We start from the raw sequence: 72089 nt of genomic DNA, 5'->3' as shown, positions 1-72089 counted from the left end.
AAACTATAACAGATGCAAGCTTGTCCTGTTTGGTGGAGATGATATTTAATAAAATAAGTAGAAATCCACTACAAGTTTTGTTTGGTTATCTTGCAATCCCGAGATAATCGTCTCCATGCTCCAAATCCATTTTAAAGCCATTTTTAAGGCATTTCGCGCATACATGAAATGAACACATTTTTCTCCAAAACTATAACAGATGCAAGCTTGTCCTGTTTGGTGGAGATGATATTTAATAAAATAAGTAGAAATCCACTAAAAGTTTTGTTTGGTTATCTTGCAATCCCGAGATAATCGTCTCCATGCTCCAAATCCATTTTAAAGCCATTTTTAAGGCATTTCGCGCATACATGAAATGAACACATTTTTCTCCAAAACTATAACAGATGCAAGCTTGTCGTGTTTGGTGGAGATAATATTTAATAAAATAAGTAGAAATCTACTAAAAGTTTCGTTTGTTTATATTGCCATCCTGAGATAATCGTCTCCATGCTCCAAATCCATTTTAAAGCCATTTCAAAGGCATTTTGCGCATACATGAAATGAACACATTTTTCTCCAAAACTATAACACATGCAAGCTTGTCCTGTTTGGTGGAGATGATATTTAATAAAATAAGTAGAAATCCACTAAAAGTTTTGTTTGGTTATCTTGCAATCCCGAGATAATCGTCTCCATGCTCCAAATCCATTTTAAAGCCATTTTTAAGGCATTTCGCGCATACATGAAATGAACACATTTTTCTCCAAAACTATAACAGATGCAAGCTTGTCCTGTTTGGTGGAGATGATATTTAATAAAATAAGTAGAAATCCACTAAAAGTTTTGTTTGGTTATCTTGCAATCTCGAGATAATCGTCTCCATGCTTCAAATGCTATTAAAACCCATTTCTAAGGCATTTCGCGCATAAATGAAATGAACACATTTTTCTCCAAAACTATAACAGATGCAAGCTTGTCCTGTTTGGTGGAGATAATATTTAATAAAATAAGTAGAAATCTACTAAAAGTTTCGTTTGTTTATATTGCCATCCTGAGATAATCGTCTCCATGCTCCAAATCCATTTTAAAGCCATTTTAAAGGCATTTTGCGCATACATGAAATGAACACATTTTTCTCCAAAACTATAACAGATGCAAGCTTGTCCTGTTTGGTGGAGATGATATTTAATAAAATAAGTAGAAATCCACTAAAAGTTTTGTTTGGTTATCTTGCAATCCCGAGATAATCGTCTCCATGCTCCAAATCCATTTTAAAGCCATTTTTAAGGCATTTCGCGCATACATGAAATTAACACATTTTTCTCCAAAACTATAACAGATGCAAGCTTGTCCTGTTTGGTGGAGATAATATTTAATAAAATAAGTAAAAATCTACTAAAAGTTTCGTTTGTTTATATTGCCATCCTGAGATAATCGTCTCCATGCTCCAAATCCATTTTAAAGCCATTTCAAAGGCATTTTGCGCATACATGAAATGAACACATTTTTCTCCAAAACTATAACACATGCAAGCTTGTCCTGTTTGGTGGAGATGATATTTAATAAAATAAGTAGAAATCCACTAAAAGTTTTGTTTGGTTATCTTGCAATCCCGAGATAATCGTCTCCATGCTCCAAATCCATTTTAAAGCCATTTTTAAGGCATTTCGCGCATACATGAAATGAACACATTTTTCTCCAAAACTATAACAGATGCAAGCTTGTCCTGTTTGGTGGAGATGATATTTAATAAAATAAGTAGAAATCCACTAAAAGTTTTGTTTGGTTATCTTGCAATCTCGAGATAATCGTCTCCATGCTTCAAATGCTCTTAAAACCCATTTCTAAGGCATTTCGCGCATAAATGAAATGAACACATTTTTCTTTAAAACTATAACAGATGCAAGCTTGTCCTGTTTCGTGGAGATGATGTTTAATAAAATAAGTAGAAATCCACTAAAAGTTTTGTTTGGTTATCTTGCAATCCCAAGATAATCGTCTCCATGCTCCAAATCCATTTTAAAGCCATTTTTAAGGCATTTCGCGCATACATGAAATGAACACATTTTTCTCCAAAACTATAACAGATGCAAGCTTGTCCTGTTTGGTGGAGATAATATTTATTAAAATAAGTAGAAATCTACTAAAAGTTTCGTTTGTTTATATTGCTATCCTGAGATAATCGTCTCCATGCTCCAAATCCATTTTAAAGCCGTTTCAAAGGCATTTTGCGCATACATGAAATGAACACATTTTTCTCCAAAACTATAACAGATGCAAGCTTGTCCTGTTTGGTGGAGATGATATTTAATAAAATAAGTAGAAATCCACTAAAAGTTTTGTTTGGTTATCTTGCAATCCCGAGATAATCGTCTCCATGCTCCAAATCCATTTTAAAGCCATTTTTAAGGCATTTCGCGCATACATGAAATGAACACATTTTTCTCCAAAACTATAACAGATGCAAGCTTGTCCTGTTTGGTGGAGATGATATTTAATAAAATAAGTAGAAATCCACTAAAAGTTTTGTTTGGTTATCTTGCAATCCCGAGATAATCGTCTCCATGCTCCAAATCCATTTTAAAGCCATTTTTAAGGCATTTCGCGCATACATGAAATGAACACATTTTTCTCCAAAACTATAACAGATGCAAGCTTGTCCTGTTTGGTGGAGATAATATTTAATAAAATAAGTAGAAATCTACTAAAAGTTTCGTTTGTTTATATTGCCATCCTGAGATAATCGTCTCCATGCTCCAAATCCATTTTAAAGCCATTTCAAAGGCATTTTGCGCATACATGAAATGAACACATTTTTCTCCAAAACTATAACACATGCAAGCTTGTCCTGTTTGGTGGAGATGATATTTAATAAAATAAGTAGAAATCCACTAAAAGTTTTGTTTGGTTATCTTGCAATCTCGAGATAATCGTCTCCATGCTTCAAATGCTATTAAAACCCATTTCTAAGGCATTTCGCGCATAAATGAAATGAACACATTTTTCTCCAAAACTATAACAGATGCAAGCTTGTCCTGTTTGGTGGAGATGATATTTAATAAAATAAGTAGAAATCCACTAAAAGTTTTGTTTGGTTATCTTGCAATCCCGAGATAATCGTCTCCATGCTCCAAATCCATTTTAAAGCCATTTTTAAGGCATTTCGCGCATACATGAAATGAACACATTTTTCTCCAAAACTATAACAGATGCAAGCTTGTCCTGTTTGGTGGAGATGATATTTAATAAAATAAGTAGAAATCCACTAAAAGTTTTGTTTGGTTATCTTGCAATCTCGAGATAATCGTCTCCATGCTTCAAATGCTCTTAAAACCCATTTCTAAGGCATTTCGCGCATAAATGAAATGAACACATTTTTCTTTAAAACTATAACAGATGCAAGCTTGTCCTGTTTGGTGGAGATGATATTTAATAAAATAAGTAGAAATCCACTAAAAGTTTTGTTTGGTTATCTTGCAATACCGAGATAATCGTCTCCATGCTCCAAATCCATTTTAAAGCCATTTTTAAGGCATTTCGCGCATACATGAAATGAACACATTTTTCTCCAAAACTATAACAGATGCAAGCTTGTCCTGTTTGGTGGAGATAATATTTAATAAAATAAGTAGAAATCTACTAAAAGTTTCGTTTGTTTATATTGCCATCCTGAGATAATCGTCTCCATGCTCCAAATCCATTTTAAAGCCATTTCAAAGGCATTTTGCGCATACATGAAATGAACACATTTTTCTCCAAAACTATAACAGATGCAAGCTTGTCCTGTTTGGTGGAGATGATATTTAATAAAATAAGTAGAAATCCACTAAAAGTTTTGTTTGGTTATCTTGCAATCCCGAGATAATCGTCTCCATGCTCCAAATCCATTTTAAAGCCATTTTTAAGGCATTTCGCGCATACATGAAATGAACACATTTTTCTCCAAAACTATAACAGATGCAAGCTTGTCCTGTTTGGTGGAGATGATATTTAATAAAATAAGTAGAAATCCACTAAAAGTTTTGTTTGGTTATCTTGCAATCCCGAGATAATCGTCTCCATGCTCCAAATCCATTTTAAAGCCATTTTTAAGGCATTTCGCGCATACATGAAATGAACACATTTTTCTCCAAAACTATAACAGATGCAAGCTTGTCCTGTTTGGTGGAGATAATATTTAATAAAATAAGTAGAAATCTACTAAAAGTTTCGTTTGTTTATATTGCCATCCTGAGATAATCGTCTCCATGCTCCAAATCCATTTTAAAGCCATTTCAAAGGCATTTTGCGCATACATGAAATGAACACATTTTTCTCCAAAACTATAACACATGCAAGCTTGTCCTGTTTGGTGGAGATGATATTTAATAAAATAAGTAGAAATCCACTAAAAGTTTTGTTTGGTTATCTTCCAATCCCGAGATAATCGTCTCCATGCTCCAAATCCATTTTAAAGCCATTTTTAAGGCATTTCGCGCATACATGAAATGAACACATTTTTCTCCAAAACTATAACAGATGCAAGCTTGTCCTGTTTGGTGGAGATGATATTTAATAAAATAAGTAGAAATCCACTAAAAGTTTTGTTTGGTTATCTTGCAATCCCGAGATAATCGTCTCCATGCTCCAAATCCATTTTAAAGCCATTTTTAAGGCATTTCGCGCATACATGAAATGAACACATTTTTCTCCAAAACTATAACAGATGCAAGCTTGTCCTGTTTGGTGGAGATGATATTTAATAAAATAAGTAGAAATCCACTAAAAGTTTTGTTTGGTTATCTTGCAATCTCGAGATAATCGTCTCCATGCTTCAAATGCTGTTAAAACCCATTTCTAAGGCATTTCGCGCATAAATGAAATGAACACATTTTTCTTTAAAACTATAACAGATGCAAGCTTGTCCTGTTTGGTGGAGATGATATTTAATAAAATAAGTAGAAATCCACTAAAAGTTTTGTTTGGTTATCTTGCAATACCGAGATAATCGTCTCCATGCTCCAAATCCATTTTAAAGCCATTTTTAAGGCATTTCGCGCATACATGAAATGAACACATTTTTCTCCAAAACTATAACAGATGCAAGCTTGTCCTGTTTGGTGGAGATAATATTTAATAAAATAAGTAGAAATCTACTAAAAGTTTCGTTTGTTTATATTGCCATCCTGAGATAATCGTCTCCATGCTCCAAATCCATTTTAAAGCCATTTCAAAGGCATTTTGCGCATACATGAAATGAACACATTTTTCTCCAAAACTATAACAGATGCAAGCTTGTCCTGTTTGGTGGAGATGATATTTAATAAAATAAGTAGAAATCCACTAAAAGTTTTGTTTGGTTATCTTGCAATCCCGAGATAATCGTCTCCATGCTCCAAATCCATTTTAAAGCCATTTTTAAGGCATTTCGCGCATACATGAAATGAACACATTTTTCTCCAAAACTATAACAGATGCAAGCTTGTCCTGTTTGGTGGAGATGATATTTAATAAAATAAGTAGAAATCCACTAAAAGTTTTGTTTGGTTATCTTGCAATCCCGAGATAATCGTCTCCATGCTCCAAATCCATTTTAAAGCCATTTTTAAGGCATTTCGCGCATACATGAAATGAACACATTTTTCTCCAAAACTATAACAGATGCAAGCTTGTCCTGTTTGGTGGAGATAATATTTAATAAAATAAGTAGAAATCTACTAAAAGTTTCGTTTGTTTATATTGCCATCCTGAGATAATCGTCTCCATGCTCCAAATCCATTTTAAAGCCATTTCAAAGGCATTTTGCGCATACATGAAATGAACACATTTTTCTCCAAAACTATAACACATGCAAGCTTGTCCTGTTTGGTGGAGATGATATTTAATAAAATAAGTAGAAATCCACTAAAAGTTTTGTTTGGTTATCTTGCAATCCCGAGATAATCGTCTCCATGCTCCAAATCCATTTTAAAGCCATTTTTAAGGCATTTCGCGCATACATGAAATGAACACATTTTTCTCCAAAACTATAACAGATGCAAGCTTGTCCTGTTTGGTGGAGATGATATTTAATAAAATAAGTAGAAATCCACTAAAAGTTTTGTTTGGTTATCTTGCAATCCCGAGATAATCGTCTCCATGCTCCAAATCCATTTTAAAGCCATTTTTAAGGCATTTTGCGCATACATGAAATGAACACATTTTTCTCCAAAACTATAACAGATGCAAGCTTGTCCTGTTTGGTGGAGATGATATTTAATAAAATAAGTAGAAATCCACTAAAAGTTTTGTTTGGTTATCTTGCAATCCCGAGATAATCGTCTCCATGCTCCAAATCCATTTTAAAGCCATTTTTAAGGCATTTCGCGCATACATGAACACATTTTTCTCCAAAACTATAACAGATGCAAGCTTGTCCTGTTTGGTGGAGATGATATTTAATAAAATAAGTAGAAATCCACTAAAAGTTTTGTTTGGTTATCTTGCAATCCCGAGATAATCGTCTCCATGCTCCAAATCCATTTTAAAGCCATTTTTAAGGCATTTCGCGCATACATGAAATGAACACATTTTTCTCCAAAACTATAACAGATGCAAGCTTGTCCTGTTTGGTGGAGATGATATTTAATAAAATAAGTAGAAATCCACTAAAAGTTTTGTTTGGTTATCTTGCAATCCCGAGATAATCGTCTCCATGCTCCAAATCCATTTTAAAGCCATTTTTAAGGCATTTCGCGCATACATGAAATGAACACATTTTTCTCCAAAACTATAACAGATGCAAGCTTGTCCTGTTTGGTGGAGATAATATTTAATAAAATAAGTAGAAATCTACTAAAAGTTTCGTTTGTTTATATTGCCATCCTGAGATAATCGTCTCCATGCTCCAAATCCATTTTAAAGCCATTTCAAAGGCATTTTGCGCATACATGAAATGAACACATTTTTCTCCAAAACTATAACAGATGCAAGCTTGTCCTGTTTGGTGGAGATGATATTTAATAAAATAAGTAGAAATCCACTAAAAGTTTTGTTTGGTTATCTTGCAATCCCGAGATAATCGTCTCCATGCTCCAAATCAATTTTAAAGCCATTTTTAAGGCATTTCGCGCATACATGAAATGAACACATTTTTCTCCAAAACTATAACAGATGCAAGCTTGTCCTGTTTGGTGGAGATGATATTTAATAAAATAAGTAGAAATCCACTAAAAGTTTTGTTTGGTTATCTTGCAATCTCGAGATAATCGTCTCCATGCTTCAAATGCTCTTAAAACCCATTTCTAAGGCATTTCACGCATAAATGAAATGAACACATTTTTCTTTAAAACTATAACAGATGCAAGCTTGTCCTGTTTGGTGGAGATGATATTTAATAAAATAAGTAGAAATCCACTAAACGTTTTGTTTGGTTATCTTGCAATCCCGAGATAATCGTCTCCATGCTCCAAATCCATTTTAAAGCCATTTTTAAGGCATTTCGCGCATACATGAAATGAACACATTTTTCTCCAAAACTATAACAGATGCAAGCTTGTCCTGTTTGGTGGAGATAATATTTAATAAGATAAGTAGAAATCTACTAAAAGTTTCGTTTGTTTATATTGCCATCCTGAGATAATCGTCTCCATGCTCCAAATCCATTTTAAAGCCATTTCAAAGGCATTTTGCGCATACATGAAATGAACACATTTTTCTCCAAAACTATAACAGATGCAAGCTTGTCCTGTTTGGTGGAGATGATATTTAATAAAATAAGTAGAAATCCACTAAAAGTTTTGTTTGGTTATCTTGCAATCCCGAGATAATCGTCTCCATGCTCCAAATCTATTTTAAAGCCATTTTTAAGGCATTTCGCGCATACATGAAATGAACACATTTTTCTCCAAAACTATAACAGATGCAAGCTTGTCCTGTTTGGTGGAGATGATATTTAATAAAATAAGTAGAAATCCACTAAAAGTTTTGTTTGGTTATCTTGCAATCCCGAGATAATCGTCTCCATGCTCCAAATCCATTTTAAAGCCATTTTTAAGGCATTTCGCGCATACATGAAATGAACACATTTTTCTCCAAAACTATAACAGATGCAAGCTTGTCCTGTTTGGTGGAGATAATATTTAATAAAATAAGTAGAAATCTACTAAAAGTTTCGTTTGTTTATATTGCCATCCTGAGATAATCGTCTCCATGCTCCAAATCCATTTTAAAGCCATTTCAAAGGCATTTTGCGCATACATGAAATGAACACATTTTTCTCCAAAACTATAACACATGCAAGCTTGTCCTGTTTGGTGGAGATGATATTTAATAAAATAAGTAGAAATCCACTAAAAGTTTTGTTTGGTTATCTTGCAATCCCGAGATAATCGTCTCCATGCTCCAAATCCATTTTAAAGCCATTTTTAAGGCATTTCGCGCATACATGAAATGAACACATTTTTCTCCAAAACTATAACAGATGCAAGCTTGTCCTGTTTGGTGGAGATAATATTTAATAAAATAAGTAGAAATCTACTAAAAGTTTCGTTTGTTTATATTGCCATCCTGAGATAATCGTCTCCATGCTCCAAATCCATTTTAAAGCCATTTCAAAGGCATTTTGCGCATACATGAAATGAACACATTTTTCTCCAAAACTATAACACATGCAAGCTTGTCCTGTTTGGTGGAGATGATATTTAATAAAATAAGTAGAAATTAACTAAAAGTTTTGTTTGGTTATCTTGCAATCCCGAGATAATCGTCTCCATGCTCCAAATCCATTTTAAAGCCATTTTTAAGGCATTTCGCGCATACATGAAATGAACACATTTTTCTCCAAAACTATAACAGATGCAAGCTTGTCCTGTTTGGTGGAGATGATATTTAATAAAATAAGTAGAAATCCACTAAAAGTTTTGTTTGGTTATCTTGCAATCCCGAGATAATCGTCTCCATGCTCCAAATCCATTTTAAAGCCATTTTTAAGGCATTTCGCGCATACATGAAATGAACACATTTTTCTCCAAAACTATAACACATGCAAGCTTGTCCTGTTTGGTGGAGATGATATTTAATAAAGTAAGTAGAAATCCACTAAAAGTTTTGTTTGGTTATCTTGCAATCCCGAGATAATCGTCTCCATGCTCCAAATCCATTTTAAAGCCATTTTTAAGGAATTTCGCGCATACATGAAATGAACACATTTTTCTCCAAAACTATAACAGATGCAAGCTTGTCCTGTTTGGTGGAGATGATATTTAATAAAATAAGTAGAAATCCACTAAAACTTTTGTTTGGTTATCTTGCAATCCCGAGATAATCGTCTCCATGCTCCAAATCCATTTTAAAGCCATTTTTAAGGCATTTCGCGCATACATGAAATGAACACATTTTTCTCCAAAACTATAACAGATGCAAGCTTGTCCTGTTTGGTGGAGATGATATTTAATAAAATAAGTAGAAATCCACTAAAAGTTTTGTTTGGTTATCTTGCAATCCCGAGATAATCGTCTCAATGCTCCAAATCCATTTTAAAGCCATTTTTAAGGCATTTCGCGCATACATGAAATGAACACATTTTTCTCCAAAAGTATAACAGATGCAAGCTTGTCCTGTTTGGTGGAGATGATATTTAATAAAATAAGTAGAAATCCACTAAAAGTTTTGTTTGGTTATCTTGCAATCCCGAGATAATCGTCTCCATGCTCCAAATCCATTTTAAAGCCATTTTTAAGGCATTTCGCTCATACATGAAATGAACACATTTTTCTCCAAAACTATAACAGATGCAAGCTTGTCCTGTTTGGTGGAGATGATATTTAATAAAATAAGTAGAAATCCACTAAAAGTTTTGTTTGGTTATCTTGCAATCCCGAGATAATCGTCTCCATGCTCCAAATCCATTTTAAAGCCATTTCAAAGGCATTTTGCGCATACATGAAATGAACACATTTTTCTCCAAAACTATAACACATGCAAGCTTGTCATGTTTGGTGGAGATGATATTTAATAAAATAAGTAGAAATCTATTAAAAGTTTCGTTTGTTTATATTGCCATCCTGAGATAATCGTCTCCATGCTCCAAATCCATTTTAAAGCCATTTCAAAGGCATTTTGCGCATACATGAAATGAACACATTTTTCTCCAAAACTATAACACATGCAAGCTTGTCCTGTTTGGTGGAGATGATATTTAATAAAATAAGTAGAAATCCACTAAAAGTTTTGTTTGGTTATCTTGCAATCCCGAGATAATCGTCTCCATGCTCCAAATCCATTTTAAAGCCATTTTTAAGGCATTTCGCGCATACATGAAATGAACACATTTTTCTCCAAAACTATAACAGATGCAAGCTTGTCCTGTTTGGTGGAGATGATATTTAATAAAATAAGTAGAAATCCACTAAAAGTTTTGTTTGGTTATCTTGCAATCTCGAGATAATCGTCTCCATGCTTCAAATGCTATTAAAACCCATTTCTAAGGCATTTCGCGCATAAATGAAATGAACACATTTTTCTCCAAAACTATAACAGATGCAAGCTTGTCCTGTTTGGTGGAGATGATATTTAATAAAATAAGTAGAAATCCACTAAAAGTTTTGTTTGGTTATCTTGCAATCTCGAGATAATCGTCTCCATGCTCCAAATCCATTTTAAAGCCATTTTTAAGGCATTTCGCCCATACATGAAATGAACACATTTTTCTCCAAAACTATAACAGATGCAAGCTTGTCCTGTTTGGTGGAGATGATATTTAATAAAATAAGTAGAAATCCACTAAAAGTTTTGTTTGGTTATCTTGCAATCCCGAGATAATCGTCTCCATGCTCCAAATTAATTTTAAAGCCATTTTTAAGGCATTTCGCGCATACATGAAATGAACACATTTTTCTCCAAAACTATAACAGATGCAAGCTTGGTCTGTTTGGTGGAGATGATATTTAATAAAATAAGTAGAAATCCACTAAAAGTTTTGTTTGGTTATCTTGCAATCCCGAGATAATCGTCTCCATGCTCCAAATCCATTTTAAAGCCATTTCAAAGGCATTTTGCGCATACATGAAATGAACACATTTTTCTCCAAAACTATAACACATGCAAGCTTGTCCTGTTTGGTGGAGATGATATTTAATAAAATAAGTAGAAATCCACTAAAAGTTTTGTTTGGTTATCTTGCAATCCCGAGATAATCGTCTCCATGCTCCAAATCCATTTTAAAGCCATTTTTAAGGCATTTCGCGCATACATGAAATGAACACATTTTTCTCCAAAACTATAACAGATGCAAGCTTGTCCTGTTTGGTGGAGATGATATTTAATAAAATAAGTAGAAATCCACTAAAAGTTTTGTTTGGTTATCTTGCAATCCCGAGATAATCGTCTCCATGCTCCAAATCCATTTTAAAGCCATTTTTAAGGCATTTCGCGCATACATGAAATGAACACATTTTTCTCCAAAACTATAACAGATGCAAGCTTGTCCTGTTTGGTGGAGATAATATTTAATAAAATAAGTAGAAATCTACTAAAAGTTTCGTTTATTTATATTGCCATCCTGAGATAATCGTCTCCATGCTCCAAATCCATTTTAAAGCCATTTCAAAGGCATTTTGCGCATACATGAAATGAACACATTTTTCTCCAAAACTATAACACATGCAAGCTTGTCCTGTTTGGTGGAGATGATATTTAATAAAATAAGTAGAAATTAACTAAAAGTTTTGTTTGGTTATCTTGCAATCCCGAGATAATCGTCTCCATGCTCCAAATCCATTTTAAAGCCATTTTTAAGGCATTTCGCGCATACATGAAATGAACACATTTTTCTCCAAAACTATAACAGATGCAAGCTTGTCCTGTTTGGTGGAGATGATATTTAATAAAATAAGTAGAAATCCACTAAAAGTTTTGTTTGGTTATCTTGCAATCCCGAGATAATCGTCTCCATGCTCCAAATCCATTTTAAAGCCATTTTTAAGGCATTTCGCGCATACATGAAATGAACACATTTTTCTCCAAAACTATAACAGATGCAAGCTTGTCCTGTTTGGTGGAGATGATATTTAATAAAATAAGTAGAAATCCACTAAAAGTTTTGTTTGGTTATATTGCAATCCCGAGATAATCGTCTCCATGCTCCAAATCCATTTTAAAGCCATTTTTAAGGCATTTCGCGCATACATGAAATGAACACATTTTTCTCCAAAACTATAACAGATGCAAGCTTGTCCTGTTTGGTGGAGATGATATTTAATAAAATAAGTAGAAATCCTCTAAAAGTTTTGTTTGGTTATCTTGCAATCCCGAGATAATCGTCTCCATGCTCCAAATCCATTTTAAAGCCATTTTTAAGGCATTTCGCGCATACATGAAATGAACACATTTTTCTCCAAAACTATAACAGATGCAAGCTTGTCCTGTTTGGTGGAGATGATATTTAATAAAATAAGTAGAAATCCACTAAAAGTTTTGTTTGGTTATCTTGCAATCCCGAGATAATCGTCTCCATGCTCCAAATCCATTTTAAAGCCATTTTTAAGGCATTTCGCGCATACATGAAATTAACACATTTTTCTCCAAAACTATAACAGATGCAAGCTTGTCCTGTTTGGTGGAGATAATATTTAATAAAATAAGTAGAAATCTACTAAAAGTTTCGTTTGTTTATATTGCCATCCTGAGATAATCGTCTCCATGGTCCAAATCCATTTTAACCCCTTCAGCCCCGGGGCACTTTCCGTTTTTGCTTTTTTGTTTTTTGCTCCCCTTCTTCCGAGAGCCGTAACTTTTTTATTTTTCCGTCAATCTTGCCATATGAGGGCTTGTTTTTTGCGGGACAAGTTATACTTTTAAATGAAACCATAAGTTTTACCATATGGTGTACTGGAAAGCAGCAAAAAAATTCCAAGTGTGGAAAAATTGCAAAAAAAGTGTGATGGCACAATAGTTTTTGGGATGTTTTATTCACGGTGTTCACTATATGGTAAAACTGATGTGTGGGTATGATACCTGAGGTCGGTGCGAGTTTGTAGACACCAAACATGTATAGGTTTACTTGTATCTAAGGGGTTAAAAAAAATTCACAAGTTTGTGCAATAAAAGTGGCGCACGTTTTGCGCCATTTTCCGAAACACGTAGCGTTTTTATTTTTTGGGATCTGTGGCTCAGTGACGGCTTATTTTTTGCGTCTCGAGCTGATGTTTCTAATGGTAGCATTTTTGCGCAGATGCTACGTTTTGATCGCCTGTTATTGCATTTTGCGTAAAACTTGCGGCGACCAAAAAACGTAATTTTGGCGTTTGGAATTTTATTGCCACTACGCCGTTTACCAATCCGATTAATTGATTTTATATTTTGATAGATCGGGCATTTCTGAACGCGGCGATACCAAATATGTGTATATTTATTTATTTTTTAACCCTTTAATTTTCAATGGGGGGAAAGGGGGGTGATTTGAACTTTTAGGTTTTTTTATTTTTTTTTAATTTTTTAAAACTTTTTTTTTACTTTTTTTATTTTATTTTACTAGTCCCCCTAGGGGGCTATAGCGATCAGCAATCCGATTGCTGATCGCTATCTGCTGATCACAGCTATTCCGCTGTAAACAGCAGAAATAGTCACTTTCTTTCTTCCTCTGCTCCGTGCCGAGGAAGAATGAAAGTGAAACTTCTTAGCACCAGGCGTCATCACATGACCCTGTGCTACGATGGCAACCACCGAACGTCACGTGATCACTCACGTGACGTCCGGAGGGGGCGGAGGTAAGAAAAAAAGATGGCCGCGCGCATATAGATCTCGCTGCCAGACTTTGGCAGCGAGATCTAAGGGGTTAATGTTCCGGGTGGAATGCGATTCCACTCGGAACATGTAGGCACACATGTCAGCTGTTGAAAACAGCTGATATGTGTGCCGATCCACGCCGCCTGCCCGCGGCAGGGGGCGGGGATTACCGGGACACGATCCATGACGGAAAGATCCGTCCATGGTCGTGAAGGGGTTAAAGCCATTTCAAAGGCATTTTGCGCATACATGAAATGAACACATTTTTCTCCAAAACTATAACACATGCAAGCTTGTCCTGTTTGGTGGAGATGATATTTAATAAAATAAGTAGAAATCCACTAAAAGTTTTTTTTGGTTATCTTGCAATCCCGAGATAATCGTCTCCATGCTCCAAATCCATTTTAAAGCCATTTTTAAGGCATTTCGCGCATACATGAAATGAACACATTTTTCTCCAAAACTATAACAGATGCAAGCTTGTCCTGTTTGGTGGAGATGATATTTAATAAAATAAGTAGAAATCCACTAAAAGTTTTGTTTGGTTATCTTGCAATCCCGAGATAATCGTCTCCATGCTCCAAATCCATTTTAACGCCATTTTTAAGGCATTTCGCGCATACATGAAATGAACACATTTTTCTCCAAAACTATAACAGATGCAAGCTTGTCCTGTTTGGTGGAGATAATATTTAATAAAATAAGTAGAAATCTACTAAAAGTTTCGTTTGTTTATATTGCCATCCTGAGATAATCGTCTCCATGCTCCAAATCCATTTTAAAGCCATTTCAAAGGCATTTTGCGCATACATGAAATGAACACATTTTTCTCCAAAACTATAACACATGCAAGCTTGTCCTGTTTGGTGGAGATGATATTTAATAAAATAAGTAGAAATCCACTAAAAGTTTTGTTTGGTTATCTTGCAATCCCGAGATAATCGTCTCCATGCTCCAAATCCATTTTAAAGCCATTTTTAAGGCATTTCGCGCATACATGAAATGAACACATTTTTCTCCAAAACTATAACAGATGCAAGCTTGTCCTGTTTGGTGGAGATGATATTTAATAAAATAAGTAGAAATCCACTAAAAGTTTTGTTTGGTTATCTTGCAATCCCGAGATAATCGTCTCCATGCTCCAAATCCATTTTAAAGCCATTTTTAAGGCATTTCGCGCATACATGAAATGAACACATTTTTCTCCAAAACTATAACAGATGCAAGCTTGTCCTGTTTGGTGGAGATAATATTTAATAAAATAAGTAGAAATCTACTAAAAGTTTCGTTTGTTTATATTGCCATCCTGAGATAATCGTCTCCATGCTCCAAATCCATTTTAAAGCCATTTCAAAGGCATTTTGCGCATACATGAAATGAACACATTTTTCTCCAAAACTATAACACATGCAAGCTTGTCCTGTTTGGTGGAGATGATATTTAATAAAATAAGTAGAAATCCACTAAAAGTTTTGTTTGGTTATCTTGCAATCCCGAGATAATCGTCTCCATGCTCCAAATCCATTTTAAAGCCTTTTTTAAGGCATTTCGCGCATACATGAAATGAACACATTTTTCTCCAAAACTATAACAGATGCAAGCTTGTCCTGTTTGGTGGAGATGATATTTAATAAAATAAGTAGAAATCCACTAAAAGTTTTGTTTGGTTATCTTACAATCCCGAGATAATCGTCTCCATGCTCCAAATCCATTTTAAAGCCATTTTTAAGGCATTTCGCGCATACATGAAATGAACACATTTTTCTCCAAAACTATAACAGATGCAAGCTTGTCCTGTTTGGTGGAGATGATATTTAATAAAATAAGTAGAAATCCACTAAAAGTTTTGTTTGGTTATCTTGCAATCTCGAGATAATCGTCTCCATGCTTCAAATGCTCTTAAAACCCATTTCTAAGGCATTTCGCGCATGAATGAAATGAACACATTTTTCTTTAAAACTATAACAGATGCAAGCTTGTCCTGTTTGGTGGAGATGATATTTAATAAAATAAGTAGAAATCCACTAAAAGTTTTGTTTGGTTATCTTGCAATCCCGAGATAATCGTCTCCATGCTCCAAATCCATTTTAAAGCCATTTTTAAGGCATTTCGCGCATACATGAAATGAACACATTTTTCTCCAAAACTATAACAGATGCAAGCTTGTCCTGTTTGGTGGAGATAATATTTAATAAAATAAGTAGAAATCTACTAAAAGTTTCGTTTGTTTATATTGCCATCCTGAGATAATCGTCTCCATGCTCCAAATCCATTTTAAAGCCAATTCAAAGGCATTTTGCGCATACATGAAATGAACACATTTTTCTCCAAAACTATAACAGATGCAAGCTTGTCCTGTTTGGTGGAGATGATATTTAATAAAATAAGTAGAAATCCACTAAAAGTTTTGTTTGGTTATCTTGCAATCCCGAGATAATCGTCTCCATGCTCCAAATCCATTTTAAAGCCATTTTTAAGGCATTTCGCGCATACATGAAATGAACACATTTTTCTCCAAAACTATAACAGATGCAAGCTTGTCCTGTTTGGTGGAGATGATATTTAATAAAATAAGTAGAAATCCGCTAAAAGTTTTGTTTGGTTATCTTGCAATCCCGAGATAATCGTCTTCATGCTCCAAATCCATTTTAAAGCCATTTTTAAGGCATTTCGCGCATACATGAAATGAACACATTTTTCTCCAAAACTATAACAGATGCAAGCTTGTCCTGTTTGGTGGAGATGATATTTAATAAAATAAGTAGAAATCCACTAAAAGTTTTGTTTGGTTATCTTGCAATCCCGAGATAATCGTCTCCATGCTCCAAATCCATTTTAAAGCCATTTTTAAGGCATTTCGCGCATACATGAAATGAACACATTTTTCTCCAAAACTATAACAGATGCAAGCTTGTCCTGTTTGGTGGAGATAATATTTAATAAAATAAGTAGAAATCTACTAAAAGTTTCGTTTGTTTATATTGCCATCCTGAGATAATCGTCTCCATGCTCCAAATCCATTTTAAAGCCATTTCAAAGGCATTTTGCGCATACATGAAATGAACACATTTTTCTCCAAAACTATAACACATGCAAGCTTGTCCTGTTTGGTGGAGATGATATTTAATAAAATAAGTAGAAATCCACTAAAAGTTTTTTTTGGTTATCTTGCAATCCCGAGATAATCGTCTCCATGCTCCAAATCCATTTTAAAGCCATTTTTAAGGCATTTCGCGCATACATGAAATGAACACATTTTTCTCCAAAACTATAACAGATGCAAGCTTGTCCTGTTTGGTGGAGATGATATTTAATAAAATAAGTAGAAATCCACTAAAAGTTTTGTTTGGTTATCTTGCAATCCCGAGATAATCGTCTCCATGCTCCAAATCCATTTTAAAGCCATTTTTAAGGCATTTCGCGCATACATGAAATGAACACATTTTTCTCCAAAACTATAACAGATGCAAGCTTGTCCTGTTTGGTGGAGATAATATTTAATAAAATACCGTATATGCCGGCGTATAAGACGACTGGGCGTATAAGACTACCCCCAACTTCTGCCCAAAAAATATAGAATTTGGGATATACTCACTGTATAAGACTACATACAGACAAACACACACAACTCTGCTACACACAGACAAACACATACAACTCTGCTACACACAGACAAACACATACAACTCTGCTACACACAGACAAACACATACAACTCTGCTACACACAGACAAACACATATAACTCTGCTACACACAGACAAACACATACAACTCTGCTACACACAGACAAACACATACAACTCTGCTACATACAGACAAACACATACAACTCTGCTACATACAGACAAACACATACAACTCTGCTACACACAGACAAACACATACAACTCTGCTACACACAGACAAACAAATACAACTCTGCTACACACAGACAAACACATACAACTCTGCTACATACAGACAAACACATACAACTCTGCTACACACAGACAAACACATACAACTCTGCTACACACAGACAAACACATACAACTCTGCTACATACAGACAAACACATACAACTCTGCTACACACAGACAAACACATACAACTCTGCTACACACAGACAAACAAATACAACTCTGCTACACACAGACAAACACATACAACTCTGCTACACACAGACAAACACATACAACTCTGCTACATACAGACAAACACATACAACTCTGCTACATACAAACACATACAACTCTGCTACACACAGACAAACACATACAACTCTGCTACACACAGACAAACACATACAACTCTGCTACATACAGACAAACACATACAACTCTGCTACATACAAACACATACAACTCTGCTACACACAGACAAACACATACAACTCTGCTACACACAGACAAACACATACAACTCTGCTGCTCTGTGGGGCCTGCACCCGCGGCTCGGCGGGTACAGCACCCGCGGCATCGGCGGGGGGGGGGGATTGGCAGGGCATACATCCCTGCCAATCCCCCTCCCCCCGCCGATGCCGCGGGTGCTGTACCGCTGTACCGGGTGGGGGGGGGTTAGAAGCAGCTAACCGGGGGCCCATAATGGGGAGGCGGGGAGGGCACTTACCCGATTAGGTGACGGTGGAGAGGGGGCCCACACAGCGCCGGACAGAAGCCTGCCTCCTTCATCTGTGGGACTGAGAAGGCGGCAGCTCCTCCCACAGATGAAATTCAAAACAGGATGTCTGCGCGCCTTAAAGTGACGGCGCCGCAGATTGCTGCCGAGGTATATCCGGCGTATAAGACGACCCCCCACTGTAGCCATTATTTTAAGGGGGTAAAAAGTCGTCTTATACGCCAGTATATACGGTAAGTAGAAATCTACTAAAAGTTTCGTTTGTTTATATTGCCATCCTGAGATAATCGTCTCCATGCTCCAAATCCATTTTAAAGCCATTTCAAAGGCATTTTGCGCATACATGAAATGAACACATTTTTCTCCAAAACTATAACACATGCAAGCTTGTCCTGTTTGGTGGAGATGATATTTAATAAAATAAGTAGAAATCCACTAAAAGTTTTGTTTGGTTATCTTGCAATCCCGAGATAATCGTCTCCATGCTCCAAATCTATTTTAAAGCCATTTTTAAGGCATTTCGCGCATACATAAAATGAACACATTTTTCTCCAAAACTATAACAGATGCAAGCTTGTCCTGTTTGGTGGAGATGATATTTAATAAAATAAGTAGAAATCCACTAAAAGTTTTGTTTGGTTATCTTGCAATCCCGAGATAATCGTCTCCATGCTCCAAATCCATTTTAAAGCCATTTTTAAGGCATTTCGCTCATACATGAAATGAACACATTTTTCTCCAAAACTATAACAGATGCAAGCTTGTCCTGTTTGGTGGAGATAATATTTAATAAAATAAGTAGAAATCTACTAAAAGTTTCGTTTGTTTATATTGCCATCCTGAGATAATCGTCTCCATGCTCCAAATCCATTTTAAAGCCATTTCAAAGGCATTTTGCGCATACATGAAATGAACACATTTTTCTCCAAAACTATAACAGATGCAAGCGTGTCCTGTTTGGTGGAGATGATATTTAATAAAATAAGTAGAAATCCACTAAAAGTTTTGTTTGGTTATCTTGCAATCCCGAGATAATCGTCTCCATGCTCCAAATCCATTTTAAAGCCATTTTTAAGGCATTTCGCGCATACATGAAATGAACACATTTTTCTCCAAAACTATAACAGATGCAAGCTTGTCCTGTTTGGTGGAGATGATATTTAATAAAATAAGTAGAAATCCACTAAAAGTTTTGTTTGGTTATCTTGCAATCCCGAGATAATCGTCTCCATGCTCCAAATCCCTTTTAAAGCCATTTTTAGGGCATTTCGCGCATACATGAAATGAACACATTTTTCTCCAAAACTATAACAGATGCAAGCTTGTCCTGTTTGGTGGAGATAATATTTAATAAAATAAGTAGAAATCTACTAAAAGTTTCGTTTGTTTATATTGCCATCCTGAGATAATCGTCTCCATGCTCCAAATCCATTTTAAAGCCATTTCAAAGGCATTTTGCGCATACATGAAATGAACACATTTTTCTCCAAAACTATAACACATGCAAGCTTGTCCTGTTTGGTGGAGATGATATTTAATAAAATAAGTAGAAATCCACTAAAAGTTTTGTTTGGTTATCTTGCAATCCCGAGATAATCGTCTCCATGCTCCAAATCCATTTTAAAGCCATTTTTAAGGCATTTCGCGCATACATGAAATGAACACATTTTTCTCCAAAACTATAACAGATGCAAGCTTGTCCTGTTTGGTGGAGATGATATTTAATAAAATAAGTAGAAATCCACTAAAAGTTTTGTTTGGTTATCTTGCAATCCCGAGATAATCGTCTCCATGCTCCAAATCCATTTTAAAGCCATTTTTAAGGCATTTCGCGCATACATGAAATGAACACATTTTTCTCCAAAACTATAACAGATGCAAGCTTGTCCTGTTTGGTGGAGATGATATTTAATAAAATAAGTAGAAATCCACTAAAAGTTTTGTTTGGTTATCTTGCAATCCCGAGATAATCGTCTCCATGCTCCAAATCCATTTTAAAGCCATTTTTAAGGCATTTCGCGCATACATGAAATGAACACATTTTTCTCCAAAACTATAACAGATGCAAGCTTGTCCTGTTTGGTGGAGATAATATTTAATAAAATAAGTAGAAATCTACTAAGTTTCGTTTGTTTATATTGCCATCCTGAGATAATCGTCTCCATGCTCCAAATCCATTTTAAAGCCATTTCAAAGGCATTTTGCGCATACATGAAATGAACACATTTTTCTCCAAAACTATAACAGATGCAAGCTTGTCCTGTTTGGTGGAGATGATATTTAATAAAATAAGTAGAAATCCACTAAAAGTTTTGTTTGGTTATCTTGCAATCCCGAGATAATCGTCTTCATGCTCCAAATCCATTTTAAAGCCATTTTTAAGGCATTTCGCGCATACATGAAATGAACACATTTTTCTCCAAAACTATAACAGATGCAAGCTTGTCCTGTTTGGTGGAGATGATATTTAATAAAATAAGTAGAAATCCACTAAAAGTTTTGTTTGGTTATCTTGCAATCCCGAGATAATCGTCTCCATGCTCCAAATCCATTTTAAAGCCATTTTTAAGGCATTTCGCGCATACATGAAATGAACACATTTTTCTCCAAAACTATAACAGATGCAAGCTTGTCCTGTTTGGTGGAGATAATATTTAATAAAATAAGTAGAAATCTACTAAAAGTTTCGTTTGTTTATATTGCCATCCTGAGATAATCGTCTCCATGCTCCAAATCCATTTTAAAGCCATTTCAAAGGCATTTTGCGCATACATGAAATGAACACATTTTTCTCCAAAACTATAACACATGCAAGCTTGTCCTGTTTGGTGGAGATGATATTTAATAAAATAAGTAGAAATCCACTAAAAGTTTTGTTTGGTTATCTTGCAATCCCGAGATAATCGTCTCCATGCTCCAAATCCATTTTAAAGCCATTTTTAAGGCATTTCGCGCATACATGAAATGAACACATTTTTCTCCAAAACTATAACAGATGCAAGCTTGTCCTGTTTGGTGGAGATAATATTTAATAAAATAAGTAGAAATCTACTAAAAGTTTCGTTTGTTTATAATGCCATCCTGAGATAATCGTCTCCATGCTCCAAATCCATTTTAAAGCCATTTCAAAGGCATTTTGCGCATACATGAAATGAACACATTTTTCTCCAAAACTATAACACATGTAAGCTTGTCCTGTTTGGTGGAGATGATATTTAATAAAATAAGTAGAAATCCACTAAAAGTTTTGTTTGGTTATCTTGCAATCCCGAGATAATCGTCTCCATGCTCCAAATCCATTTTAAAGCCATTTTTAAGGCATTTCGCGCATACATGAAATGAACACATTTTTCTCCAAAACTATAACAGATGCAAGCTTGTCCTGTTTGGTGGAGATAATATTTAATAAAATAAGTAGAAATCTACTAAACGTTTCGTTTGTTTATATTGCCATCCTGAGATAATCGTCTCCATGCTCCAAATCCATTTTAAAGCCATTTCAAAGGCATTTTGCGCATACATGAAATGAACACATTTTTCTCCAAAACTATAACAGATGCAAGCTTGTCCTGTTTGGTGGAGATGATATTTAATAAAATAAGTAGAAATCCACTAAAAGTTTTGTTTGGTTATCTTGCAATCCCGAGATAATCGTCTCCATGCTCCAAATCCATTTTAAAGCCATTTTTAAGGCATTTCGCGCATACATGAAATGAACACATTTTTCTCCAAAACTATAACAGATGCAAGCTTGTCCTGTTTGGTGGAGATAATATTTAATAAAATACCGTATATGCCGGCGTATAAGACGACTGGGCGTATAAGACTACCCCCAACTTCTGCCCTAAAAATATAGAATTTGGGAATATACTCACTGTATAAGACTACATACAGACAAACACACACAACTCTGCTACACACAGACAAACACATACAACTCTGCTACACACAGACAAACACATACAACTCTGCTACACACAGACAAACACATACAACTCTGCTACACACAGACAAACACATACAACTCTGCTACACACAGACAAACACATACAACTCTGCTACACACAGACAAACACATACAACTCTGCTACATACAGACAAACACATACAACTCTGCTACATACAGACAAACACATACAACTCTGCTACACACAGACAAACACATACAACTCTGCTACACACAGACAAACACATACAACTCTGCTACACACAGACAAACACATACAACTCTGCTACATACAGACAAACACATACAACTCTGCTACACACAGACAAACACATACAACTCTGCTACACACAGACAAACACATACAACTCTGCTACATACAGACAAACACATACAACTCTGCTACACACAGACAAACACATACAACTCTGCTACACACAGACAAACAAATACAACTCTGCTACACACAGACAAACACATACAACTCTGCTACACACAGACAAACACATACAACTCTGCTACATACAGACAAACACATACAACTCTGCTACATACAAACATACAACTCTGCTACACACAGACAAACACATACAACTCTGCTACACACAGACAAACACATACAACTCTGCTACATACAGACAAACACATACAACTCTGCTACATACAAACACATACAACTCTGCTACACACAGACAAACACATACAACTCTGCTACACACAGACAAACACATACAACTCTGCTGCTCTGTGGGGCCTGCACCCGCGGCTCGGCGGGTACAGCACCCGCGGCATCGGCGGGGGGGGGGGATTGGCAGGGCATACATCCCTGCCAATCCCCCTCCCCCCGCCGATGCCGCGGGTGCTGTACCGCTGTACCGGGTGGGGGGGGTTAGAAGCAGCTCACCGGGGCCCATAATGGGGAGGCGGGGAGGGCACTTACCCGATTAGGTGACGGTGGAGAGGGGGCCCACACAGCGCCGGACAGAAGCCTGCCTCCTTCATCTGTGGGACTGAGAAGGCGGCAGCTCCGCCCACAGATGAAATTCAAAACAGGATGTCTGCGCGCCTTAAAGTGACGGCGCCGCAGATTGCTGCCGAGGTATATCCGGCGTATAAGACCCCCCACTGTAGCCATTATTTTAAGGGGGTAAAAAGTCGTCTTATACGCCAGTATATACGGTAAGTAGAAATCTACTAAAAGTTTCGTTTGTTTATATTGCCATCCTGAGATAATCGTCTCCATGCTCCAAATCCATTTTAAAGCCATTTCAAAGGCATTTTGCGCATACATGAAATGAACACATTTTTCTCCAAAACTATAACACATGCAAGCTTGTCCTGTTTGGTGGAGATGATATTTAATAAAATAAGTAGAAATCCACTAAAAGTTTTGTTTGGTTATCTTGCAATCCCGAGATAATCGTCTCCATGCTCCAAATCTATTTTAAAGCCATTTTTAAGGCATTTCGCGCATACATAAAATGAACACATTTTTCTCCAAAACTATAACAGATGCAAGCTTGTCCTGTTTGGTGGAGATGATATTTAATAAAATAAGTAGAAATCCACTAAAAGTTTTGTTTGGTTATCTTGCAATCCCGAGATAATCGTCTCCATGCTCCAAATCCATTTTAAAGCCATTTTTAAGGCATTTCGCGCATACATGAAATGAACACATTTTTCTCCAAAACTATAACAGATGCAAGCTTGTCCTGTTTGGTGGAGATAATATTTAATAAAATAAGTAGAAATCTACTAAAAGTTTCGTTTGTTTATATTGCCATCCTGAGATAATCGTCTCCATGCTCCAAATCCATTTTAAAGCCATTTCAAAGGCATTTTGCGCATACATGAAATGAACACATTTTTCTCCAAAACTATAACAGATGCAAGCGTGTTCTGTTTGGTGGAGATGATATTTAATAAAATAAGTAGAAATCCACTAAAAGTTTTGTTTGGTTATCTTGCAATCCCGAGATAATCGTCTCCATGCTCCAAATCCATTTTAAAGCCATTTTTAAGGCATTTCGCGCATACATGAAATGAACACATTTTTCTCCAAAACTATAACAGATGCAAGCTTGTCCTGTTTGGTGGAGATGATATTTAATAAAATAAGTAGAAATCCACTAAAAGTTTTGTTTGGTTATCTTGCAATCCCGAGATAATCGTCTCCATGCTCCAAATCCCTTTTAAAGCCATTTTAGGGCATTTCGCGCATACATGAAATGAACACATTTTTCTCCAAAACTATAACAGATGCAAGATTGTCCTGTTTGGTGGAGATAATATTTAATAAAATAAGTAGAAATCTACTAAAAGTTTCGTTTGTTTATATTGCCATCCTGAGATAATCGTCTCCATGCTCCAAATCCATTTTAAAGCCATTTCAAAGGCATTTTGCGCATACATGAAATGAACACATTTTTCTCCAAAACTATAACACATGCAAGCTTGTCCTGTTTGGTGGAGATGATATTTAATAAAATAAGTAGAAATCCACTAAAAGTTTTGTTTGGTTATCTTGCAATCCCGAGATAATCGTCTCCATGCTCCAAATCCATTTTAAAGCCTTTTTTAAGGCATTTCGCGCATACATGAAATGAACACATTTTTCTCCAAAACTATAACAGATGCAAGCTTGTCCTGTTTGGTGGAGATGATATTTAATAAAATAAGTAGAAATCCACTAAAAGTTTTGTTTGGTTATCTTACAATCCCGAGATAATCGTCTCCATGCTCCAAATCCATTTTAAAGCCATTTTAAGGCATTTCGCGCATACATGAAATGAACACATTTTTCTCCAAAACTATAACAGATGCAAGCTTGTCCTGTTTGGTGGAGATGATATTTAATAAAATAAGTAGAAATCCACTAAAAGTTTTGTTTGGTTATCTTGCAATCTCGAGATAATCGTCTCCATGCTTCAAATGCTCTTAAAACCCATTTCTAAGGCATTTCGCGCATGAATGAAATGACACATTTTTCTTTAAAACTATAACAGATGCAAGCTTGTCCTGTTTGGTGGAGATGATATTTAATAAAATAAGTAGAAATCCACTAAAAGTTTTGTTTGGTTATCTTGCAATCCCGAGATAATCGTCTCCATGCTCCAAATCCATTTTAAAGCCATTTTTAAGGCATTTCGCGCATACATAAAATGAACACATTTTTCTCCAAAACTATAACAGATGCAAGCTTGTCCTGTTTGGTGGAGATAATATTTAATAAAATAAGTAGAAATCTACTAAAAGTTTCGTTTGTTTATATTGCCATCCTGAGATAATCGTCTCCATGTTCCAAATCCATTTTAAAGCCATTTCAAAGGCATTTTGCGCATACATGAAATGAACACATTTTTCTCCAAAACTATAACAGATGCAAGCTTGTCCTGTTTGGTGGAGATGATATTTAATAAAATAAGTAGAAATCCACTAAAAGTTTTGTTTGGTTATCTTGCAATCCCGAGATAATCGTCTCCATGCTCCAAATCCATTTTAAAGCCATTTTTAAGGCATTTCGCGCATACATAAAATGAACACATTTTTCTCCAAAACTATAACAGATGCAAGCTTGTCCTGTTTGGTGGAGATGATATTTAATAAAATAAGTAGAAATCCACTAAAAGTTTTGTTTGGTTATCTTGCAATCCCGAGATAATCGTCTCCATGCTCCAAATCCATTTTAAAGCCATTTTTAAGGCATTTCGCGCATACATGAAATGAACACATTTTTCTCTAAAACTATAACAGATGCAAGCTTGTCCTGTTTGGTGGAGATAATATTTAATAAAATAAGTAGATATCTACTAAGTTTCGTTTGTTTATATTGCCATCCTGAGATAATCGTCTCCATGCTCCAAATCCATTTTAAAGCCATTTCAAAGGCATTTTGCGCATACATGAAATGAACACATTTTTCTCCAAAACTATAACAGATGCAAGCTTGTCCTGTTTGGTGGAGATGATATTTAATAAAATAAGTAGAAATCCACTAAAAGTTTTGTTTGGTTATCTTGCAATCCCGAGATAATCGTCTTCATGCTCCAAATCCATTTTAAAGCCAATTTTAAGGCATTTCGCGCATACATGAAATGAACACATTTTTCTCCAAAACTATAACAGATGCAAGCTTGTCCTGTTTGGTGGAGATGATATTTAATAAAATAAGTAGAAATCCACTAAAAGTTTTGTTTGGTTATCTTGCAATCCCGAGATAATCGTCTCCATGCTCCAAATCCATTTTAAAGCCATTTTTAAGGCATTTCGCGCATACATGAAATGAACACATTTTTCTCCAAAACTATAACAGATGCAAGCTTCTCCTGTTTGGTGGAGATAATATTTAATAAAATAAGTAGAAATCTACTAAAAGTTTCGTTTGTTTATATTGCCATCCTGAGATAATCGTCTCCATGCTCCAAATCCATTTTAAAGCCATTTCAAAGGCATTTTGCGCATACATGAAATGAACACATTTTTCTCCAAAACTATAACACATGCAAGCTTGTCCTGTTTGGTGGAGATGATATTTAATAAAATAAGTAGAAATCCACTAAAAGTTTTGTTTGGTTATCTTGCAATCCCGAGATAATCGTCTCCATGCTCCAAATCCATTTTAAAGCCATTTTTAAGGCATTTCGCGTATACATGAAATGAACACATTTTTCTCCAAAACTATAACAGATGCAAGCTTGTCCTGTTTGGTGGAGATGATATTTAATAAAATAAGTAGAAATCCACTAAAGGTTTTGTTTGGTTATCTTGCAATCCCGAGATAATCGTCTCCATGCTCCAAATCCATTTTAAAGCCATTTTTAAGGCATTTCGCGCATACATGAAATGAACACATTTTTCTCCAAAACTATAACAGATGCAAGCTTGTCCTGTTTGGTGGAGATAATATTTAATAAAATAAGTAGAAATCTACTAAAAGTTTCGTTTGTTTATAATGCCATCCTGAGATAATCGTCTCCATGCTCCAAATCCATTTTAAAGCCATTTCAAAGGCATTTTGCGCATACATGAAATGAACACATTTTTCTCCAAAACTATAACACATGCAAGCTTGTCCTGTTTGGTGGAGATGATATTTAATAAAATAAGTAGAAATCCACTAAAAGTTTTGTTTGGTTATCTTGCAATCCCGAGATAATCGTCTCCATGCTCCAAATCTATTTTAAAGCCATTTTTAAGGCATTTCGCGCATACATAAAATGAACACATTTTTCTCCAAAACTATAACAGATGCAAGCTTGTCCTGTTTGGTGGAGATAATATTTAATAAAATAAGTAGAAATCTACTAAAAGTTTCGTTTGTTTATAATGCCATCCTGAGATAATCGTCTCCATGCTCCAAATCCATTTTAAAGCCATTTCAAAGGCATTTTGCGCATACATGAAATGAACACATTTTTCTCCAAAACTATAACACATGCAAGCTTGTCCTGTTTGGTGGAGATGATATTTAATAAAATAAGTAGAAATCCACTAAAAGTTTTGTTTGGTTATCTTGCAATCCCGAGATAATCGTCTCCATGCTCCAAATCCATTTTAAAGCCATTTTTAAGGCATTTCGCGCATACATGAAATGAACACATTTTTCTCCAAAACTATAACAGATGCAAGCTTGTCCTGTTTGGTGGAGATGATATTTAATAAAATAAGTAGAAATCCACTAAAAGTTTTGTTTGGTTATCTTGCAATCCCGAGATAATCGTCTCCATGCTCCAAATCCATTTTAAAGCCATTTTTAAGGCATTTCGCGCATACATGAAATGAACACATTTTTCTCCAAAACTTTAACAGATGCAAGCTTGTCCTGTTTGGTGGAGATAATATTTAATAAAATAAGTAGAAATCTACTAAAAGTTTCGTTTGTTTATATTGCCATCCTGAGATAATCGTCTCCATGCTCCAAATCCATTTTAAAGCCATTTCAAAGGCATTTTGCGCATACATGAAATGAACACATTTTTCTCCAAAACTATAACACATGCAAGCTTGTCCTGTTTGGTGGAGATGATATTTAATAAAATAAGTAGAAATCCACTAAAAGTTTTGTTTGGTTATCTTGCAATCCCGAGATAATCGTCTCCATGCTCCAAATCTATTTTAAAGCCATTTTTAAGGCATTTCGCGCATACATAAAATGAACACATTTTTCTCCAAAACTATAACAGATGCAAGCTTGTCCTGTTTGGTGGAGATGATATTTAATAAAATAAGTAGAAATCCACTAAAAGTTTTGTTTGGTTATCTTGCAATCCCGAGATAATCGTCTCCATGCTCCAAATCCATTTTAAAGCCATTTTTAAGGCATTTCGCGCATACATGAAATGAACACATTTTTCTCCAAAACTATAACAGATGCAAGCTTGTCCTGTTTGGTGGAGATAATATTTAATAAAATAAGTAGAAATCTACTAAAAGTTTCGTTTGTTTATATTGCCATCCTGAGATAATCGTCTCCATGCTCCAAATCCATTTTAAAGCCATTTCAAAGGCATTTTGCGCATACATGAAATGAACACATTTTTCTCCAAAACTATAACAGATGCAAGCTTGTCCTGTTTGGTGGAGATGATATTTAATAAAATAAGTAGAAATCCACTAAAAGTTTTGTTTGGTTATCTTGCAATCCCGAGATAATCGTCTCCATGCTCCAAATCCATTTTAAAGCCATTTTTAAGGCATTTCGCGCATACATGAAATGAACACATTTTTCTCCAAAACTATAACAGATGCAAGCTTGTCCTGTTTGGTGGAGATGATATTTAATAAAATAAGTAGAAATCCACTAAAAGTTTTGTTTGGTTATCTTGCAATCCCGAGATAATCGTCTCCATGCTCCAAATCCATTTTAAAGCCATTTTTAAGGCATTTCGCGCATACATGAAATGAACACATTTTTCTCTAAAACTATAACAGATGCAAGCTTGTCCTGTTTGGTGGAGATAATATTTAATAAAATAAGTAGATATCTACTAAGTTTCGTTTGTTTATATTGCCATCCTGAGATAATCGTCTCCATGCTCCAAATCCATTTTAAAGCCATTTCAAAGGCATTTTGCGCATACATGAAATGAACACATTTTTCTCCAAAACTATAACAGATGCAAGCTTGTCCTGTTTGGTGGAGATGATATTTAATAAAATAAGTAGAAATCCACTAAAAGTTTTGTTTGGTTATCTTGCAATCCCGAGATAATCGTCTTCATGCTCCAAATCCATTTTAAAGCCAATTTTAAGGCATTTCGCGCATACATGAAATGAACACATTTTTCTCCAAAACTATAACAGATGCAAGCTTGTCCTGTTTGGTGGAGATGATATTTAATAAAATAAGTAGAAATCCACTAAAAGTTTTGTTTGGTTATCTTGCAATCCCGAGATAATCGTCTCCATGCTCCAAATCCATTTTAAAGCCATTTTTAAGGCATTTCGCGCATACATGAAATGAACACATTTTTCTCCAAAACTATAACAGATGCAAGCTTCTCCTGTTTGGTGGAGATAATATTTAATAAAATAAGTAGAAATCTACTAAAAGTTTCGTTTGTTTATATTGCCATCCTGAGATAATCGTCTCCATGCTCCAAATCCATTTTAAAGCCATTTCAAAGGCATTTTGCGCATACATGAAATGAACACATTTTTCTCCAAAACTATAACACATGCAAGCTTGTCCTGTTTGGTGGAGATGATATTTAATAAAATAAGTAGAAATCCACTAAAAGTTTTGTTTGGTTATCTTGCAATCCCGAGATAATCGTCTCCATGCTCCAAATCCATTTTAAAGCCATTTTTAAGGCATTTCGCGCATACATGAAATGAACACATTTTTCTCCAAAACTATAACAGATGCAAGCTTGTCCTGTTTGGTGGAGATGATATTTAATAAAATAAGTAGAAATCCACTAAAAGTTTTGTTTGGTTATCTTGCAATCCCGAGATAATCGTCTCCATGCTCCAAATCCATTTTAAAGCCATTTTTAAGGCATTTCGCGCATACATGAAATGAACACATTTTTCTCCAAAACTATAACAGATGCAAGCTTGTCCTGTTTGGTGGAGATAATATTTAATAAAATAAGTAGAAATCTACTAAAAGTTTCGTTTGTTTATAATGCCATCCTGAGATAATCGTCTCCATGCTCCAAATCCATTTTAAAGCCATTTCAAAGGCATTTTGCGCATACATGAAATGAACACATTTTTCTCCAAAACTATAACACATGCAAGCTTGTCCTGTTTGGTGGAGATGATATTTAATAAAATAAGTAGAAATCCACTAAAAGTTTTGTTTGGTTATCTTGCAATCCCGAGATAATCGTCTCCATGCTCCAAATCTATTTTAAAGCCATTTTTAAGGCATTTCGCGCATACATAAAATGAACACATTTTTCTCCAAAACTATAACAGATGCAAGCTTGTCCTGTTTGGTGGAGATAATATTTAATAAAATAAGTAGAAATCTACTAAAACTTTCGTTTGTTTATAATGCCATCCTGAGATAATCGTCTCCATGCTCCAAATCCATTTTAAAGCCATTTCAAAGGCATTTTGCGCATACATGAAATGAACACATTTTTCTCCAAAACTATAACACATGCAAGCTTGTCCTGTTTGGTGGAGATGATATTTAATAAAATAAGTAGAAATCCACTAAAAGTTTTGTTTGGTTATCTTGCAATCCCGAGATAATCGTCTCCATGCTCCAAATCCATTTTAAAGCCATTTTTAAGGCATTTCGCGCATACATGAAATGAACACATTTTTCTCCAAAACTATAACAGATGCAAGCTTGTCCTGTTTGGTGGAGATGATATTTAATAAAATAAGTAGAAATCCACTAAAAGTTTTGTTTGGTTATCTTGCAATCCCGAGATAATCGTCTCCATGCTCCAAATCCATTTTAAAGCCATTTTTAAGGCATTTCGCGCATACATGAAATGAACACATTTTTCTCCAAAACTTTAACAGATGCAAGCTTGTCCTGTTTGGTGGAGATAATATTTAATAAAATAAGTAGAAATCTACTAAAAGTTTCGTTTGTTTATATTGCCATCCTGAGATAATCGTCTCCATGCTCCAAATCCATTTTAAAGCCATTTCAAAGGCATTTTGCGCATACATGAAATGAACACATTTTTCTCCAAAACTATAACACATGCAAGCTTGTCCTGTTTGGTGGAGATGATATTTAATAAAATAAGTAGAAATCCACTAAAAGTTTTGTTTGGTTATCTTGCAATCCCGAGATAATCGTCTCCATGCTCCAAATCTATTTTAAAGCCATTTTTAAGGCATTTCGCGCATACATAAAATGAACACATTTTTCTCCAAAACTATAACAGATGCAAGCTTGTCCTGTTTGGTGGAGATGATATTTAATAAAATAAGTAGAAATCCACTAAAAGTTTTGTTTGGTTATCTTGCAATCCCGAGATAATCGTCTCCATGCTCCAAATCCATTTTAAAGCCATTTTTAAGGCATTTCGCGCATACATGAAATGAACACATTTTTCTCCAAAACTATAACAGATGCAAGCTTGTCCTGTTTGGTGGAGATAATATTTAATAAAATAAGTAGAAATCTACTAAAAGTTTCGTTTGTTTATATTGCCATCCTGAGATAATCGTCTCCATGCTCCAAATCCATTTTAAAGCCATTTCAAAGGCATTTTGCGCATACATGAAATGAACACATTTTTCTCCAAAACTATAACAGATGCAAGCTTGTCCTGTTTGGTGGAGATGATATTTAATAAAATAAGTAGAAATCCACTAAAAGTTTTGTTTGGTTATCTTGCAATCCCGAGATAATCGTCTCCATGCTCCAAATCCATTTTAAAGCCATTTTTAAGGCATTTCGCGCATACATGAAATGAACACATTTTTCTCCAAAACTATAACAGATGCAAGCTTGTCCTGTTTGGTGGAGATGATATTTAATAAAATAAGTAGAAATCCACTAAAAGTTTTGTTTGGTTATCTTGCAATCCCGAGATAATCGTCTCCATGCTCCAAATCCATTTTAAAGCCATTTTTAAGGCATTTCGCGCATACATGAAATGAACACATTTTTCTCCAAAACTATAACAGATGCAAGCTTGTCCTGTTTGGTGGAGATAATATTTAATAAAATAAGTAGAAATCTACTAAAAGTTTCGTTTGTTTATATTGCCATCCTGAGATAATCGTCTCCATGCTCCAAATCCATTTTAAAGCCATTTCAAAGGCATTTTGCGCATACATGAAATGAACACATTTTTTTCCAAAACTATAACACATGCAAGCTTGTCCTGTTTGGTGGAGATGATATTTAATAAAATAAGTAGAAATCCACTAAAAGTTTTGTTTGGTTATCTTGCAATCCCGAGATAATCGTCTCCATGCTCCAAATCCATTTTAAAGCCATTTTTAAGGCATTTCGCGCATACATGAAATGAACACATTTTTCTCCAAAACTATAACAGATGCAAGCTTGTCCTGTTTGGTGGAGATGATATTTAATAAAATAAGTAGAAATCCACTAAAAGTTTTGTTTGGTTATCTTACAATCCCGAGATAATCGTCTCCATGCTCCAAATCCATTTTAAAGCCATTTTTAAGGCATTTCGCGCATACATGAAATGAACACATTTTTCTCCAAAACTATAACAGATGCAAGCTTGTCCTGTTTGGTGGAGATGATATTTAATAAAATAAGTAGAAATCCACTAAAAGTTTTGTTTGGTTATCTTGCAATCTCGAGATAATCGTCTCCATGCTTCAAATGTTCTTAAAACCCATGTCTAAGGCATTTCGCGCATGAATGAAATGAACACATTTTTCTTTAAAACTATAACAGATGCAAGCTTGTCCTGTTTGGTGGAGATGATATTTAATAAAATAAGTAGAAATCCACTAAAAGTTTTGTTTGGTTATCTTGCAATCCCGAGATAATCGTCTCCATGCTCCAAATCCATTTTAAAGCCATTTTTAAGGCATTTCGCGCATACATGAAATGAACACATTTTTCTCCAAAACTATAACAGATGCAAGCTTGTCCTGTTTGGTGGAGATAATATTTAATAAAATAAGTAGAAATCTACTAAAAGTTTCGTTTGTTTATATTGCCATCCTGAGATAATCGTCTCCATGCTCCAAATCCATTTTAAAGCCATTTCAAAGGCATTTTGCGCATACATGAAATGAACACATTTTTCTCCAAAACTATAACAGATGCAAGCTTGTCCTGTTTGGTGGAGATGATATTTAATAAAATAAGTAGAAATCCACTAAAGTTTTGTTTGGTTATCTTGCAATCCCGAGATAATCGTCTCCATGCTCCAAATCCATTTTAAAGCCATTTTTAAGGCATTTCGCGCATACATGAAATGAACACATTTTTCTCCAAAACTATAACAGATGCAAGCTTGTCCTGTTTGGTGGAGATGATATTTAATAAAATAAGTAGAAATCCACTAAAAGTTTTGTTTGGTTATCTTGCAATCCCGAGATAATCGTCTCCATGCTCCAAATCCATTTTAAAGCCATTTTTAAGGAATTTCGCGCATACATGAAATGAACACATTTTTCTCCAAAACTATAACAGATGCAAGCTTGTCCTGTTTGGTGGAGATAATATTTAATAAAATAAGTAGAAATCTACTAAAAGTTTCGTTTGTTTATATTGCCATCCTGAGATAATCGTCTCCATGCTCCAAATCCATTTTAAAGCCATTTCAAAGGCATTTTGCGCATACATGAAATGAACACATTTTTCTCCAAAACTATAACAGATGCAAGCTTGTCCTGTTTGGTGGAGATGATATTTAATAAAATAAGTAGAAATCCACTAAAAGTTTTGTTTGGTTATCTTGCAATCCCGAGATAATCGTCTCCATGCTCCAAATCCATTTTAAAGCCATTTTTAAGGCATTTCGCGCATACATGAAATGAACACATTTTTCTCCAAAACTATAACAGATGCAAGCTTGTCCTGTTTGGTGGAGATAATATTTAATAAAATAAGTAGAAATCTACTAAAAGTTTCGTTTGTTTATATTGCCATCCTGAGATAATCGTCTCCATGCTCCAAATCCATTTTAAAGCCATTTCAAAGGCATTTTGCGCATACATGAAATGAACACATTTTTCTCCAAAACTATAACACATGCAAGCTTGTCCTGTTTGGTGGAGATGATATTTAATAAAATAAGTAGAAATCCACTAAAAGTTTTGTTTGGTTATCTTGCAATCCCGAGATAATCGTCTCCATGCTCCAAATCTATTTTAAAGCCATTTTTAAGGCATTTCGCGCATACATAAAATGAACACATTTTTCTCCAAAACTATAACAGATGCAAGCTTGTCCTGTTTGGTGGAGATGATATTTAATAAAATAAGTAGAAATCCACTAAAAGTTTTGTTTGGTTATCTTGCAATCCCGAGATAATCGTCTCCATGCTCCAAATCCATTTTAAAGCCATTTTTAAGGCATTTCGCGCATACATGAAATGAACACATTTTTCTCCAAAACTATAACAGATGCAAGCTTGTCCTGTTTGGTGGAGATGATATTTAATAAAATAAGTAGAAATCCACTAAAGTTTTGTTTGGTTATCTTGCAATCCCGAGATAATCGTCTCCATGCTCCAAATCCATTTTAAAGCCATTTTTAAGGCATTTCGCGCATACATGAAATGAACACATTTTTCTCCAAAACTATAACAGATGCAAGCTTGTCCTGTTTGGTGGAGATAATATTTAATAAAATAAGTAGAAATCTACTAAAAGTTTCGTTTGTTTATATTGCCATCCTGAGATAATCGTCTCCATGCTCCAAATCCATTTTAAAGCCATTTCAAAGGCATTTTGCGCATACATGAAATGAACACATTTTTCTCCAAAACTATAACAGATGCAAGCTTGTCCTGTTTGGTGGAGATGATATTTAATAAAATAAGTAGAAATCCACTAAAAGTTTTGTTTGGTTATCTTGCAATCCCGAGATAATCGTCTCCATGCTCCAAATCCATTTTAAAGCCATTTTTAAGGCATTTCGCGCATACATAAAATGAACACATTTTTCTCCAAAACTATAACAGATGCAAGCTTGTCCTGTTTGGTGGAGATGATATTTAATAAAATAAGTAGAAATCCACTAAAAGTTTTGTTTGGTTATCTTGCAATCCCGAGATAATCGTCTCCATGCTCCAAATCCATTTTAAAGCCATTTTTAAGGCATTTCGCGCATACATGAAATGAACACATTTTTCTCCAAAACTATAACAGATGCAAGCTTGTCCTGTTTGGTGGAGATAATATTTAATAAAATAAGTAGAAATCTACTAAAAGTTTCGTTTGTTTATATTGCCATCCTGAGATAATCGTCTCCATGCTCCAAATCCATTTTAAAGCCATTTCAAAGGCATTTTGCGCATACATGAAATGAACACATTTTTTTCCAAAACTATAACACATGCAAGCTTGTCCTGTTTGGTGGAGATGATATTTAATAAAATAAGTAGAAATCCACTAAAAGTTTTGTTTGGTTATCTTGCAATCCCGAGATAATCGTCTCCATGCTCCAAATCCATTTTAAAGCCATTTTTAAGGCATTTCGCGCATACATGAAATGAACACATTTTTCTCCAAAACTATAACAGATGCAAGCTTGTCCTGTTTGGTGGAGATGATATTTAATAAAATAAGTAGAAATCCACTAAAAGTTTTGTTTGGTGATCTTACAATCCCGAGATAATCGTCTCCATGCTCCAAATCCATTTTAAAGCCATTTTTAAGGCATTTCGCGCATACATGAAATGAACACATTTTTCTCCAAAACTATAACAGATGCAAGCTTGTCCTGTTTGGTGGAGATGATATTTAATAAAATAAGTAGAAATCCACTAAAAGTTTTGTTTGGTTATCTTGCAATCTCGAGATAATGGTCTCCATGCTTCAAATGCTCTTAAAACCCATTTCTAAGGCATTTCGCGCATGAATGAAATGAACACATTTTTCTTTAAAACTATAACAGATGCAAGCTTGTCCTGTTTGATGGAGATGATATTTAATAAAATAAGTAGAAATCCACTAAAAGTTTTGTTTGGTTATCTTGCAATCCCGAGATAATCGTCTCCATGCTCCAAATCCATTTTAAAGCCATTTTTAAGGCATTTCGCGCATACATGAAATGAACACATTTTTCTCCAAAACTATAACAGATGCAAGCTTGTCCTGTTTGGTGGAGATAATATTTAATAAAATAAGTAGAAATCTACTAAAAGTTTCGTTTGTTTATATTGCCATCCTGAGATAATCGTCTCCATGCTCCAAATCCATTTTAAAGCCATTTCAAAGGCATTTTGCGCATACATGAAATGAACACATTTTTCTCCAAAACTATAACAGATGCAAGCTTGTCCTGTTTGGTGGAGATGATATTTAATAAAATAAGTAGAAATCCACTAAAGTTTTGTTTGGTTATCTTGCAATCCCGAGATAATCGTCTCCATGCTCCAAATCCATTTTAAAGCCATTTTTAAGGCATTTCGCGCATACATGAAATGAACACATTTTTCTCCAAAACTATAACAGATGCAAGCTTGTCCTGTTTGGTGGAGATGATATTTAATAAAATAAGTAGAAATCCACTAAAAGTTTTGTTTGGTTATCTTGCAATCCCGAGATAATCGTCTCCATGCTCCAAATCCATTTTAAAGCCATTTTTAAGGCATTTCGCGCATACATGAAATGAACACATTTTTCTCCAAAACTATAACAGATGCAAGCTTGTCCTGTTTGGTGGAGATAATATTTAATAAAATAAGTAGAAATCTACTAAAAGTTTCGTTTGTTTATATTGCCATCCTGAGATAATCGTCTCCATGCTCCAAATCCATTTTAAAGCCATTTCAAAGGCATTTTGCGCATACATGAAATGAACACATTTTTCTCCAAAACTATAACACATGCAAGCTTGTCCTGTTTGCTGGAGATGATATTTAATAAAATAAGTAGAAATCCACTAAAAGTTTTGTTTGGTTATCTTGCAATCCCGAGATAATCGTCTCCATGCTCCAAATCCATTTTAAAGCCATTTTTAAGGCATTTCGCGCATACATGAAATGAACACATTTTTCTCCAAAACTATAACAGATGCAAGCTTGTCCTGTTTGGTGGAGATGATATTTAATAAAATAAGTAGAAATCCACTAAAAGTTTTGTTTGGTTATCTTGCAATCTCGAGATAATCGTCTCCATGCTTCAAATGCTATTAAAACCCATTTCTAAGGCATTTCGCGCATAAATGAAATGAACACATTTTTCTCCAAAACTATAACAGATGCAAGCTTGTCCTGTTTGGTGGAGATGATATTTAATAAAATAAGTAGAAATCCACTAAAAGTTTTGTTTGGTTATCTTGCAATCCCGAGATAATCGTCTCCATGCTCCAAATCCATTTTAAAGCCATTTTTAAGGCATTTCGCGCATACATGAAATGAACACATTTTTCTCCAAAACTATAACAGATGCAAGCTTGTCCTGTTTGGTGGAGATAATATTTAATAAAATAAGTAGAAATCTACTAAAAGTTTCGTTTGTTTATATTGCCATCCTGAGATAATCGTCTCCATGCTCCAAATCCATTTTAAAGCCATTTCAAAGGCATTTTGCGCATACATGAAATGAACACATTTTTCTCCAAAACTATAACAGATGCAAGCTTGTCCTGTTTGGTGGAGATGATATTTAATAAAATAAGTAGAAATCCACTAAAAGTTTTGTTTGGTTATCTTGCAATCCCGAGATAATCGTCTCCATGCTCCAAATCCATTTTAAAGCCATTTTTAAGGCATTTCGCGCATACATGAAATGAACACATTTTTCTCCAAAACTATAACAGATGCAAGCTTGTCCTGTTTCGTGGAGATGATATTTAATAAAATAAGTAGAAATCCACTAAAAGTTTTGTTTGGTTATCTTGCAATCCCGAGATAATCGTCTCCATGCTCCAAATCCATTTTAAAGCCATTTTTAAGGCATTTCGCGCATACATGAAATGAACACATTTTTCTCCAAAACTATAACAGATGCAAGCTTGTCCTGTTTGGTGGAGATAATATTTAATAAAATAAGTAGAAATCTACTAAAAGTTTCGTTTGTTTATATTGCCATCCTGAGATAATCGTCTCCATGCTCCAAATCCATTTTAAAGCCATTTCAAAGGCATTTTGCGCATACATGAAATGAACACATTTTTCTCCAAAACTATAACACATGCAAGCTTGTCCTGTTTGGTGGAGATGATATTTAATAAAATAAGTAGAAATCCACTAAAAGTTTTGTTTGGTTATCTTGCAATCCCGAGATAATCGTCTCCATGCTCCAAATCTATTTTAAAGCCATTTTTAAGGCATTTCGCGCATACATAAAATGAACACATTTTTCTCCAAAACTATAACAGATGCAAGCTTGTCCTGTTTGGTGGAGATGATATTTAATAAAATAAGTAGAAATCCACTAAAAGTTTTGTTTGGTTATCTTGCAATCCCGAGATAATCGTCTCCATGCTCCAAATCCATTTTAAAGCCATTTTTAAGGCATTTCGCGCATACATGAAATGAGCACATTTTTCTCCAAAACTATAACAGATGCAAGCTTGTCCTGTTTAGTGGAGATAATATTTAATAAAATAAGTAGAAATCTACTAAAAGTTTCGTTTGTTTATATTGCCATCCTGAGATAATCGTCTCCATGCTCCAAATCCATTTTAAAGCCATTTCAAAGGCATTTTGCGCATACATGAAATGAACACATTTTTCTCCAAAACTATAACAGATGCAAGCTTGTCCTGTTTGGTGGAGATGATATTTAATAAAATAAGTAGAAATCCACTAAAAGTTTTGTTTGGTTATCTTGCAATCCCGAGATAATCGTCTCCATGCTCCAAATCCATTTTAAAGCCATTTTTAAGGCATTTCGCGCATACATGAAATGAACACATTTTTCTCCAAAACTATAACAGATGCAAGCTTGTCCTGTTTGGTGGAGATGATATTTAATAAAATAAGTAGAAATCCACTAAAAGTTTTGTTTGGTTATCTTGCAATCCCGAGATAATCGTCTCCATGCTCCAAATCCATTTTAAAGCCATTTTTAAGGCATTTCGCGCATACATGAAATGAACACATTTTTCTCCAAAACTATAACAGATGCAAGCTTGTCCTGTTTGGTGGAGATAATATTTAATAAAATAAGTAGAAATCTACTAAAAGTTTCGTTTGTTTATATTGCCATCCTGAGATAATCGTCTCCATGCTCCAAATCCATTTTAAAGCCATTTCAAAGGCATTTTGCGCACACATGAAATGAACACATTTTTCTCCAAAACTATAACACATGGAAGCTTGTCCTGTTTGGTGGAGATGATATTTAATAAAATAAGTAGAAATCCACTAAAAGTTTTGTTTGGTTATCTTGCAATCCCGAGATAATCGTCTCCATGCTCCAAATCCATTTTAAAGCCATTTTTAAGGCATTTCGCGCATACATGAAATGAACACATTTTTCTCCAAAACTATAACAGATGCAAGCTTGTCCTGTTTGGTGGAGATGATATTTAATAAAATAAGTAGAAATCCACTAAAAGTTTTGTTTGGTTATCTTGCAATCCCGAGATAATCGTCTCCATGCTCCAAATCCATTTTAAAGCCATTTTTAAGGCATTTCGCGCATACATGAAATGAACACATTTTTCTCCAAAACTATAACAGATGCAAGCTTGTCCTGTTTGGTGGAGATAATATTTAATAAAATAAGTAGAAATCTACTAAAAGTTTCGTTTGTTTATATTGCCATCCTGAGATAATCGTCTCCATGCTCCAAATCCATTTTAAAGCCATTTCAAAGGCATTTTGCGCATACATGAAATGAACACATTTTTCTCCAAAACTATAACACATGTAAGCTTGTCCTGTTTGGTGGAGATGATATTTAATAAAATAAGTAGAAATCCACTAAAAGTTTTGTTTGGTTATCTTGCAATCCCGAGATAATCGTCTCCATGCTCCAAATCCATTTTAAAGCCATTTTTAAGGCATTTCGCGCATACATGAAATGAACACATTTTTCTCCAAAACTATAACAGATGCAAGCTTGTCCTGTTTCGTGGAGATGATATTTAATAAAATAAGTAGAAATCCACTAAAAGTTTTGTTTGGTTATCTTGCAATCCCGAGATAATCGTCTCCATGCTCCAAATCCATTTTAAAGCCATTTTTAAGGCATTTCGCGCATACATGAAATGAACACATTTTTCTCCAAAACTATAACAGATGCAAGCTTGTCCTGTTTGGTGGAGATAATATTTAATAAAATAAGTAGAAATCTACTAAAAGTTTCGTTTGTTTATATTGCCATCCTGAGATAATCGTCTCCATGCTCCAAATCCATTTTAAAGCCATTTCAAAGGCATTTTGCGCATACATGAAATGAACACATTTTTCTCCAAAACTATAACACATGCAAGCTTGTCCTGTTTGGTGGAGATGATATTTAATAAAATAAGTAGAAATCCACTAAAAGTTTTGTTTGGTTATCTTGCAATCCCGAGATAATCGTCTCCATGCTCCAAATCTATTTTAAAGCCATTTTTAAGGCATTTCGCGCATACATAAAATGAACACATTTTTCTCCAAAACTATAACAGATGCAAGCTTGTCCTGTTTGGTGGAGATGATATTTAATAAAATAAGTAGAAATCCACTAAAAGTTTTGTTTGGTTATCTTGCAATCCCGAGATAATCGTCTCCATGCTCCAAATCCATTTTAAAGCCATTTTTAAGGCATTTCGCGCATACATGAAATGAGCACATTTTTCTCCAAAACTATAACAGATGCAAGCTTGTCCTGTTTAGTGGAGATAATATTTAATAAAATAAGTAGAAATCTACTAAAAGTTTCGTTTGTTTATATTGCCATCCTGAGATAATCGTCTCCATGCTCCAAATCCATTTTAAAGCCATTTCAAAGGCATTTTGCGCATACATGAAATGAACACATTTTTCTCCAAAACTATAACAGATGCAAGCTTGTCCTGTTTGGTGGAGATGATATTTAATAAAATAAGTAGAAATCCACTAAAAGTTTTGTTTGGTTATCTTGCAATCCCGAGATAATCGTCTCCATGCTCCAAATCCATTTTAAAGCCATTTTTAAGGCATTTCGCGCATACATGAAATGAACACATTTTTCTCCAAAACTATAACAGATGCAAGCTTGTCCTGTTTGGTGGAGATGATATTTAATAAAATAAGTAGAAATCCACTAAAAGTTTTGTTTGGTTATCTTGCAATCCCGAGATAATCGTCTCCATGCTCCAAATCCATTTTAAAGCCATTTTTAAGGCATTTCGCGCATACATGAAATGAACACATTTTTCTCCAAAACTATAACAGATGCAAGCTTGTCCTGTTTGGTGGAGATAATATTTAATAAAATAAGTAGAAATCTACTAAAAGTTTCGTTTGTTTATATTGCCATCCTGAGATAATCGTCTCCATGCTCCAAATCCATTTTAAAGCCATTTCAAAGGCATTTTGCGCATACATGAAATGAACACATTTTTCTCCAAAACTATAACAGATGCAAGCTTGTCCTGTTTGGTGGAGATGATATTTAATAAAATAAGTAGAAATCCACTAAAAGTTTTGTTTGGTTATCTTGCAATCCCGAGATAATCGTCTCCATGCTCCAAATCCATTTTAAAGCCATTTTTAAGGCATTTCGCGCATACATGAAATGAACACATTTTTCTCCAAAACTATAACAGATGCAAGCTTGTCCTGTTTGGTGGAGATGATATTTAATAAAATAAGTAGAAATCCACTAAAAGTTTTGTTTGGTTATCTTACAATCCCGAGATAATCGTCTCCATGCTCCAAATCCATTTTAAAGCCATTTTTAAGGCATTTCGCGCATACATGAAATGAACACATTTTTCTCCAAAACTATAACAGATGCAAGCTTGTCCTGTTTGGTGGAGATGATATTTAATAAAATAAGTAGAAATCCACTAAAAGTTTTGTTTGGTTATCTTGCAATCTCGAGATAATCGTCTCCATGCTTCAAATGCTCTTAAAACCCATTTCTAAGGCATTTCGCGCATGAATGAAATGAACACATTTTTCTTTAAAACTATAACAGATGCAAGCTTGTCCTGTTTGGTGGAGATATTTAATAAAATAAGTAGAAATCCACTAAAAGTTTTGTTTGGTTATCTTGCAATCCCGAAATAATCGTCTCCATGCTCCAAATCCATTTTAAAGCCATTTTTAAGGCATTTCGCGCATACATGAAATGAACACATTTTTCTCCAAAACTATAACAGATGCAAGCTTGTCCTGTTTGGTGGAGATAATATTTAATAAAATAAGTAGAAATCTACTAAAAGTTTCGTTTGTTTATATTGCCATCCTGAGATAATCGTCTCCATGCTCCAAATCCATTTTAAAGCCATTTCAAAGGCATTTTGCGCATACATGAAATGAACACATTTTTCTCCAAAACTATAACAGATGCAAGCTTGTCCTGTTTGGTGGAGATGATATTTAATAAAATAAGTAGAAATCCACTAAAAGTTTTGTTTGGTTATCTTGCAATCCCGAGATAATCGTCTCCATGCTCCAAATCCATTTTAAAGCCATTTTTAAGGCATTTCGCGCATACATGAAATGAACACATTTTTCTCCAAAACTATAACAGATGCAAGCTTGTCCTGTTTGGTGGAGATGATATTTAATAAAATAAGTAGAAATCCACTAAAAGTTTTGTTTGGTTATCTTGCAATCCCGAGATAATCGTCTCCATGCTCCAAATCCATTTTAAAGCCATTTTTAAGGCATTTCGCGCATACATGAAATGAACACATTTTTCTCCAAAACTATAACAGATGCAAGCTTGTCCTGTTTGGTGGAGATGATATTTAATAAAATAAGTAGAAATCCACTAAAAGTTTTGTTTGGTTATCTTGCAATCTCGAGATAATCGTCTCCATGCTTCAAATGCTCTTAAAACCCATTTCTAAGGCATTTCGCGCATGAATGAAATGAACACATTTTTCTTTAAAACTATAACAGATGCAAGCTTGTCCTGTTTGGTGGAGATGATATTTAATAAAATAAGTAGAAATCCACTAAAAGTTTTGTTTGGTTATCTTGCAATCCCGAGATAATCGTCTCCATGCTCCAAATCCATTTTAAAGCCATTTTTAAGGCATTTCGCGCATACATGAAATGAACACATTTTTCTCCAAAACTATAACAGATGCAAGCTTGTCCTGTTTGGTGGAGATAATATTTAATAAAATAAGTAGAAATCTACTAAAATTTTCGTTTGTTTATATTGCCATCCTGAGATAATCGTCTCCATGCTCCAAATCCATTTTAAAGCCATTTCAAAGGCATTTTGCGCATACATGAAATGAACACATTTTTCTCCAAAACTATAACAGATGCAAGCTTGTCCTGTTTGGTGGAGATGATATTTAATAAAATAAGTAGAAATCCACTAAAAGTTTTGTTTGGTTATCTTGCAATCCAGAGATAATCGTCTCCATGCACCAAATCCATTTTAAAGCCATTTTTAAGGCATTTTGCGCATACATGAAATGAACACATTTTTCTCCAAAACTATAACAGATGCAAGCTTGTCCTGTTTGGTGGAGATGATATTTAATAAAATAAGTAGAAATCCACTAAAAGTTTTGTTTGGTTATCTTGCAATCCCGAGATAATCGTCTCCATGCTCCAAATCCATTTTAAAGCCATTTTTAAGGCATTTCGCGCATACATGAAATGAACACATTTTTCTCCAAAACTATAACAGATGCAAGCTTGTCCTGTTTGGTGGAGATGATATTTAATAAAATAAGTAGAAATCCACTAAAAGTTTTGTTTGGTTATCTTGCAATCCCGAGATAATCGTCTCCATGCTCCAAATCCATTTTAAAGCCATTTTTAAGGCATTTCGCGCATGCATGAAATGAACACATTTTTCTCCAAAACTATAACAGATGCAAGCTTGTCCTGTTTGGTGGAGATGATATTTAATAAAATAAGTAGAAATCCACTAAAAGTTTTGTTTGGTTATCTTGCAATCCCGAGATAATCGTCTCCATGCTCCAAATCCATTTTAAAGCCATTTTTAAGGCATTTCGCGCATACATGAAATGAACACATTTTTCTCCAAAACTATAACAGATGCAAGCTTGTCCTGTTTGGTGGAGATGATATTTAATAAAATAAGTAGAAATCCACTAAAAGTTTTGTTTGGTTATCTTGCAATCTCGAGATAATCGTCTCCATGCTTCAAATGCTCTTAAAACCCATTTCTAAGGCATTTCGCGCATGAATGAAATGAACACATTTTTCTTTAAAACTATAACAGATGCAAGCTTGTCCTGTTTGGTGGAGATGATATTTAATAAAATAAGTAGAAATCCACTAAAAGTTTTGTTTGGTTATCTTGCAATCCCGAGATAATCGTCTCCATGCTCCAAATCCATTTTAAAGCCATTTTTAAGGCATTTCGCGCATACATGAAATGAACACATTTTTCTCCAAAACTATAACAGATGCAAGCTTGTCCTGTTTGGTGGAGATGATATTTAATAAAATAAGTAGAAATCCACTAAAAGTTTTGTTTGGTTATCTTGCAATCCCGAGATAATCGTCTCCATGCTCCAAATCCATTTTAAAGCCATTTTTAAGGCATTTCGCGCATACATGAAATGAACACATTTTTCTCCAAAACTATAACAGGTGCAAGCTTGTCCTGTTTGGTGGAGATGATATTTAATAAAATAAGTAGAAATCCACTAAAAGTTTTGTTTGGTTATATTGCAATCCCGAGATAATCGTCTCCATGCTCCAAATCCATTTTAAAGCCATTTTTAAGGCATTTCGCGCATACATGAAATGAACACATTTTTCTCCAAAACTATAACAGATGCAAGCTTGTCCTGTTTGGTGGAGATGATATTTAATAAAATAAGTAGAAATCCACTAAAAGTTTTGTTTGGTTATCTTGCAATCCCGAGATAATCGTCTCCATGCTCCAAATCCATTTTAAAGCCATTTTTAAGGCATTTCGCGCATACATGAAATGAACACATTTTTCTCCAAAACTATAACAGATGCAAGCTTGTCCTGTTTGGTGGAGATAATATTTAATAAAATAAGTAGAAATCTACTAAAAGTTTCGTTTGTTTATATTGCCATCCTGAGATAATCGTCTCCATGCTCCAAATCCATTTTAAAGCCATTTCAAAGGCATTTTGCGCATACATGAAATGAACACATTTTTCTCCAAAACTATAACACATGCAAGCTTGTCCTGTTTGGTGGAGATGATATTTAATAAAATAAGTAGAAATCCACTAAAAGTTTTGTTTGGTTATCTTGCAATCCCGAGATAATCGTCTCCATGCTCCAAATCCATTTTAAAGCCATTTTTAAGGCATTTCGCGCATACATGAAATGAACACATTTTTCTCCAAAACTATACCAGATGCAAGCTTGTCCTGTTTGGTGGAGATAATATTTAATAAAATAAGTAGAAATCTACTAAAAGTTTCGTTTGTTTATATTGCCATCCTGAGATAATCGTCTCCATGCTCCAAATCCATTTTAAAGCCATTTCAAAGGCATTTTGCGCATACATGAAATGAACACATTTTTCTCCAAAACTATAACACATGCAAGCTTGTCCTGTTTGGTGGAGATGATATTTAATAAAATAAGTAGAAATCCACTAAAAGTTTTGTTTGGTTATCTTGCAATCCCGAGATAATCGTCTCCATGCTCCAAATCCATTTTAAAGCCATTTTTAAGGCATTTCGCGCATACATGACATGAACACATTTTTCTCCAAAACTATAACAGATGCAAGCTTGTCCTGTTTGGTGGAGATAATATTTAATAAAATAAGTAGAAATCTACTAAAAGTTTCGTTTGTTTATATTGCCATCCTGAGATAATCGTCTCCATGCTCCAAATCCATTTTAAAGCCATTTCAAAGGCATTTTGCGCATACATGAAATGAACACATTTTTCTCCAAAACTATAACACATGCAAGCTTGTCCTGTTTGGTGGAGATGATATTTAATAAAATAAGTAGAAATCCACTAAAAGTTTTGTTTGGTTATCTTGCAATCTCGAGATAATCGTCTCCATGCTTCAAATGCTCTTAAAACCCATTTCTAAGGCATTTCGCGCATGAATGAAATGAACACATTTTTCTTTAAAACTATAACAGATGCAAGCTTGTCCTGTTTGGTGGAGATGATATTTAATAAAATAAGTAGAAATCCACTAAAAGTTTTGTTTGTTTATCTTGCAATCCCGAAATAATCGTCTCCATGCTCCAAATCCATTTTAAAGCCATTTTTAAGGCATTTCGCGCATACATGAAATGAACACATTTTTCTCCAAAACTATAACAGATGCAAGCTTGTCCTGTTTGGTGGAGATAATATTTAATAAAATAAGTAGAAATCTACTAAAAGTTTCGTTTGTTTATATTGCCATCCTGAGATAATCGTCTCCATGCTCCAAATCCATTTTAAAGCCATTTCAAAGGCATTTTGCGCATACATGAAATGAACACATTTTTCTCCAAAACTATAACAGATGCAAGCTTGTCCTGTTTGGTGGAGATGATATTTAATAAAATAAGTAGAAATCCACTAAAAGTTTTGTTTGGTTATCTTGCAATCCCGAGATAATCGTCTCCATGCTCCAAATCCATTTTAAAGCCATTTTTAAGGCATTTCGCGCATACATGAAATGAACACATTTTTCTCCAAAACTATAACAGATGCAAGCTTGTCCTGTTTGGTGGAGATGATATTTAATAAAATAAGTAGAAATCCACTAAAAGTTTTGTTTGGTTATCTTGCAATCCCGAGATAATCGTCTCCATGCTCCAAATCCATTTTAAAGCCATTTTTAAGGCATTTCGCGCATACATGAAATGAACACATTTTTCTCCAAAACTATAACAGATGCAAGCTTGTCCTGTTTGGTGGAGATGATATTTAATAAAATAAGTAGAAATCCACTAAAAGTTTTGTTTGGTTATCTTGCAATCTCGAGATAATCGTCTCCATGCTTCAAATGCTCTTAAAACCCATTTCTAAGGCATTTCGCGCATGAATGAAATGAACACATTTTTCTTTAAAACTATAACAGATGCAAGCTTGTCCTGTTTGGTGGAGATGATATTTAATAAAATAAGTAGAAATCCACTAAAAGTTTTGTTTGGTTATCTTGCAATCCCGAGATAATCGTCTCCATGCTCCAAATCCATTTTAAAGCCATTTTTAAGGCATTTCGCGCATACATGAAATGAACACATTTTTCTCCAAAACTATAACAGATGCAAGCTTGTCCTGTTTGGTGGAGATAATATTTAATAAAATAAGTAGAAATCTACTAAAATTTTCGTTTGTTTATATTGCCATCCTGAGATAATCGTCTCCATGCTCCAAATCCATTTTAAAGCCATTTCAAAGGCATTTTGCGCATACATGAAATGAACACATTTTTCTCCAAAACTATAACAGATGCAAGCTTGTCCTGTTTGGTGGAGATGATATTTAATAAAATAAGTAGAAATCCACTAAAAGTTTTGTTTGGTTATCTTGCAATCCAGAGATAATCGTCTCCATGCTCCAAATCCATTTTAAAGCCATTTTTAAGGCATTTTGCGCATACATGAAATGAACACATTTTTCTCCAAAACTATAACAGATGCAAGCTTGTCCTGTTTGGTGGAGATGATATTTAATAAAATAAGTAGAAATCCACTAAAAGTTTTGTTTGGTTATCTTGCAATCCCGAGATAATCGTCTCCATGCTCCAAATCCATTTTAAAGCCATTTTTAAGGCATTTCGCGCATACATGAAATGAACACATTTTTCTCCAAAACTATAACAGATGCAAGCTTGTCCTGTTTGGTGGAGATGATATTTAATAAAATAAGTAGAAATCCACTAAAAGTTTTGTTTGGTTATCTTGCAATCCCGAGATAATCGTCTCCATGCTCCAAATCCATTTTAAAGCCATTTTTAAGGCATTTCGCGCATGCATGAAATGAACACATTTTTCTCCAAAACTATAACAGATGCAAGCTTGTCCTGTTTGGTGGAGATGATATTTAATAAAATAAGTAGAAATCCACTAAAAGTTTTGTTTGGTTATCTTGCAATCCCGAGATAATCGTCTCCATGCTCCAAATCCATTTTAAAGCCATTTTTAAGGCATTTCGCGCATACATGAAATGAACACATTTTTCTCCAAAACTATAACAGATGCAAGCTTGTCCTGTTTGGTGGAGATAATATTTAATAAAATAAGTAGAAATCTACTAAAAGTTTCGTTTGTTTATATTGCCATCCTGAGATAATCGTCTCCATGCTCCAAATCCATTTTAAAGCCATTTCAAAGGCATTTTGCGCATACATGAAATGAACACATTTTTCTCCAAAACTATAACACATGCAAGCTTGTCCTGTTTGGTGGAGATGATATTTAATAAAATAAGTAGAAATCCACTAAAAGTTTTGTTTGGTTATCTTGCAATCCCGAGATAATCGTCTCCATGCTCCAAATCCATTTTAAAGCCATTTTTAAGGCATTTCGCGCATACATGAAATGAACACATTTTTCTCCAAAACTATAACAGATGCAAGCTTGTCCTGTTTGGTGGAGATGATATTTAATAAAATAAGTAGAAATCCACTAAAAGTTTTGTTTGGTTATCTTGCAATCCCGAGATAATCGTCTCCATGCTCCAAATCCATTTTAAAGCCATTTTTAAGGCATTTCGCGCATACATGAAATGAACACATTTTTCTCCAAAACTATAACAGGTGCAAGCTTGTCCTGTTTGGTGGAGATGATATTTAATAAAATAAGTAGAAATCCACTAAAAGTTTTGTTTGGTTATATTGCAATCCCGAGATAATCGTCTCCATGCTCCAAATCCATTTTAAAGCCATTTTTAAGGCATTTCGCGCATACATGAAATGAACACATTTTTCTCCAAAACCATAACAGATGCAAGCTTGTCCTGTTTGGTGGAGATGATATTTAATAAAATAAGTAGAAATCCACTAAAAGTTTTGTTTGGTTATCTTGCAATCCCGAGATAATCGTCTCCATGCTCCAAATCCATTTTAAAGCCATTTTTAAGGCATTTCGCGCATACATGAAATGAACACATTTTTCTCCAAAACTATAACAGATGCAAGCTTGTCCTGTTTGGTGGAGATAATATTTAATAAAATAAGTAGAAATCTACTAAAAGTTTCGTTTGTTTATATTGCCATCCTGAGATAATCGTCTCCATGCTCCAAATCCATTTTAAAGCCATTTCAAAGGCATTTTGCGCATACATGAAATGAACACATTTTTCTCCAAAACTATAACACATGCAAGCTTGTCCTGTTTGGTGGAGATGATATTTAATAAAATAAGTAGAAATCCACTAAAAGTTTTGTTTGGTTATCTTGCAATCCCGAGATAATCGTCTCCATGCTCCAAATCCATTTTAAAGCCATTTTTAAGGCATTTCGCGCATACATGAAATGAACACATTTTTCTCCAAAACTATAACAGATGCAAGCTTGTCCTGTTTGGTGGAGATAATATTTAATAAAATAAGTAGAAATCTACTAAAAGTTTCGTTTGTTTATATTGCCATCCTGAGATAATCGTCTCCATGCTCCAAATCCATTTTAAAGCCATTTCAAAGGCATTTTGCGCATACATGAAATGAACACATTTTTCTCCAAAACTATAACACATGCAAGCTTGTCCTGTTTGGTGGAGATGATATTTAATAAAATAAGTAGAAATCCACTAAAAGTTTTGTTTGGTTATCTTGCAATCCCGAGATAATCGTCTCCATGCTCCAAATCCATTTTAAAGCCATTTTTAAGGCATTTCGCGCATACATGAAATGAACACATTTTTCTCCAAAACTATAACAGATGCAAGCTTGTCCTGTTTGGTGGAGATAATATTTAATAAAATAAGTAGAAATCTACTAAAAGTTTTGTTTTTTTATATTGCCATCCTGAGATAATCGTCTCCATGCTCCAAATCCATTTTAAAGCCATTTCAAAGGCATTTTGCGCATACATGAAATGAACACATTTTTCTCCAAAACTATAACACATGGAAGCTTGTCCTGTTTGGTGGAGATGATATTTAATAAAATAAGTAGAAATCCACTAAAAGTTTTGTTTGGTTATCTTGCAATCCCGAGATAATCGTCTCCATGCTCCAAATCCATTTTAAAGCCATTTTTAAGGCATTTCGCGCATACATGAAATGAACACATTTTTCTCCAAAACTATAACAGATGCAAGCTTGTCCTGTTTGGTGGAGATGATATTTAATAAAATAAGTAGAAATCCACTAAAAGTTTTGTTTGGTTATCTTACAATCCCGAGATAATCGTCTCCATGCTCCAAATCCATTTTAAAGCCATTTTTAAGGCATTTCGCGCATACATGAAATGAACACATTTTTCTCCAAAACTAAAACAGATGCAAGCTTGTCCTGTTTGGTGGAGATGATATTTAATAAAATAAGTAGAAATCAACTAAAAGTTTTGTTTGGTTATCTTGCAATCTCGAGATAATCGTCTCCATGCTTCAAATGCTCTTAAAACCCATTTCTAAGGCATTTCGCGCATGAATGAAATGAACACATTTTTCTTTAAAACTATAACAGATGCAAGCTTGTCCTGTTTGGTGGAGATGATATTTAATAAAATAAGTAGAAATCCACTAAAAGTTTTGTTTGGTTATCTTGCAATCCCGAGATAATCGTCTCCATGCTCCAAATCCATTTTAAAGCCATTTTTAAGGCATTTCGCGCATACATGAAATGAACACATTTTTCTCCAAAACTATAACAGATGCAAGCTTGTCCTGTTTGGTGGAGATAATATTTAATAAAATAAGTAGAAATCTACTAAAAGTTTCGTTTGTTTATATTGCCATCCTGAGATAATCGTCTCCATGCTCCAAATCCATTTTAAAGCCATTTCAAAGGCATTTTGCGCATACATGAAATGAACACATTTTTCTCCAAAACTATAACAGATGCAAGCTTGTCCTGTTTGGTGGAGATGATATTTAATAAAATAAGTAGAAATCCACTAAAAGTTTTGTTTGGTTATCTTGCAATCCCGAGATAATCGTCTCCATGCTCCAAATCCATTTTAAAGCCATTTTTAAGGCATTTCGCGCATACATGAAATGAACACATTTTTCTCCAAAACTATAACAGATGCAAGCTTGTCCTGTTTGGTGGAGATGATATTTAATAAAATAAGTAGAAATCCACTAAAAGTTTTGTTTGGTTATCTTGCAATCTCGAGATAATCGTCTCCATGCTTCAAATGCTCTTAAAACCCATTTCTAAGGCATTTCGCGCATGAATGAAATGAACACATTTTTCTTTAAAACTATAACAGATGCAAGCTTGTCCTGTTTGGTGGAGATGATATTTAATAAAATAAGTAGAAATCCACTAAAAGTTTTGTTTGGTTATCTTGCAATCCCGAGATAATCGTCTCCATGCTCCAAATCCATTTTAAAGCCATTTTTAAGGCATTTCGCGCATACATGAAATGAACACATTTTTCTCCAAAACTATAACAGATGCAAGCTTGTCCTGTTTGGTGGAGATAATATTTAATAAAATAAGTAGAAATCTACTAAAAGTTTCGTTTGTTTATATTGCCATCCTGAGATAATCGTCTCCATGCTCCAAATCCATTTTAAAGCCATTTCAAAGGCATTTTGCGCATACATGAAATGAACACATTTTTCTCCAAAACTATAACAGATGCAAGCTTGTCCTGTTTGGTGGAGATGATATTTAATAAAATAAGTAGAAATCCACTAAAAGTTTTGTTTGGTTATCTTGCAATCCCGAGATAATCGTCTCCATGCTCCAAATCCATTTTAAAGCCATTTTTAAGGCATTTCGCGCATACATGAAATGAACACATTTTTCTCCAAAACTATAACAGATGCAAGCTTGTCCTGTTTGGTGGAGATGATATTTAATAAAATAAGTAGAAATCCACTAAAAGTTTTGTTTGGTTATCTTGCAATCCCGAGATAATCGTCTCCATGCTCCAAATCCATTTTAAAGCCATTTTTAAGGCATTTCGCGCATACATGAAATGAACACATTTTTCTCCAAAACTATAACAGATGCAAGCTTGTCCTGTTTGGTGGAGATGATATTTAATAAAATAAGTAGAAATCCACTAAAAGTTTTGTTTGGTTATCTTGCAATCTCGAGATAATCGTCTCCATGCTTCAAATGCTCTTAAAACCCATTTCTAAGGCATTTCGCGCATGAATGAAATGAACACATTTTTCTTTAAAACTATAACAGATGCAAGCTTGTCCTGTTTGGTGGAGATGATATTTAATAAAATAAGTAGAAATCCACTAAAAGTTTTGTTTGGTTATCTTGCAATCCCGAGATAATCGTCTCCATGCTCCAAATCCATTTTAAAGCCATTTTTAAGGCATTTCGCGCATACATGAAATGAACACATTTTTCTCCAAAACTATAACAGATGCAAGCTTGTCCTGTTTGGTGGAGATAATATTTAATAAAATAAGTAGAAATCTACTAAAATTTTCGTTTGTTTATATTGCCATCCTGAGATAATCGTCTCCATGCTCCAAATCCATTTTAAAGCCATTTCAAAGGCATTTTGCGCATACATGAAATGAACACATTTTTCTCCAAAACTATAACAGATGCAAGCTTGTCGTGTTTGGTGGAGATGATATTTAATAAAATAAGTAGAAATCCACTAAAAGTTTTGTTTGGTTATCTTGCAATCCAGAGATAATCGTCTCCATGCTCCAAATCCATTTTAAAGCCATTTTTAAGGCATTTTGCGCATACATGAAATGAACACATTTTTCTCCAAAACTATAACAGATGCAAGCTTGTCCTGTTTGGTGGAGATGATATTTAATAAAATAAGTAGAAATCCACTAAAAGTTTTGTTTGGTTATCTTGCAATCCCGAGATAATCGTCTCCATGCTCCAAATCCATTTTAAAGCCATTTTTAAGGCATTTCGCGCATACATGAAATGAACACATTTTTCTCCAAAACTATAACAGATGCAAGCTTGTCCTGTTTGGTGGAGATGATATTTAATAAAATAAGTAGAAATCCACTAAAAGTTTTGTTTGGTTATCTTGCAATCCCGAGATAATCGTCTCCATGCTCCAAATCCATTTTAAAGCCATTTTTAAGGCATTTCGCGCATGCATGAAATGAACACATTTTTCTCCAAAACTATAACAGATGCAAGCTTGTCCTGTTTGGTGGAGATGATATTTAATAAAATAAGTAGAAATCCACTAAAAGTTTTGTTTGGTTATCTTGCAATCCCGAGATAATCGTCTCCATGCTCCAAATCCATTTTAAAGCCATTTTTAAGGCATTTCGCGCATACATGAAATGAACACATTTTTCTCCAAAACTATAACAGATGCAAGCTTGTCCTGTTTGGTGGAGATAATATTTAATAAAATAAGTAGAAATCTACTAAAAGTTTCGTTTGTTTATATTGCCATCCTGAGATAATCGTCTCCATGCTCCAAATCCATTTTAAAGCCATTTCAAAGGCATTTTGCGCATACATGAAATGAACACATTTTTCTCCAAAACTATAACACATGCAAGCTTGTCCTGTTTGGTGGAGATGATATTTAATAAAATAAGTAGAAATCCACTAAAAGTTTTGTTTGGTTATCTTGCAATCCCGAGATAATCGTCTCCATGCTCCAAATCCATTTTAAAGCCATTTTTAAGGCATTTCGCGCATACATGAAATGAACACATTTTTCTCCAAAACTATAACAGGTGCAAGCTTGTCCTGTTTGGTGGAGATGATATTTAATAAAATAAGTAGAAATCCACTAAAAGTTTTGTTTGGTTATATTGCAATCCCGAGATAATCGTCTCCATGCTCCAAATCCATTTTAAAGCCATTTTTAAGGCATTTCGCGCATACATGAAATGAACACATTTTTCTCCAAAACTATAACAGATGCAAGCTTGTCCTGTTTGGTGGAGATGATATTTAATAAAATAAGTAGAAATCCACTAAAAGTTTTGTTTGGTTATCTTGCAATCCCGAGATAATCGTCTCCATGCTCCAAATCCATTTTAAAGCCATTTTTAAGGCATTTCGCGCATACATGAAATGAACACATTTTTCTCCAAAACTATAACAGATGCAAGCTTGTCCTGTTTGGTGGAGATAATATTTAATAAAATAAGTAGAAATCTACTAAAAGTTTCGTTTGTTTATATTGCCATCCTGAGATAATCGTCTCCATGCTCCAAATCCATTTTAAAGCCATTTCAAAGGCATTTTGCGCACACATGAAATGAACACATTTTTCTCCAAAACTATAACACATGCAAGCTTGTCCTGTTTGGTGGAGATGATATTTAATAAAATAAGTAGAAATCCACTAAAAGTTTTGTTTGGTTATCTTGCAATCCCGAGATAATCGTCTCCATGCTCCAAATCCATTTTAAAGCCATTTTTAAGGCATTTCGCGCATACATGAAATGAACACATTTTTCTCCAAAACTATAACAGATGCAAGCTTGTCCTGTTTGGTGGAGATAATATTTAATAAAATAAGTAGAAATCTACTAAAAGTTTCGTTTGTTTATATTGCCATCCTGAGATAATCGTCTCCATGCTCCAAATCCATTTTAAAGCCATTTCAAAGGCATTTTGCGCATACATGAAATGAACACATTTTTCTCCAAAACTATAACACATGCAAGCTTGTCCTGTTTGGTGGAGATGATATTTAATAAAATAAGTAGAAATCCACTAAAAGTTTTGTTTGGTTATCTTGCAATCCCGAGATAATCGTCTCCATGCTCCAAATCCATTTTAAAGCCATTTTTAAGGCATTTCGCGCATACATGAAATGAACACATTTTTCTCCAAAACTATAACAGATGCAAGCTTGTCCTGTTTGGTGGAGATGATATTTAATAAAATAAGTAGAAATCCACTAAAAGTTTTGTTTGGTTATCTTGCAATCCCGAGATAATCGTCTCCATGCTCCAAATCCATTTTAAAGCCATTTTTAAGGCATTTCGCGCATACATGAAATGAACACATTTTTCTCCAAAACTATAACAGATGCAAGCTTGTCCTGTTTGGTGGAGATGATATTTAATAAAATAAGTAGAAATCCACTAAAAGTTTTGTTTGGTTATCTTGCAATCCCGAGATAATCGTCTCCATGCTCCAAATCCATTTTAAAGCCATTTTTAAGGCATTTCGCGCATACATGAAATGAACACATTTTTCTCCAAAACTATAACAGATGCAAGCTTGTCCTGTTTGGTGGAGATGATATTTAATAAAATAAGTAGAAATCCACTAAAAGTTTTGTTTGGTTATCTTGCAATCTCGAGATAATCGTCTCCATGCTTCAAATGCTCTTAAAACCCATTTCTAAGGCATTTCGCGCATGAATGAAATGAACACATTTTTCTTTAAAACTATAACAGATGCAAGCTTGTCCTGTTTGGTGGAGATGATATTTAATAAAATAAGTAGAAATCCACTAAAAGTTTTGTTTGGTTATCTTGCAATCCCGAGATAATCGTCTCCATGCTCCAAATCCATTTTAAAGCCATTTTTAAGGCATTTCGCGCATACATGAAATGAACACATTTTTCTCCAAAACTATAACAGATGCAAGCTTGTCCTGTTTGGTGGAGATAATATTTAATAAAATAAGTAGAAATCTACTAAAAGTTTCGTTTGTTTATATTGCCATCCTGAGATAATCGTCTCCATGCTCCAAATCCATTTTAAAGCCATTTCAAAGGCATTTTGCGCATACATGAAATGAACACATTTTTCTCCAAAACTATAACAGATGCAAGCTTGTCCTGTTTGGTGGAGATGATATTTAATAAAATAAGTAGAAATCCACTAAAAGTTTTGTTTGGTTATCTTGCAATCCCGAGATAATCGTCTCCATGCTCCAAATCCATTTTAAAGCCATTTTTAAGGCATTTCGCGCATACATGAAATGAACACATTTTTCTCCAAAACTATAACAGATGCAAGCTTGTCCTGTTTGGTGGAGATGATATTTAATAAAATAAGTAGAAATCCACTAAAAGTTTTGTTTGGTTATCTTGCAATCCCGAGATAATCGTCTCCATGCTCCAAATCCATTTTAAAGCCATTTTTAAGGCATTTCGCGCATACATGAAATGAACACATTTTTCTCCAAAACTATAACAGATGCAAGCTTGTCCTGTTTGGTGGAGATGATATTTAATAAAATAAGTAGAAATCCACTAAAAGTTTTGTTTGGTTATCTTGCAATCTCGAGATAATCGTCTCCATGCTTCAAATGCTCTTAAAACCCATTTCTAAGGCATTTCGCGCATGAATGAAATGAACACATTTTTCTTTAAAACTATAACAGATGCAAGCTTGTCCTGTTTGGTGGAGATGATATTTAATAAAATAAGTAGAAATCCACTAAAAGTTTTGTTTGGTTATCTTGCAATCCCGAGATAATCGTCTCCATGCTCCAAATCCATTTTAAAGCCATTTTTAAGGCATTTCGCGCATACATGAAATGAACACATTTTTCTCCAAAACTATAACAGATGCAAGCTTGTCCTGTTTGGTGGAGATAATATTTAATAAAATAAGTAGAAATCTACTAAAATTTTCGTTTGTTTATATTGCCATCCTGAGATAATCGTCTCCATGCTCCAAATCCATTTTAAAGCCATTTCAAAGGCATTTTGCGCATACATGAAATGAACACATTTTTCTCCAAAACTATAACAGATGCAAGCTTGTCGTGTTTGGTGGAGATGATATTTAATAAAATAAGTAGAAATCCACTAAAAGTTTTGTTTGGTTATCTTGCAATCCAGAGATAATCGTCTCCATGCTCCAAATCCATTTTAAAGCCATTTTTAAGGCATTTTGCGCATACATGAAATGAACACATTTTTCTCCAAAACTATAACAGATGCAAGCTTGTCCTGTTTGGTGGAGATGATATTTAATAAAATAAGTAGAAATCCACTAAAAGTTTTGTTTGGTTATCTTGCAATCCCGAGATAATCGTCTCCATGCTCCAAATCCATTTTAAAGCCATTTTTAAGGCATTTCGCGCATACATGAAATGAACACATTTTTCTCCAAAACTATAACAGATGCAAGCTTGTCCTGTTTGGTGGAGATGATATTTAATAAAATAAGTAGAAATCCACTAAAAGTTTTGTTTGGTTATCTTGCAATCCCGAGATAATCGTCTCCATGCTCCAAATCCATTTTAAAGCCATTTTTAAGGCATTTCGCGCATGCATGAAATGAACACATTTTTCTCCAAAACTATAACAGATGCAAGCTTGTCCTGTTTGGTGGAGATGATATTTAATAAAATAAGTAGAAATCCACTAAAAGTTTTGTTTGGTTATCTTGCAATCCCGAGATAATCGTCTCCATGCTCCAAATCCATTTTAAAGCCATTTTTAAGGCATTTCGCGCATACATGAAATGAACACATTTTTCTCCAAAACTATAACAGATGCAAGCTTGTCCTGTTTGGTGGAGATAATATTTAATAAAATAAGTAGAAATCTACTAAAAGTTTCGTTTGTTTATATTGCCATCCTGAGATAATCGTCTCCATGCTCCAAATCCATTTTAAAGCCATTTCAAAGGCATTTTGCGCATACATGAAATGAACACATTTTTCTCCAAAACTATAACACATGCAAGCTTGTCCTGTTTGGTGGAGATGATATTTAATAAAATAAGTAGAAATCCACTAAAAGTTTTGTTTGGTTATCTTGCAATCCCGAGATAATCGTCTCCATGCTCCAAATCCATTTTAAAGCCATTTTTAAGGCATTTCGCGCATACATGAAATGAACACATTTTTCTCCAAAACTATAACAGATGCAAGCTTGTCCTGTTTGGTGGAGATGATATTTAATAAAATAAGTAGAAATCCACTAAAAGTTTTGTTTGGTTATCTTGCAATCCCGAGATAATCGTCTCCATGCTCCAAATCCATTTTAAAGCCATTTTTAAGGCATTTCGCGCATACATGAAATGAACACATTTTTCTCCAAAACTATAACAGGTGCAAGCTTGTCCTGTTTGGTGGAGATGATATTTAATAAAATAAGTAGAAATCCACTAAAAGTTTTGTTTGGTTATATTGCAATCCCGAGATAATCGTCTCCATGCTCCAAATCCATTTTAAAGCCATTTTTAAGGCATTTCGCGCATACATGAAATGAACACATTTTTCTCCAAAACTATAACAGATGCAAGCTTGTCCTGTTTGGTGGAGATGATATTTAATAAAATAAGTAGAAATCCACTAAAAGTTTTGTTTGGTTATCTTGCAATCCCGAGATAATCGTCTCCATGCTCCAAATCCATTTTAAAGCCATTTTTAAGGCATTTCGCGCATACATGAAATGAACACATTTTTCTCCAAAACTATAACAGATGCAAGCTTGTCCTGTTTGGTGGAGATAATATTTAATAAAATAAGTAGAAATCTACTAAAAGTTTCGTTTGTTTATATTGCCATCCTGAGATAATCGTCTCCATGCTCCAAATCCATTTTAAAGCCATTTCAAAGGCATTTTGCGCATACATGAAATGAACACATTTTTCTCCAAAACTATAACACATGCAAGCTTGTCCTGTTTGGTGGAGATGATATTTAATAAAATAAGTAGAAATCCACTAAAAGTTTTGTTTGGTTATCTTGCAATCCCGAGATAATCGTCTCCATGCTCCAAATCCATTTTAAAGCCATTTTTAAGGCATTTCGCGCATACATGAAATGAACACATTTTTCTCCAAAACTATAACAGATGCAAGCTTGTCCTGTTTGGTGGAGATAATATTTAATAAAATAAGTAGAAATCTACTAAAAGTTTCGTTTGTTTATATTGCCATCCTGAGATAATCGTCTCCATGCTCCAAATCCATTTTAAAGCCATTTCAAAGGCATTTTGCGCATACATGAAATGAACACATTTTTCTCCAAAACTATAACACATGCAAGCTTGTCCTGTTTGGTGGAGATGATATTTAATAAAATAAGTAGAAATCCACTAAAAGTTTTGTTTGGTTATCTTGCAATCCCGAGATAATCGTCTCCATGCTCCAAATCCATTTTAAAGCCATTTTTAAGGCATTTCGCGCATACATGAAATGAACACATTTTTCTCCAAAACTATAACAGATGCAAGCTTGTCCTGTTTGGTGGAGATGATATTTAATAAAATAAGTAGAAATCCACTAAAAGTTTTGTTTGGTTATCTTGCAATCCCGAGATAATCGTCTCCATGCTCCAAATCCATTTTAAAGCCATTTTTAAGGCATTTCGCGCATACATGAAATGAACACATTTTTCTCCAAAACTATAACAGATGCAAGCTTGTCCTGTTTGGTGGAGATGATATTTAATAAAATAAGTAGAAATCCACTAAAAGTTTTGTTTGGTTATCTTGCAATCCCGAGATAATCGTCTCCATGCTCCAAATCCATTTTAAAGCCATTTTTAAGGCATTTCGCGCATACATGAAATGAACACATTTTTCTCCAAAACTATAACAGATGCAAGCTTGTCCTGTTTGGTGGAGATAATATTTAATAAAATAAGTAGAAATCTACTAAAAGTTTCATTTGTTTATATTGCCATCCTGAGATAATCGTCTCCATGCTCCAAATCTATTTTAAAGCCATTTCAAAGGCATTTTGCGCATACATGAAATGAACACATTTTTCTCCAAAACTATAACAGATGCAAGCTTGTCCTGTTTGGTGGAGATGATATTTAATAAAATAAGTAGAAATCCACTAAAAGTTTTGTTTGGTTATCTTGCAATCCCGAGATAATCGTCTCCATGCTCCAAATCCATTTTAAAGCCATTTTAAGGCATTTCGCGCATACATGAAATGAACACATTTTTCTCCAAAACTATAACAGATGCAAGCTTGTCCTGTTTGGTGGAGATGATATTTAATAAAATAAGTAGAAATCCACTAAAAGTTTTGTTTGGTTATCTTGCAATCCCGAGATAATCGTCTCCATGCTCCAAATCCATTTTAAAGCCATTTTTAAGGCATTTCGCGCATACATGAAATGAACACATTTTTCTCCAAAACTTTAACAGATGCAAGCTTGTCCTGTTTGGTGGAGATAATATTTAATAAAATAAGTAGAAATCTACTAAAAGTTTCGTTTGTTTATATTGCCATCCTGAGATAATCGTCTCCATGCTCCAAATCCATTTTAAAGCCATTTCAAAGGCATTTTGCGCATACATGAAATGAACACATTTTTCTCCAAAACTATAACACATGCAAGCTTGTCCTGTTTGGTGGAGATGATATTTAATAAAATAAGTAGAAATCCACTAAAAGTTTTGTTTGGTTATCTTGCAATCCCGATATAATCGTCTCCATGCTCCAAATCCATTTTAAAGCCATTTTTAAGGCATTTCGCGCATACATGAAATGAACACATTTTTCTCCAAAACTATAACAGATGCAAGCTTGTCCTGTTTGGTGGAGATAATATTTAATAAAATAAGTAGAAATCTACTAAAAGTTTCGTTTGTTTATATTGCCATCCTGAGATAATCGTCTCCATGCTCCAAATCCATTTTAAAGCCATTTCAAAGGCATTTTGCGCATACATGAAATGAACACATTTTTCTTTAAAACTATAACAGATGCAAGCTTGTCCTGTTTGGTGGAGATGACATTTAATAAAATAAGTAGAAATCCACTAAAAGTTTTGTTTGGTTATCTTGCAATCCCGAGATAATCGTCTCCATGCTCCAAATCCATTTTAAAGCCATTTTTAAGGCATTTCGCGCATACATGAAATGAACACATTTTTCTCCAAAACTATAACAGATGCAAGCTTGTCCTGTTTGGTGGAGATGATATTTAATAAAATAAGTAGAAATCCACTAAAAGTTTTGTTTGGTTATCTTGCAATCCCGAGATAATCGTCTCCATGCTCCAAATCCATTTTAAAGCCATTTTTAAGGCATTTCGCGCATACATGAAATGAACACATTTTTCTCCAAAACTATAACAGATGCAAGCTTGTCCTGTTTGGTGGAGATAATATTTAATAAAATAAGTAGAAATCTACTAAAAGTTTCGTTTGTTTATATTGCCATCCTGAGATAATCGTCTCCATGCTCCAAATCCATTTTAAAGCCATTTCAAAGGCATTTTGCGCATACATGAAATGAACACATTTTTTTCCAAAACTATAACACATGCAAACTTGTCCTGTTTGGTGGAGATGATATTTAATAAAATAAGTAGAAATCCACTAAAGTTTTGTTTGGTTATCTTGCAATCCCGAGATAATTGTCTCCATGCTCCAAATCCATTTTAAAGCCATTTTTAAGGCATTTCGCGCATACATGAAATGAACACATTTTTCTCCAAAACTATAACAGATGCAAGCTTGTCCTGTTTGGTGGAGATGATATTTAATAAAATAAGTAGAAATCCACTAAAAGTTTTGTTTGGTTATCTTGCAATCCCGAGATAATCGTCTCCATGCTCCAAATCCATTTTAAAGCCATTTTTAAGGCATTTCGCGCATACATGAAATGAACACATTTTTCTCCAAAACTATAACAGATGCAAGCTTGTCCTGTTTGGTGGAGATAATATTTAATAAAATAAGTAGAAATCTACTAAAAGTTTCGTTTGTTTATATTGCCATCCTGAGATAATCGTCTCCATGCTCCAAATCCATTTTAAAGCCATTTCAAAGGCATTTTGCGCATACATGAAATGAACACATTTTTCTCCAAAACTATAACACATGCAAGCTTGTCCTGTTTGGTGGAGATGATATTTAATAAAATAAGTAGAAATCCACTAAAAGTTTTGTTTGGTTATCTTGCAATCCCGAGATAATCGTCTCCATGCTCCAAATCTATTTTAAAGCCATTTTTAAGGCATTTCGCGCATACATAAAATGAACACATTTTTCTCCAAAACTATAACAGATGCAAGCTTGTCCTGTTTGGTGGAGATGATATTTAATAAAATAAGTAGAAATCTACTAAAAGTTTCGTTTGTTTATATTGCCATCCTGAGATAATCGTCTCCATGCTCCAAATCCATTTTAAAGCCATTTCAAAGGCATTTTGCGCATACATGAAATGAACACATTTTTCTCCAAAACTATAACAGATGCAAGCTTGTCCTGTTTGGTGGAGATGATATTTAATAAAATAAGTAGAAATCCACTAAAAGTTTTGTTTGGTTATCTTGCAATCCCGAGATAATCGTCTCCATGCTCCAAATCCATTTTAAAGCCATTTTTAAGGCATTTCGCGCATACATGAAATGAACACATTTTTCTCCAAAACTATAACAGATGCAAGCTTGTCCTGTTTGGTGGAGATAATATTTAATAAAATAAGTAGAAATCTACTAAAAGTTTCGTTTGTTTATATTGCCATCCTGAGATAATCGTCTCCATGCTCCAAATCCATTTTAAAGCCATTTCAAAGGCATTTTGCGCATACATGAAATGAACACATTTTTCTCCAAAACTATAACACATGCAAGCTTGTCTTGTTTGGTGGAGATGATATTTAATAAAATAAGTAGAAATCCACTAAAAGTTTTGTTTGGTTATCTTGCAATCCCGAGATAATCGTCTCCATGCTCCAAATCCATTTTAAAGCCATTTTTAAGGCATTTCGCGCATACATGAAATGAACACATTTTTCTCCAAAACTATAACAGATGCAAGCTTGTCCTGTTTGGTGGAGATAATATTTAATAAAATAAGTAGAAATCTACTAAAAGTTTCGTTTGTTTATATTGCCATCCTGAGATAATCGTCTCCATGCTCCAAATCCATTTTAAAGCCATTTCAAAGGCATTTTGCGCATACATGAAATGAACACATTTTTCTCCAAAACTATAACAGATGCAAGCTTGTCCTGTTTGGTGGAGATGATATTTAATAAAATAAGTAGAAATCCACTAAAAGTTTTGTTTGGTTATCTTGCAATCCCGAGATAATCGTCTTCATGCTCCAAATCCATTTTAAAGCCATTTTTAAGGCATTTCGCGCATACATGAAATGAACACATTTTTCTCCAAAACTATAACAGATGCAAGCTTGTCCTGTTTGGTGGAGATGATATTTAATAAAATAAGTAGAAATCCACTAAAAGTTTTGTTTGGTTATCTTGCAATCCCGAGATAATCGTCTCCATGCTCCAAATCCATTTTAAAGCCATTTTTAAGGCATTTCGCGCATACATGAAATGAACACATTTTTCTCCAAAACTATAACAGATGCAAGCTTGTCCTGTTTGGTGGAGATAATATTTAATAAAATAAGTAGAAATCTACTAAAAGTTTCGTTTGTTTATATTGCCATCCTGAGATAATCGTCTCCAAGCTCCAAATCCATTTTAAAGCCATTTCAAAGGCATTTTGCGCATACATGAAATGAACACATTTTTCTCCAAAACTATAACACATGCAAGCTTGTCCTGTTTGGTGGAGATGATATTTAATAAAATAAGTAGAAATCCACTAAAAGTTTTGTTTGGTTATCTTGCATTCCCGAGATAATCGTCTCCATGCTCCAAATCCATTTTAAAGCCATTTTTAAGGCATTTCGCGCATACATGAAATGAACACATTTTTCTCCAAAACTATAACAGATGCAAGCTTGTCCTGTTTGGTGGAGATGATATTTAATAAAATAAGTAGAAATCCACTAAAAGTTTTGTTTGGTTATCTTGCAATCCCGAGATAATCGTCTCCATGCTCCAAATCCATTTTAAAGCCATTTTTAAGGCATTTCGCGCATACATGAAATGAACACATTTTTCTCCAAAACTATAACAGATGCAAGCTTGTCCTGTTTGGTGGAGATAATATTTAATAAAATAAGTAGAAATCTACTAAAAGTTTCGTTTGTTTATATTGCCATCCTGAGATAATCGTCTCCATGCTCCAAATCCATTTTAAAGCCATTTCAAAGGCATTTTGCGCATACATGAAATGAACACATTTTTCTCCAAAACTATAACACATGCAAGCTTGTCCTGTTTGGTGGAGATGATATTTAATAAAATAAGTAGAAATCCACTAAAAGTTTTGTTTGGTTATCTTGCAATCCCGAGATAATCGTCTCCATGCTCCAAATCCATTTTAAAGCCATTTTTAAGGCATTTCGCGCATACATGAAATGAACACATTTTTCTCCAAAACTATAACAGATGCAAGCTTGTCCTGTTTGGTGGAGATGATATTTAATAAAATAAGTAGAAATCCACTAAAAGTTTTGTTTGGTTATCTTGCAATCCCGAGATAATCGTCTCCATGCTCCAAATCCATTTTAAAGCCATTTTTAAGGCATTTCGCGCATACATGAAATGAACACATTTTTCTCCAAAACTATAACAGATGCAAGCTTGTCCTGTTTGGTGGAGATGATATTGAATAAAATAAGTAGAAATCCACTAAAAGTTTTGTTTGGTCATCTTACAATCCCGAGATAATCGTCTCCATGCTCCAAATCCATTTTAAAGCCATTTTTAAGGCATTTCGCGCATACATGAAATGAACACATTTTTCTCCAAAACTATAACAGATGCAAGCTTGTCCTGTTTGGTGGAGATGATATTTAATAAAATAAGTAGAAATCCACTAAAAGTTTTGTTTGGTTATCTTGCAATCTCGAGATAATCGTCTCCATGCTTCAAATGCTCTTAAAACCCATTTCTAAGGCATTTCGCGCATGAATGAAATGAACACATTTTTCTTTAAAACTATAACAGATGCAAGCTTGTCCTGTTTGGTGGAGATGATATTTAATAAAATAAGTAGAAATCCACTAAAAGTTTTGTTTGGTTATCTTGCAATCCCGAGATAATCGTCTCCATGCTCCAAATCCATTTTAAAGCCATTTTTAAGGCATTTCGCGCATACATGAAATGAACACATTTTTCTCCAAAACTATAACAGATGCAAGCTTGTCCTGTTTGGTGGAGATAATATTTAATAAAATAAGTAGAAATCTACTAAAAGTTTCGTTTGTTTATATTGCCATCCTGAGATAATCGTCTCCATGCTCCAAATCCATTTTAAAGCCATTTCAAAGGCATTTTGCGCATACATGAAATGAACACATTTTTCTCCAAAACTATAACAGATGCAAACTTGTCCTGTTTGGTGGAGATGATATTTAATAAAATAAGTAGAAATCCACTAAAGTTTTGTTTGGTTATCTTGCAATCCCGAGATAATTGTCTCCATGCTCCAAATCCATTTTAAAGCCATTTTTAAGGCATTTCGCGCATACATGAAATGAACACATTTTTCTCCAAAACTATAACAGATGCAAGCTTGTCCTGTTTGGTGGAGATGATATTTAATAAAATAAGTAGAAATCCACTAAAAGTTTTGTTTGGTTATCTTGCAATCCCGAGATAATCGTCTCCATGCTCCAAATCCATTTTAAAGCCATTTTTAAGGCATTTCGCGCATACATGAAATGAACACATTTTTCTCCAAAACTATAACAGATGCAAGCTTGTCCTGTTTGGTGGAGATAATATTTAATAAAATAAGTAGAAATCTACTAAAAGTTTCGTTTGTTTATATTGCCATCCTGAGATAATCGTCTCCATGCTCCAAATCCATTTTAAAGCCATTTCAAAGGCATTTTGCGCATACATGAAATGAACACATTTTTCTCCAAAACTATAACACATGCAAGCTTGTCCTGTTTGGTGGAGATGATATTTAATAAAATAAGTAGAAATCCACTAAAAGTTTTGTTTGGTTATCTTGCAATCCCGAGATAATCGTCTCCATGCTCCAAATCTATTTTAAAGCCATTTTTAAGGCATTTCGCGCATACATAAAATGAACACATTTTTCTCCAAAACTATAACAGATGCAAGCTTGTCCTGTTTGGTGGAGATGATATTTAATAAAATAAGTAGAAATCTACTAAAAGTTTCGTTTGTTTATATTGCCATCCTGAGATAATCGTCTCCATGCTCCAAATCCATTTTAAAGCCATTTCAAAGGCATTTTGCGCATACATGAAATGAACACATTTTTCTCCAAAACTATAACAGATGCAAGCTTGTCCTGTTTGGTGGAGATGATATTTAATAAAATAAGTAGAAATCCACTAAAAGTTTTGTTTGGTTATCTTGCAATCCCGAGATAATCGTCTCCATGCTCCAAATCCATTTTAAAGCCATTTTTAAGGCATTTCGCGCATACATGAAATGAACACATTTTTCTCCAAAACTATAACAGATGCAAGCTTGTCCTGTTTGGTGGAGATGATATTTAATAAAATAAGTAGAAATCCACTAAAAGTTTTGTTTGGTTATCTTGCAATCCCGAGATAATCGTCTCCATGCTCCAAATCCATTTTAAAGCCATTTTTAAGGCATTTCGCGCATACATGAAATGAACACATTTTTCTCCAAAACTATAACAGATGCAAGCTTGTCCTGTTTGGTGGAGATAATATTTAATAAAATAAGTAGAAATCTACTAAAAGTTTCGTTTGTTTATATTGCCATCCTGAGATAATCGTCTCCATGCTCCAAATCCATTTTAAAGCCATTTCAAAGGCATTTTGCGCATACATGAAATGAACACATTTTTCTCCAAAACTATAACACATGCAAGCTTGTCCTGTTTGGTGGAGATGATATTTAATAAAATAAGTAGAAATCCACTAAAAGTTTTGTTTGGTTATCTTGCAATCCCGAGATAATCGTCTCCATGCTCCAAATCTATTTTAAAGCCATTTTTAAGGCATTTCGCGCATACATAAAATGAACACATTTTTCTCCAAAACTATAACAGATGCAAGCTTGTCCTGTTTGGTGGAGATGATATTTAATAAAATAAGTAGAAATCTACTAAAAGTTTCGTTTGTTTATATTGCCATCCTGAGATAATCGTCTCCATGCTCCAAATCCATTTTAAAGCCATTTCAAAGGCATTTTGCGCATACATGAAATGAACACATTTTTCTCCAAAACTATAACAGATGCAAGCTTGTCCTGTTTGGTGGAGATGATATTTAATAAAATAAGTAGAAATCCACTAAAAGTTTTGTTTGGTTATCTTGCAATCCCGAGATAATCGTCTCCATGCTCCAAATCCATTTTAAAGCCATTTTTAAGGCATTTCGCGCATACATGAAATGAACACATTTTTCTCCAAAACTATAACAGATGCAAGCTTGTCCTGTTTGGTGGAGATAATATTTAATAAAATAAGTAGAAATCTACTAAAAGTTTCATTTGTTTATATTGCCATCCTGAGATAATCGTCTCCATGCTCCAAATCCATTTTAAAGCCATTTCAAAGGCATTTTGCGCATACATGAAATGAACACATTTTTCTCCAAAACTATAACACATGCAAGCTTGTCTTGTTTGGTGGAGATGATATTTAATAAAATAAGTAGAAATCCACTAAAAGTTTTGTTTGGTTATCTTGCAATCCCGAGATAATCGTCTCCATGCTCCAAATCCATTTTAAAGCCATTTTTAAGGCATTTCGCGCATACATGAAATGAACACATTTTTCTCCAAAACTATAACAGATGCAAGCTTGTCCTGTTTGGTGGAGATGATATTTAATAAAATAAGTAGAAATCCACTAAAAGTTTTGTTTGGTTATCTTGCAATCCCGAGATAATCGTCTCCATGCTCCAAATCCATTTTAAAGCCATTTTTAAGGCATTTCGCGCATACATGAAATGAACACATTTTTCTCCAAAACTATAACAGATGCAAGCTTGTCCTGTTTGGTGGAGATAATATTTAATAAAATAAGTAGAAATCTACTAAAAGTTTCGTTTGTTTATATTGCCATCCTGAGATAATCGTCTCCATGCTCCAAATCCATTTTAAAGCCATTTCAAAGGCATTTTGCGCATACATGAAATGAACACATTTTTCTCCAAAACTATAACAGATGCAAGCTTGTCCTGTTTGGTGGAGATGATATTTAATAAAATAAGTAGAAATCCACTAAAAGTTTTGTTTGGTTATCTTGCAATCCCGAGATAATCGTCTCCATGCTCCAAATCCATTTTAAAGCCATTTTTAAGGCATTTCGCGCATACATGAAATGAACACATTTTTCTCCAAAACTATAACAGATGCAAGCTTGTCCTGTTTGGTGGAGATAATATTTAATAAAATAAGTAGAAATCTACTAAAAGTTTCGTTTGTTTATATTGCCATCCTGAGATAATCGTCTCCATGCTCCAAATCCATTTTAAAGCCATTTCAAAGGCATTTTGCGCATACATGAAATGAACACATTTTTCTCCAAAACTATAACACATGCAAGCTTGTCCTGTTTGGTGGAGATGATATTTAATAAAATAAGTAGAAATCCACTAAAAGTTTTGTTTGGTTATCTTGCATTCCCGAGATAATCGTCTCCATGCTCCAAATCCATTTTAAAGCCATTTTTAAGGCATTTCGCGCATACATGAAATGAACACATTTTTCTCCAAAACTATAACAGATGCAAGCTTGTCCTGTTTGGTGGAGATGATATTTAATAAAATAAGTAGAAATCCACTAAAAGTTTTGTTTGGTTATCTTGCAATCCCGAGATAATCGTCTCCATGCTCCAAATCCATTTTAAAGCCATTTTTAAGGCATTTCGCGCATACATGAAATGAACACATTTTTCTCCAAAACTATAACAGATGCAAGCTTGTCCTGTTTGGTGGAGATAATATTTAATAAAATAAGTAGAAATCTACTAAAAGTTTCGTTTGTTTATATTGCCATCCTGAGATAATCGTCTCCATGCTCCAAATCCATTTTAAAGCCATTTCAAAGGCATTTTGCGCATACATGAAATGAACACATTTTTCTCCAAAACTATAACACATGCAAGCTTGTCCTGTTTGGTGGAGATGATATTTAATAAAATAAGTAGAAATCCACTAAAAGTTTTGTTTGGTTATCTTGCAATCCCGAGATAATCGTCTCCATGCTCCAAATCCATTTTAAAGCCATTTTTAAGGCATTTCGCGCATACATGAAATGAACACATTTTTCTCCAAAACTATAACAGATGCAAGCTTGTCCTGTTTGGTGGAGATGATATTTAATAAAATAAGTAGAAATCCACTAAAAGTTTTGTTTGGTTATCTTGCAATCCCGAGATAATCGTCTCCATGCTCCAAATCCATTTTAAAGCCATTTTTAAGGCATTTCGCGCATACATGAAATGAACACATTTTTCTCCAAAACTTTAACAGATGCAAGCTTGTCCTGTTTGGTGGAGATAATATTTAATAAAATAAGTAGAAATCTACTAAAAGTTTCGTTTGTTTATATTGCCATCCTGAGATAATCGTCTCCATGCTCCAAATCCATTTTAAAGCCATTTCAAAGGCATTTTGCGCATACATGAAATGAACACATTTTTCTCCAAAACTATAACACATGCAAGCTTGTCCTGTTTGGTGGAGATGATATTTAATAAAATAAGTAGAAATCCACTAAAAGTTTTGTTTGGTTATCTTGCAATCCCGAGATAATCGTCTCCATGCTCCAAATCTATTTTAAAGCCATTTTTAAGGCATTTCGCGCATACATAAAATGAACACATTTTTCTCCAAAACTATAACAGATGCAAGCTTGTCCTGTTTGGTGGAGATGATATTTAATAAAATAAGTAGAAATCCACTAAAAGTTTTGTTTGGTTATCTTGCAATCCCGAGATAATCGTCTCCATGCTCCAAATCCATTTTAAAGCCATTTTTAAGGCATTTCGCGCATACATGAAATGAACACATTTTTCTCCAAAACTATAACAGATGCAAGCTTGTCCTGTTTGGTGGAGATAATATTTAATAAAATAAGTAGAAATCTACTAAAAGTTTCGTTTGTTTATATTGCCATCCTGAGATAATCGTCTCCATGCTCCAAATCCATTTTAAAGCCATTTCAAAGGCATTTTGCGCATACATGAAATGAACACATTTTTCTCCAAAACTATAACAGATGCAAGCTTGTCCTGTTTGGTGGAGATGATATTTAATAAAATAAGTAGAAATCCACTAAAAGTTTTGTTTGGTTATCTTGCAATCCCGAGATAATCGTCTCCATGCTCCAAATCCATTTTAAAGCCATTTTTAAGGCATTTCGCGCATACATGAAATGAACACATTTTTCTCCAAAACTATAACAGATGCAAGCTTGTCCTGTTTGGTGGAGATGATATTTAATAAAATAAGTAGAAATCCACTAAAAGTTTTGTTTGGTTATCTTGCAATCCCGAGATAATCGTCTCCATGCTCCAAATCCATTTTAAAGCCATTTTTAAGGCATTTCGCGCATACATGAAATGAACACATTTTTCTCCAAAACTATAACAGATGCAAGCTTGTCCTGTTTGGTGGAGATAATATTTAATAAAATAAGTAGAAATCTACTAAAAGTTTCGTTTGTTTATATTGCCATCCTGAGATAATCGTCTCCATGCTCCAAATCCATTTTAAAGCCATTTCAAAGGCATTTTGCGCATACATGAAATGAACACATTTTTTTCCAAAACTATAACACATGCAAGCTTGTCCTGTTTGGTGGAGATGATATTTAATAAAATAAGTAGAAATCCACTAAAAGTTTTGTTTGGTTATCTTGCAATCCCGAGATAATCGTCTCCATGCTCCAAATCCATTTTAAAGCCATTTTTAAGGCATTTCGCGCATACATGAAATGAACACATTTTTCTCCAAAACTATAACAGATGCAAGCTTGTCCTGTTTGGTGGAGATGATATTTAATAAAATAAGTAGAAATCCACTAAAAGTTTTGTTTGGTTATCTTGCAATCTCGAGATAATCGTCTCCATGCTTCAAATGCTCTTAAAACCCATTTCTAAGGCATTTCGCGCATGAATGAAATGAACACATTTTTCTTTAAAACTATAACAGATGCAAGCTTGTCCTGTTTGGTGGAGATGATATTTAATAAAATAAGTAGAAATCCACTAAAAGTTTTGTTTGGTTATCTTGCAATCCCGAGATAATCGTCTCCATGCTCCAAATCCATTTTAAAGCCATTTTTAAGGCATTTCGCGCATACATGAAATGAACACATTTTTCTCCAAAACTATAACAGATGCAAGCTTGTCCTGTTTGGTGGAGATAATATTTAATAAAATAAGTAGAAATCTACTAAAAGTTTCGTTTGTTTATATTGCCATCCTGAGATAATCGTCTCCATGCTCCAAATCCATTTTAAAGCCATTTCAAAGGCATTTTGCGCATACATGAAATGAACACATTTTTCTCCAAAACTATAACAGATGCAAGCTTGTCCTGTTTGGTGGAGATGATATTTAATAAAATAAGTAGAAATCCACTAAAGTTTTGTTTGGTTATCTTGCAATCCCGAGATAATTGTCTCCATGCTCCAAATCCATTTTAAAGCCATTTTAAGGCATTTCGCGCATACATGAAATGAACACATTTTTCTCCAAAACTATAACAGATGCAAGCTTGTCCTGTTTGGTGGAGATGATATTTAATAAAATAAGTAGAAATCCACTA

This window comes from Anomaloglossus baeobatrachus, unplaced genomic scaffold (genome assembly GCF_048569485.1).
Source record: "Anomaloglossus baeobatrachus isolate aAnoBae1 unplaced genomic scaffold, aAnoBae1.hap1 Scaffold_34, whole genome shotgun sequence".
In the NCBI taxonomy this organism is placed as follows: Eukaryota; Metazoa; Chordata; class Amphibia; order Anura; family Aromobatidae; genus Anomaloglossus; species Anomaloglossus baeobatrachus.
This window is presented reverse-complemented; position numbering follows the sequence as displayed.